At 45.0% G+C, this 72,089-nt stretch overlaps 1 protein-coding gene across 2 annotated transcripts; it reads right to left on the minus strand.

Annotated features, from left to right (window-relative positions):
• Nucleotides 1-14,299: 14,299 nt before the first annotated feature.
• On the minus strand, nt 14,300-56,362 carry Usp10 (ubiquitin specific peptidase 10). Of its 2 annotated transcripts, XM_015496278.2 has the most exons (13): nt 56,075-56,355; nt 48,862-48,922; nt 43,058-44,089; nt 32,909-33,000; nt 32,272-32,381; nt 31,660-31,715; nt 31,348-31,451; nt 28,675-28,774; nt 26,957-27,134; nt 23,658-23,823; nt 19,843-19,987; nt 17,657-17,722; nt 14,300-15,311 (listed from the first exon to the last, which is right to left on the minus strand). In XM_015496278.2, the coding sequence occupies exons 1-13, from the start codon at nt 56,192-56,194 to the stop codon at nt 15,124-15,126; spliced, it is 2,418 nt and encodes an 805-aa protein (XP_015351764.2). In that variant the 5' UTR covers nt 56,195-56,355; the 3' UTR covers nt 14,300-15,123. The 2 variants fall into 2 exon arrangements, with proteins under 2 accessions (XP_015351764.2, XP_048648546.1); XM_048792589.1 differs by lacking the exons at nt 17,657-17,722; nt 19,843-19,987 and having other exon boundaries at nt 56,075-56,362.
• Nucleotides 56,363-72,089: the final 15,727 nt, after the last annotated feature.

Consider the following 72,089-nt stretch of genomic DNA (forward strand, 5'->3'; position numbering starts at 1 on the left):
AAACCCAGGAATATTTAAAGGAGAACTTAATCCTTAGGTTTAGGATCTGTCTGTGCTGAACTCATCTGAACGGCACGGCGCTCGGCGCCCACGAAGCCTCCACTCCCCGTGCTTCCAACGTGGAATCGGATCCTTGCATCTCGGTGCTAATTCTCAAACCGGCACTTGAGCTCACGGGGGCGTACACTTGGCAAATCGCTCCTGGGTTATGGGAATCAAGATAAGTCCCGCAGGTTGTAACAGGGCCAAACCCCGGGCCTCAGAGAACCGGAACCCTGGTCTTCGGAACCCTTCATGGAGGCAGAGAGGGAGGTTGAAGCAGCCACCCTGGGCCCGCCACCCTCGGGCCCGCAGCAGACAAGGTCACCAGACCTACAAGGAGAGAAACGCCCACCGCAGAAAACCGGGAACACACAGACAGATGGGAAGACAGAGCACGTGCCCTTGGGGACGGCTGGCAGGCTCACTGCCTGCCTTCTCAGTCCTTCCCTCCTGCACTTGGGGCGTGGCTCCCAAGGTGGCGAGCAGGTGCGGAATCAGAGGTGCGGCGGCCGGAGCATCAGCCAAGGTCCTTCTGGCGAAGCTCAGGGAACCCTGAGAAGGAACGGGCACCAGGAGCCGGCCCGAGCCAGCTGCACCCGCACTCCCACACCCCTCCAGAAACAGCCTCCAGTTCTGCTCCTACAACAGTGATCGCAGAATCAGGGGAGAGGTGGCGTGCCTGGGGACGAGGTCCGGTGACTCTGAATGCCACCACCAGGCACGCATTTCCTCACTCATGCCTGGACTCATCCCACCCCGTCCCAAGACCCTGGTGAGCGTGGGGAAGAACTCAGATGGACTGACTTTAGCTGTTCAGGGTGGTGCCTGACTGCAAGTGACAAAGGGTGTCGTACGGTTCAGAACTATGAGCGCGTGAGCTTTTGACAATAACTTATTAATGGGGAGACTGTTATCAAAACCGGCGGATGGGCTGGGGATGTGGCTCAAGCGGTCGCGCGCTCGCCTGGCCTGCGTGCGGCCCGGGTTCGATCCTCAGCACCACGTACCAACCAAGATGTTGTGTCCGCCGAGAACTAAGATAAATAAATATTAAAAGAAAAAAAAAAAAAAACTGGCGGAGTCTAAGCTGGGTGTGGTGGCGTGCACCTGTGATCCTTGTGACTCAGGAGGCTGAGGCAGGAGGATTGCAAGTTCAAGGCCAGCTTCAGCAGCTGAGTGAGTCTCTGTCTCAAAATAAAAACATAAGAAGAGCTGGAGAGGTGGCTCCGTGACTACGGTGTCTCTGGGTTCAGTCCTCAGTATTAAAAAACAACTAAGCCCATCAGACCCAGCATGTACTTATGTGAGTTCAAGTCCCTGAGAGTGACCTTCAATAAACAGGGCTCGGAGCACATCGACTCTGCACTGACCCTGCAGCACCTGTGGAATTGCCAGGACTCAGGCTGGCTCCCTCCGTGGCTTGGTGGAGTGGACGCTGGCACCATGGTGTGACAGTGTCTGCTTGTGCTGAGCACATGCCTGTCCCAGTCCTTGCTGGTTCACTCCTGAGCATGCCCCTCAAGGACATGTCCAAGAACGTCCAGAACAGCCCTGGCTGGCAGCCGGACTACCGTCCACATGGAATGAACAGGCAGCAGTGCCCGTTCTTACAGGGGCATGCGGCTCGGCGCCAAGGAGGGAAAGACATGGTGTGGGTACACGTGACCCTCGCGGATCTATGTCAGAGGCATGAGGCTGAAGAGGAGACGGGGTGCAGTGCAGGGTGCCATGGACGGAAGTGCAAACTGGACGTCACCTACGGCTGTTTCCCAACCAGGGTGGCTGCCCCCAGCGGATGTTTGGCAATGTCTGGAGACACTTTGAGTAGTCACACTGGATGGCAGGGGTGCTACTGGCATCCAGAGGGTGGCAGCCAGAGACACTGATGCCCGACAACAAGCAGACAGTCCCTGCCACAGAGGGGCCCTGTCCCCAAACGCCAAGAGTGCAGGGCCAGGAACACGGTACCCTGGCCTCTGCTCCATCCTCCTCCCGCCAGCCCTCACTTAAGTAGGACAGGACATTTGAGTCAGTGTATCACTTCTACTAAAGTGAAATGAGGGGTTTGGCTTTCGGGTGTCCCAAGGCAAATACCAACCACAGGAACACGCCGACTCATGGTGGCCACTTGGGTCTTTCACAATATTTTCCAAACCACACGTCCAGTGCAGGCAGCAAAAGCACCCGGCACTCACAGGCTCCCCGGATCCCACCGCCCCGGCCCCCACCTCCTAGAGCTCTCACTGCTGTGAGAAGGGGGCCACACTCAGCCCCACACCCGCACCCCACCAGCCGCAAGCCTGCCTGGGGTGCTGGGGTGCCACAACTGGCCGGCACTCACAGTCCTGTGCTGAGAGGCAGCAGTCAGGGCAAGGAGTGGCGGCCACTGCCTGTGCTTGGATCTGGCTTTATTTGGCCCAGCCCAGGGCACACACGGGGTGAAGCAGGGCCCCGGGAGCAGGTCCGCCTGGGCACGGCTCCGTGGGGAGCAGACTCAGGCTGCCCCCAGGGGCGGCAGGGCCTGGGTTTTGGTGGGGTTTGTTTTCTGCTAGGTTCACATGCTCTGGCCGTTAGAGTAACAAGATCAAGACACTGAAACGGGACTCAAAGGCACAGTCAAGGCGTGTAAGCACCAACTGGAGTAGGCCAAGGCCCCAAGACAGAAGCAGGGCAGCCCACAGGCTGGCTGGCACCGAGGGGCCCACAGGCGATGGAGACACTTACACATCTCCAGAGTGAATTTCCCAAACACACACGTGCTCTTGGTGCACTGAGACCTCCAGAATCCCAGAGTAAACTCTGTTTCAATGTAAAGTTCAGGAGAGACATGACCAGTCTACTTTCCAGTGGAGGTCAGAGAGTCCAGGCGATTCCAGGGCCTTGTGATGGCCTGGGATGGCCCAGGGTTGTGGTGTGGTCACTGCCGCAGAGCCATCCTCGGCCTACAGCCTGCCCGGAGCCGAGCCTCCCATGCCCTGCGGGTCAGCACCTTCAGGACACTTGCTGCGCTACGGAAGGGCGTTTTTTCCTCGGTGTAAACGGGCAAGCTGAAGCTGTTTGATCCTTTGCCCCCAGATCCTAGGGTGGACGCTGCCTTTCCTGGTTTATTCCAGTGCACAGTGACTTTCAGTGTCCAAGGAGCCCCTCGTGTCGCTGTCAAGAAGTAACAGAGCACAGGGTGTGCTGCCACCTCCTGACTGTGCAGGGAACTGCAGGGAGCGAGGACACCCGGGAGTGAGCTGGCAGGGCTCCTTGGGGCAGCTCACCCTGGCGTCCTTAAGGGACTGACCCCCACGACCCTTGGGTTTGTTTCTGGTGGAGATTCGCCCAGGTGGTCCCTGACCAGAGGCTGACCCAAAGCTGAATGGCTGGGTGGAAGTATCCAGAGCGGACAGGAGGGGTTGGGAAGCAGGGTTCAAGATCAAAGGGAGCATGAGACCAAACTCCCCAAAGCCATTTGCTCCCAGCAGAGGCCCAGCCCCAGGCCCCCTGGTGCGCTTCCTTGAGGGGGGCCACAGCGCAACTGCTCTGGTGTGCTTCCCAAACCGCCAGAGGGCATCTATGGGCCTGGTGCTGAGGGTTCAAGTGCAGGTCCGCCTCAGACAGCCCCCGCACTCCAGCCCGGGCAGGAATGGTGAGGGCCGCCTGGTGACCTCGTGCAGTCTCAGCAGACAGCAGGAGCAGGGCCCGACAGCAACACAGGTGTCTCCGGGCCAGCCCTGCCACGAGCCTACAGGGAACAGGTCACATCTAGTGTCTCACTCCTCCTGCCGGCAGGCCCAGGTGGCAGTGCCACTCCTCGTCATTCACAGGCAGAGGGCTCAGTGACCAGCCCAGGGTCAGAGCCGGCTAGTGGCAGGGTAAGGGGCCTGCTGCCGAATGGCGTCTGCACGGGCCAGGCCTTACTCCACTTGCCTGCTCTGAATGCTGCAAGCGCCCAGTTCATCCCAACTCCTAAGTGTGCTCTGCTGTTCACCGTCCCCACTCACTCCCAAGTGCCAGTGGCCAGCCTCAGCAAGCAAGGCAGGTGGCAAGTCTGAAGGGGTGTGAAAGCCAGGTGCAGTGGCTGCAGTCCAGCTCAGGAGGCTGAGGTGCGAGGAGCTCCTGTCCTAGGTCAGTTTCGGCAGCACAGAGAGACACAGTGATTTCGAAGCACACTTGCCAGTGTTTCCAAACCGCCTAACAACAATCCATGTTCAGCCAGTCGGTGCAGCGGGTTCCCAATTAGGGCCACGTGGATAGGGGAGGTGACACCAAGTCTGGGAAGCAAAAAAGCAAGCACAGTTGACAAGTAAATTGGCATTGAAATCCCAACCCCCCACACTTGCTAATTAAGATAAGGCGACATTGCTTGCTGGGGTAGGGGATGATAAAAGGACAGATCAGAAAAAGGAGGCATCTGCTTACCCATTTGTTGTCCAAAAGATGGAGAGCAGCCCAAAAACAATTCCCAGGAAGCCGGTGCCCTTGATCATTGGTTGATTTTATAGAAAAAACATGACATTTGGCCGGTGAGACGAGGCATCCCCAGATGTGTTACTTAACACCAGCATCATTTTGTGTGTTTTTTAGGTTCACTGTTGCTTGGGAAATTGGGGTACAGGACACTGGGGACAGTTGACAAGGCAGTTGCTGGAACCAGAGAAGTAACAGAAACACCTGGACCTTGCGTCTCTGCCGCAGTCCGGCTGGGCAAAATAACCAGGAGGTGACAAGCAACTTGAAGGTTGAAGCGGGAGCTGCTTTATTGCAGGGAAACTCAGCGGGAACTCAAGGTAGCGGGCACCCAAGGTAGTAGGAGCCGCTTTATTGCGGGACAACAGAGGTATGTATACCTAACTGATTACACACAGCTTGACTCAATTAGCATCATCTAGATACAGCAATCAGCCAAATAGGAATCCCCACCATCTAAATGGCTCGGTGGCCTTGCTTCACAAACCACTCCTCCTGGCAAACTGCCAGGCGCCATCTTGACTTGATTTGCGGTCCCCAACATCTCCTCCCTTCTTTTGTTTTATTGAACAACAAGTATGTGGCTTAGGGACCGTGCCTGTTTTAGGTTGTCCAATACTACAAATGGTCCTTACCCGTCATCGGATGGTCTGACCTCAAATCGTCAGCCTCCTGGCTTAGGTTGGTACCATTGTAATTGGATCTTACCCGTCTTTGACTACCAGCCCAAGACACTTAGCCATACTTGTGGATAACGACCATAGTGGTTTTTACACAAACACCATAAACAACCTGCCACAAGCAGAAGGAGGAGGATACAAAATGCCACGATACCAAGCCATTGACGACTCCAAGAAAGAAACCCCTGGAAAAACTGTACCACTGATGACACCGTCAGCAAAGATACCCTGGTACTATTAAGAGTTACAATTTGTTGTCTCAATAGATTCATAATGCATAGAAATGATACATGGTCCAGGTAAGTTCTGTAAGCAGCTTAAAGCAGAGGAATCCATTAATATGTCTATTCCTTCTTGAAGTATTGATGGCAGCAGTTTGTACAGTTTGTGTGATAGCTATTGCAGAAGCTGCAGCAGTAGCAGCAGAAACAGCAACAGTGGTAATGATGGTAGCTGTAATTCCAAAGTCTCATTTGGTTTTCAGCAATACTGGAAATTCTTCTATTTTTGTCTAAAGGTAGGAATTCTGGCAATGATGGCTAAAGAAAATTGTGTAGCATTCCAGCAGGCACTAAGAAAACAATTTTCTGAACAATTTAGTACATGATCCTGAACAAAATTATTAAATATAATGAAAAGGAAAGATGAAAGTAAACAAACAGATCTGTTAACCTCCTTTTTTTGTTCACTTTTTTAAACAATACCCAATTTAAATTAAACGGTTTAAATCACATGAATAAAAAATATTTGGATCCATTTTTTCATGAGCACTCCTCATATATGATATATGGACATACGCACATACAGACATACAACACATAACACAAGTGTGCACACATAACATACAACACATAACACAAGTGTGCACACATTACACAATAGTAGAGGCCTTGTAGCTTTTCACGGGTGAAATCTCCATTGCAATGTTTAAAAACTCCATAGTTGATCAAAAATTAAAACTGATCAGAAAAACATTAACCTAGGTCCATATGAGCTCAAAAAATAAAATAGAAAAAAGCATCCTGGCTACCACCTTGGCTTGACTCTTCTTTTGATATCCCATCCTTCTTCTTGTAACTGGCATATGGGTTTGAAGGTATTCCCACAAGTAAGCCTCAAGGTTTTTTTACATCTGAAATAGGCCTTAATGGTGTTCATTATTCATTAGCCTCCAGGTGTGGGAGAATCACTGTCGCAGATGTAAGAATAGCCAAGCTGGAGCTCTGGATATCAGCTGTTACGGATTTGAGACAAATCATCTTCTCTTTTTGATCTGTAGAAATCACTTTAGTTAGTCTCTCTGGAATCCAAATCGACTGCTGTTCTCCCTGTGGAAACACACAAACAGACCCCCGACTCCAGACAATCACTGGGTCAGGACCTTTCCATTGTCCAATTAGAATATCCTTCCAAAGTACCTTTGGCTTATGTACATTTTTTGGACACATGTGCCTTTCCACAGCACTAAGCCCTGATGAATCCAAATTTAAAAAGTTTAAAGTAAATAGGGTTATGTTAAGTTTATCTTTGGGGGATATATACCCCTTCCCAATTCCTTCTTTTTGCTTTAATAAGTACACTTTAATAGTTTGATGGGCTCTTTCAACTATGCCTTGTCCCTGTGGATTATACGGGATGCCTGTTATATGAGTAATGCCAAATGATGAGCAAAATTGTTTAAAAGAAGCAGAAGTATAGCCAGGGCCATTATCTGTTTTTAACTGTTTTGGAATGCCCACAGTGGCAAAATTTTGTAAACAATGAGATATAATATCTTTAGTTTTTTCTCCAGCATGAAGGGAGCCCATCAAATATCTGGAAGAAGTATCAACTGTAACATGCAAATATTTTAATTTTCCAAATCCTGGCAAATGTGTGACGTCCATTTGCCAGATATGATTAGATATCAGTCCTCTAGGATTAATTCCAAGATTAACTTGTGGTAAAAAGGTCACACAATTTTGACATTGTTTTATTATATGTCTAGCTTATTCCTTAGTTATTCTAAAACGCTTTTGTAAAGTATTAGCATTGACATGGAAGGATTTGTGAAAATTTGTAGCTTCTTTTAGTACAGAAAAAACATGTATGTCATGTGTAGTTTTATCTGCTAAATCATTACCCAAACTAAGGGCTCCAGGCAATCCTGTATGTGCCCTGATATGTCCTATGAAGAATGGATCTTTTCTGTCCCAGATAAGACTTTGTATAGCAGAAAACAAAGAGAAAACAGTAGAGGAAGGGGAAATCCTACCAGCATCCTCAAGGGAATATATAGCATTAAATATATAGTGACTGTCAGAAAATAAATTAAATACAGAATCTTTAAACATCATAAAAGCTTGTAAAACTGCATTAAGCTCTACCTTTTGAGCTGATTGTTCGGGTACTAAAAATGTAAAAGCTTGATCAGGGGTAACTACTGCTGCGGTACCATTATTTGACCCATCAGTAAATATTATTGGAGCATTCATGATAGGTGTTTTTCTTGTCATTTTTGGAAAAACTACAGGATGCGAGGACCAAAAAGACAGCAAAGGATTAGATGGTAAATGGTTATCAAATGAACAAATAGATTTGCACATGATTATTGCCCAAGTATTTAACTCATTAGCTAACTCATTAATTTGATCCATAGTATATGGACTAATAATCTTATTGGGAGAAATTCCAAACACTCCCTTTGCTGCTTTTATTCCATTGAGTATTAATTGTCCTACAGCCTCAGGATACCTAGTAAGAATAGTGTTAGGAGAATAAATGTATCCATAAAAATGGACCTTCTTGCCAAAATACTCCTGTAGGAATATTTTTAGTTGGTAATATAGTAAATAACAGAGGCAAACTTATATCAATTCTATCCAAATGCATATTTTCCATATATGTTTCAATGAGTTTTAATGTCTTTCTTGCTTCAGGCGTTAACATGCGGGGTAAATTTGGATCCGATGGACCTTTTAGGATATCAAATAAAGGTCCCAACTCTCCTATTGGTATGCCTAGATAAGGCCTTATCCAATTTATGTCTCCTAACAACTTTTGAAAGTCGTTAAGTGTTTTAAGTTGATCTACTCGTATTTGAAATTTTGGTGGGTGGATCATGGTCGAGCATAATAGAACTCCTAAATAATTAATTGGAAAATTTAATTGTACTTTATCTATTGCTATCTCTAGATTATAATTTTTTAATAAGTTTGTAAGTGTGGCATAACATTCTAGCAATGTGTTTTTATCTTTGTGTGCTAACAATACATCATCCATATAGTGAAATATTTGTAGTTCAGGGTTTTGATTTCTAAGTGGCTGGATTGCTTTGTTAACATAAATTTGACACATAGTTGGGCTGTTAGCCGTCCCTTGAGGGAGTACTTTCCATTCATATCTCTGATCTGGACCTTCATAATTCAGCACAGGGATAGTAAATGTAAAATGTGGACTATCCTCAGGATGAATTGGAATGGAAAAAAATCTTTAATATCTATAACTAAAACATACCAGGTTTTTGGCAAAGCAGACAATTGAGGAATCCCAGATTGAGCAGGTCCCATGATAACCATCTCGTTATTAAAAGCTCTTAAATCCTGTAATAGTCTCCACTTGCCAGATTTCTTTTTGATAACAAAAATGGGAGTATTATGGGGAGATACAGAAGGTTGTATATGTCCCTCCGCTAATTGTTGATTGACCAGGTCATGGGCTGCTTGTATCTTTTCTTTAGTCAGGGGCCACTGAGGAACCCATACTGGCCTTTCTGATTTCCAAGTAATTTTTATTGTCTCAGTGCCCCCTCCCGAAAATCCAATCCGTGTCTGTTTTTTGATCTATTTGTATTGGTGCCGCTATACCTTGTCCTTGTTCTCCTAATCCTTTTCCTTTCCTAAAACCTTGTCCAGCCATAATAGTGGGCGCATTTGGATTGATATGTGGAACGTTATTAGTTAATGTTAATCCCAATTGACCTAGAACATCTCATCCCCATAAATTTATAGGAAGATGATCCAATACATATGGCTGTATAGTTCCTTCACATCCTTCAGGATCCTTCCATTTTAATACCATCGCACTTCTATGGGGATTAGTCGCCACCCCTAGGCCTCGAAGCGTTTGAGTGGCTTGTTGTAAAGGCCGATCTTTTGGCCATTCTTGACGAGAGATGATGCTAAGATCGGTACCTGTGTCTAGTAGTCAACTGAAATTTTTTCCTTGAATAGTTAAGTTTATCATAGGGCGAGAATCTAAATTTTAAAAAGCATAGCCCAATCTATACCTGTGGAGCCAAATCCTTTGGAACCTCTTTCTACATTATGACTAGCAAATTTGTCATGTGAGCTAGGGAGTATTAATAACTGTGCAATCCTATCTCCTGGTGAAATTATTGAGATACCCCTTGGAGAACTAGCTATAATTTTTATCTCACACTCATAATCGGGATCAATTACCCCAGGACTTATCATAAGTCCTTTTAGAGTAGAAGAACTGCGTCCTAATAATAAGCCTATTGTTCCTTGGGGAAGAGGTCCTTTTACCCCTGTGGGAATGATCTGAACTCCCATCTCTGGAGTTAGTACTGCTCTGGTGGAGGCGCAGATGTCCAATCCTGCGCTTCCTCTGGTTTATTTGATAAGGGAGTTAACGGATAATGTGTCCTGGGCACTACCCTGATGGTGTTGCTGGGTTCCTTCAATGCCCCATATATTTGTGGTTGTGGGCCCCTCGTCCGTTTTTTGGCAACGGAGTACCCTCTACAGTACTCTGAGAACGGCATTCACAAGCCCAATGTTTTCCTCTACGACATCGTGGGCAAACACCTGGTATTTTTCTTTTTTGATCATACCCAGTTTTGTAACTTGTTTTAAACCCTCCTCCTATGGGGCAATTCCTTCTAAAATGTCCTGCTTGACCACAATTATAACATGTTTTTGGCCTGGCACCTAAAGCCTGTTGTACTCCCCGGGTTACTGCAGCTGCCAAGACTTGCCCCTGCATCACTGGTTCACCAATATCTCTACACAGTTTAATGTATGCATTTAAGTCTTTATATTTCCAAGGTCTAATAGCCTCCCTACACCATCTATTGGCTTGTTCGAGGGCTAGTTGCTTTATTAATGGCATCGCTTGTTCTACATCCCCAAAGACTCTGCTTGCTGTTTGTATAAGCCTATCCACAAACTCAGCATAAGGTTCATTAGCTCCTTGTATTACCTTAGATAATTGACCTTGTAAATCTCCTTGTCCTTGTAAAATCTTCCATGCCTTAACCGCGGCTGAAGCGATTTGTAAGTATATGGCAGAATCATATCTAGTTTGTTGCTGCTGATCCTCATAAGGTCCTTCTCCTAGCAACATATCTAGATTTCTCTGTGGATACCCGGCTGCTGCATTTTGCTTGGCAGTCTCCATACACAATTCCTGATTAGCAACTTTCCATAACAGATATTGTCCTCCATTTAGCACAGCCTTGCACATGCTAGCCCAATCTGCTGGTGTCAAGTTATAATTTGCAATGGATTCAACCATGCTTACGGTAAAAGGGGCTTGAGGACCATAGGCTGCTACAGCTTCTTTCAATTGCTTTACAGTTTTAAAATCCAAAACCTGGTGATATCGCTGCCCTCCCTCATCCTCAAGTACAGGGCATGCTAATCTTCGAGGTCCTGTCTTAGGATCCCATCTATCAACTATGGGGGTTGGGGGCCACCCAGCATATGTTGTCTCCATAGGTGGAGCTGTTGGTTGAATACTTACACCCTCTGGTGATAGAAAGGTGTTAGTAGCAGCCTCCTGTTGTAACTCCTCCCCTGATAGCCCTTCCTCCTTTAAACTTTCTTCCCCTGTCTGACTAGCTCGAGAGACTTTCTCTTTTACTTGATCTAAGATGTCTTCTCCTTCCTCTACCATAGTCTGAACCGAAGGCTTTGGACTAAGCAAACGAGATCGTATCAACGTCCATAATGTTAATGTGCCAACTGACAGAGTTCCTGGGTTTTTCTTTTCTATCTTTTTAAAATATTCACCATGATGGTCCCATTGTGATATTAACAACTCCTCCTTAAAGAACCATGGGCTACATTTTTGTATCGTATCAACGTATGCCCTAATTATTCTTGGTTTTACTGAGGTGCCTCCTTCCTCTAGCAATTTACTTAACACCCTTTCGGTTTGATTTTTACTAACTTCTGATCCCATTTTTCCATAACAAAGATAACGCAATCCACTAAGATAACACAAAACAAAACCGAAACAAAACGAAACAAAAACACACTGTATCAATTTTTCTATTTTCTTGAAATGTGCATCCCTTCTCTCGCCCTATCTGTTCCTCGGGGGCGATCAGCTTTTCTCTTGTCCTATTTATTTCTAGGGACAGGCAGCTTAAAAATGAAACGAAACAAGAACACACTGTTTCTTGAAATGGTCAGCCATCCTCTCGCCCTATCCTCAGGGGCGAGCAGCCTTACCTTGTCACTTACTCCCAAACATCCTGGAGCTCCCCGTACGGGCCACCATATGCCACAGTCCGGCTGGGCAAAATAACCGGGAGGTGACAAGCAATTTGAAGGTTGAAGTGGGAACTGCTTTATTGCGGGGAAACTCAGCGGGAACTGAGCGGGAACTCAAGGTAACAGGAGCTGCTTTATTGCGGGACAGCAGAGGTATATATACCTAACTGATTACACACAGCTTGACTCAATTAGCACCATCTAGATACAGCAATCAGCCAAATAGGAATCCCCACCATCTAAATGGCTCGGTGGCCTTGCTTCACAAACCACTCCTCCTGGCAAACTGCCAGGCGCCATCTTGACTTGATTTGCGGTCCCCAACACGTCTTGCCTGTCTCTTTCCTGATGGACTAACAGAGGTCAGCTCCCCACCGACTGCCCCGTCCCCACTGTCTCAGCTTGGTCGATTCAGAAGCAATTCATGGACTGCACTCAGCTTTCCTAGCAGCACCGTGGGCCAGTACCAGAGCTGCTGACAGCGACATCCAGGTATGTCACTGAGGGAGGTGATGATGCCTTCTACGCAGTTCTTGCTTGTGTCACCCACAGCACACCTAACACAACTATGCTGAGAAATGACTGCAGAATGCCCCAGGAGACGCCCAGTGGCCGAACTATCATCACACCAACAGGGCAGAGAATGGCCACCACTTGGCTTAGGCAGCTTGTTGGCTGGTGGGACTTCATTAGGCTCCTCCCTGAGAACGTCACCCCGTGACATACTTGCTACAATCTTAGCATTCACTTTTGACTTACAAGCCACCTAGAGAACTGCCACATGTTAGTGAAGGAAAAATCACCAATTTTGTAGCTGCTAACACTGAAGTTAACAGGCAAACCTCTAAGTGTAAATGAAGGCCCAACGCCAGGGTGGCTGACGGTGCAAGACTTCAGAAAATGTTTGGATTTGCTGGAATCATCCAACTCTCTAGCTATGGCCAGTTAATGCCAGGACTGAATGCTGGTCATTCCTAATTCTAGGCTGTCCTCTCCCTGGTATAGTCAGCTCCTCTGGGGTTTGCTCTCCTGCCTGCAGCTGGTGATGTGCTGACCTTGCTTGGACAATACAAAACCAAAAGTAACTATATCTCCATCCTAAGTGCGACCTTAAGCACTTAAAGGGATGCTGTGCTGAAGCTGATGCCCTGAAATGGTACCCAGAGGCAGGGCCCGAGGGTGTTGGGATTAGACGGAGGTGGGGGCCAGGGTGGGACGAGGGTCCTTGTGAGAGGAGACCAGAGCTCACCCTGCCGTAGGAGCACATAGCAAGAACACTGAGCTGCAGAAGTTCGACCTTGAACTTCAGGCTCCATGAGAAACAGAGCTGTTGTCAGCTTTTTACACTTTGACGCTTGTTAAAGCAACCCAAATCCAGGCCAGGGACATGCAGTGCTAACACAGACACAGGAAGGTGACAGGAGACTCCTTTGTTGGCTACCAGGTGACGGTCACAAGAGACAGTGACCTTAGGAATAGATGCAGCATCCCAAGCTACAAGTGGACTAAGACACCTGGATGTCCCGATGGACATAATCCATAGCATCTTGAAAGAGACTCTCAATCCTCAAAGGGACTCCCTTTCCCATGCTTCACAACCCATCTTGGGCTTACAAGCAGACACTATCATGATAATTTTCAGATTGGCAGGAAGCCAAGAAAGATATTTCAGGGGAAATTTTCTTATCTGCGGACACAGGATGCATTTGCAGAACTGGGTACAGGTCTGGGCGCCCAACCCACTTCAAGCAGGCCTCTTCTTCCACTGCCTGAAAAGGCACTCCACCAGACCCGCCATGGAACACCCAGCAACAAGGCCACTTCTCTTGACCGACTTAGGACAGAGAGGGCCCTAGGCACAGGAGGAGTCTGTGAGCGGTTCAAGTAGCCCCATCTAGAACTTGACTCAATGCCATGGAGTCAGGCTCTGCTTCATCGTTGGCTAGGTCTTTGTGGGTGTGGGTTGCTCCCCGCAATGCTAACTGGCTGCCAAACTCCATGTGTTCCGTAGGAATCGTACATTATTCTAACAAGAAGCTAATTAGATTGTAATTCAGCCAAGCAAATCAGAATGGGGTTATGACTGGGTAAACAGGCCAAGCGGGTGACGTCAGTACTGTAATTTTACAGGGTAAGCTCTTTTCCCTCAAAGAACAGCACCAAGCCATGGGAACACCAGGCAGTAAAGGAAGAGATGGAGAAGGGCTCAGCCACACGAGAACCACTTCTCTGTGGATCTGGCACATTTCTAAGAGTTGTCTTCACAGGGCATGGGGCAGGAGCCCTTGCCACCAGCCTCTCCCTGGCATGTGCTCTCTTCTCTTGCAGGCACCTGAGGGTGGTGCTGGGAGGTGCTGCTGAGCTGCTCAGCCTCCATTTAAACCACCATTTGGTGTACCTGGAAACTGCTGGGATACAGTACCAATGTGTATGTGTGTGTGTGTGTGGGGGGGGGGGCGTGTACCAGGACCTCCCTTTTCCAGCTAACTGGGATTCTAGGACCTCAGTGGCCCACATCCACAGCTCGGCTGGTGGCAGGGTTTCCTGTAGCCGGCAGGTGCAGCTGTGCCCCACGAACGCGTCACTGAAAAAGGTCTTTGCATTCAAAGAAACACAGGCAGCTTTAAACCAACTTTGTGATTTTTATTGATGGGCGAAACTTTATACTCCTAGGTGTCACTAAACTGTGTACAAGTGGGGACGCGGCGGTACAGAGGAGCGACAGCAGAGCCGACAGAGCAGACTCGGGACGCAGCCTTGTGTTTGCCCTTCTTCATCACGGGTACACAGAAGCATGAATGCAATTTGGAATCTTTTAATGGCAATAAGGTTACAATCACCCATCTATGCAGACTAGCATCTTAACTCCAAATGTTGATCGCAATGTGTACGTAAGCAGTTTCTCATCGCACAATTATTAAAATGTACTTTTCCTGTTAGGAACCAGCAACTTATTTTTTATGTTTATTTTTCTTCTGAAGTAAGAACTATTTTCTTCTCCAATAACTAGCTCATTTTTATCAAAAACTAAAGGGTGGGGGAGGAAAGTGTAATGGATTAAAAAATTTATTTTTTAAGGAAAGATAAAATTCATTTTTCACAAATTTACAAGGTTGCTGGTGCAGAATTTATTCTACTAAGCAATTAGACTGGGAATCAAATGCAAGTTTCCCTTTCTTAGGAATCAGCATTATTTCAGAAATATGGGTTTTTGTGTATTCTTAAATCAAGTGACAGTCTGTTTCAACCAAATGATTTTGATTTGGAAGTTAGAAGTCAACATAAAACTACACTGCGCACAAACCCCAAGGCATCTCCTTTTCATTCGAGCCCATTTTCGCAAAAAGGAGAAAGTTTCTCTCTAAAGAGCCACTAAAGAGAGGCAGGAAGTTAGTGAGACTGGTGTTCTAAAAGCGGGCATCAGGCACACACACACGCACAGAGGGTCACAGCAGGTCCACTCGGCGGTAATACAGGAGGTAGGCTGTGCGCTCAGCAGCTGGTTTCACCACCTGGTACTGGGTGACCACCTTGACCGTCTGGTCGTCGATGCGCAGCCAGCCATTCAGGCCAATCTGGAAGACGTCCGTAGTGTAATGGCCTCCGGTCGCGCTGCTGCCATGATGATAGACCACTGCAAGAGAGCAGCAGGCACTGTTAGAGGCAGCCCCTGTCCTGGGATGTCCATGGGAGAGGGGGAACTGAGAGCAGTGTTATAAAGCTCAAACAACGTGAATGATTTATAATACAAAGTTGCACATAGCTTCAAGGCAAGGGTAAGAGTAAGGCAAGACAGATCTCGTGTTGGGGCCTGTATCCACACGTAACCTGTCACTATGTGTGGATGATACCACATGTGTAAGACACCTGTCTTGCACACTATCACATTATACACACACATTTTAGTAGCATATTTAAAACACCTAACACCTCACAAAGACACCTCCCACAGAGCCTCAGCAGCCACACAACCCATCCCTAGGCCTGTATTTATGTTTTTAAAGAATCCTGTAGTTCAACCATGAAGTCTTAGTCAAAGGCCTAGACAAGCTGGGTGAGGTGACGCACACCTGTAATCCCAGCAGTTCGGGAGGCTGAGGCAGGATTGCAGGTTCAAAGCCAGCCGCAGCAACTCAGGGAGACCCTGTCTCTAAATAAAATATAAAATATAAAAAAAGGGCTGGGATGTGGCTCAGTGGTTAAGCGCCTCTGGGTTCAACCCCTGGAACAAAACAAACCAAAGAAGCCTAGACCAACGTAAATGTTGGGCAAGGTGGTGAGGACAGCGAAGACAGTCACAGGACATGGGCTCCCCCTCCTGTGAGGCAGGGCGGAGAATGCCCATTCAGCTGGAGACATCAGGCTGGGTGAAGGATGGCCTGCCAAATTCTGGACAGGAAGAGCAGTGTGGACTGCTAAGCTGTGTTCCCCCAACAGTGGTCCAAAGGCATAGCCACGGGCAGGCGCAGTCTCATTGGCAGGAAATGTCAGCACTGAACAACCCAAACATCTCGGGCTCCAGCGGCAGCTGTCACGTCTGGGTGCTGAATGAATGTAGAAGGCCCAGGTCCACTCTGGGCTAGGAACGGTTGCTGGGAGGACAATGCTTAGAGTTGGAGGACAGAGCTACTAAAGGGGTGGATTCTGTCACTGGCCAGACTCTTTGGCTCTGCAGTCAGAAACAGGTAAACAGCCAATAAAGGTCCCAGCTTATTCTTGTGCACAAGTCACAGGACACAAGCATGTCTCTTAGGCCCCAAATTCTCTTTGGAATTTTTGTCCTGAATTTTGACCTTGAAGACCAGTAGTTTTGTTTTCAAAGTAACCAACCAAGTCAGTAGAATTTGAAGAACCTGAGGGTTTAATTAATCCATACTTCCCATAAGACACCTCCACTCTAAATAAAAGTTCAGGAGGATTGTACTCCATACATCCCAGCTTCTTAAGGTAGCAGTCCAGGTAACTAATGTGTAACACATCACTTAGCCCAGGAGAGCCCACTGTCAGAGGCAGAACAGAGACCCAGGTTTTTTTTTTTTTTTTGAAAAGCTTTTACTTTTTGAGAGTTCACTTCTTGAGAATGCATACATATTCACATTGAGGCACCTGACCCAGAGACAAAGAATTCTCCACCCTGCCCCTGACTACCAACCTTCCCTTGCAAGGGTCTCAAGCGGGTAGATGCAGAGAAAAGGCAGAGAAAAGGCAAAGAAGGTCCACTAGGACCTCAGTGCAGGCTCCAAGGAGCCAGGCTGGCCATAGAACCAGGCTGGTTGGCTGCAGAGCCGCAGAGTGCCCACCAGACCTCAGAACTTCCACTCGCAGGCAAGGGAAGGAGACTGCACACACCCATGAGAGAAGGCACCTACTGCCACTTTCACTAGGGCCCAACAGGTCAGGGAGGGGCTGTGATCAGATGTTTTGAGGAGGAGGGGAAAGCAAAACCAAACAAACAAAACCCAACACAACAACAAAGCACGGGAGACACGGGAGACAAGGGAGACAGAGAGAGCGGGTACCTTCCAGTGTGGCCAGATCCTTGGCCCTGGATATGGCTCATCAAACCCTTAAAACCTCAGGAGTGACTGAGGCAGACAGATGGGAAACCCTGCTGAGCCCCTCCAGGGATGGGGTGTGCCATTCACCCTCTCGGACCTCACTGTGGGGAGGCTGGAGGCCCAGGAGCCGGGGAGGTACCATATACAGGAGGGTCCAGGGACGCCAGGGTGGGACACATCTCTTAACCCAGGAGAGTGACCAGCCGATACAGAGGCTCCACTGCCGGTCACCCCACCTCGCTGGCAGCTGAAGTTCACTCTGCCTTGAAGACAGAGGCATTCGCTTCAGGACCATCTCCCTAGGGCTCCCTGCCCACAGAGTAGAGCACACTCTGCAAGAGTGATGGCACACGGAAGGGAGCCTGGGGATAAAGGCTCCACCACTGCTCCAACAAGCAAGGGACAGCAAAACAGCACTTACCTGCAAAGAGCCTATAGGTTCTGTGGCATTTAAAATTCTTATTTTTAACTCCTGGAGAAAGCAGTTCTGAAAAACAAAACATCAACAGCTCCAATCCACAAAAGCACTTAGAGGTTCAGAGTAACAAAAGCCAAGGGCTAGGACAGTCTCTACCCAACAAGCCAGCAGCAGGGCGGAGAGCAGAGCTCTGCCCTTAGTGGACCAGGAGGGGAACCAGCGTGCAGGGCAGGGAGGAGTACAGGCCCAGCCCACCTGCGAGCTGCCCGAGCAAGCCCAGAACCACAAGGCTCAGGTTGGACGCCTCTTGCAAACAGATGCTCTAAAAAACTGCACAAGAAAAATGCTGTCCACTCAAAAGCAAGCTCACCAAAACAGTCCTGGGAAACCCAAGAATCAGAACATTTCATAAGTGAGTCACATCAAACTCTAACCATGTGAGGCCACTATGCTTCCCTGAGCCTGTGCCTTTCTTCAGGTTCAACTCCCAGGCAGGAGCACTTAGGGCCAGGAGGAGCCCATTCCAGGAGGCACTCTCGGCAGCCACTGTGCCTCCTCTCCTACCCCACCCCACCCCCACCCCAGCAAGATCCTCTGGCCCCCAGTGATGTCATTTCTCTTTCTACAAAGGATTTGAGGTGGGAGCAGATACAAAACCACATGTAATAAGCAAGGAGAGAGGTGCAATCAGCTTAGTCAGGAATGCCCCCAGGGCACAGTGGTACACGCCTGGAGTCCAGCAGCTTAGGAGGCTAAGGCAGAGCTCGGGAATTCGAGGCTGTCTTTGGCAACACAATGAGACCTCCAAGGAAGAGCAACAGAGAGAGGAAGACAGAAGCAGAAACACAGAAAGAAAGAGAAAGGAAGAAGAGCAAAAGAGACCCAGAGGAAGAAAAAGGAAAGAAACAGAAGGCAAGCCACCTGCTAGCACAGGCGGCTCCCGGGCAGGTGAAGGTCAAGGCGCCTCCTGTGCCGGGGCTGCCTCCCAGGTTCCTAGACAAGGCAGATTGGAAGGGGACCCATCATGCCTTGCTGGCATCTCTCCTCCCTCTGGTCTCCAGATCAGAAGCCACACTGCTGGAGAGGGTGGAGGCAGCTGTGAAGCAGAGGGTGGAGGGACAGGGGACTGGCTGCAGCCCCACTCTGAGCTAGAGTCCCTAACAGAAGGTGCCATGTTGTCCTTGGGCACCAAGGGCGCGACTACACGTGGCACCTGGCTGTGAGGAGACTCCAGGTGTGTCAGGCAGGTGGGAAAGAGCATGAGCTTCCTCAGCCAATGCTGCTAAGGCACCCGCCTCTGCTTCCCAGACTTTGGGACATGCCGACTCCTCAGGGTACCATTCTAACTTTCAATGTTGTACAAGACATTTTCACAAATTCTGAAGCATCGACAAAAGCTTTCCCTCAAGGGGTGCACTCAGCTGTCCTGCCGAGGCTTTAATCCAGGGCTCTTCTAAGTGGCTTTCTGAATGTGCTGAGCCCTGTTACCTGGGGGACTCATGGTCAAGGAGTTCACAAAGCTAACACACGCATCACTGCAACCAGAGGGAGTCCCACTGCCATCCAACCTCGCTGCTCAACACAGCTGTGGGTACTTACTTTGATGGACAAAGGCTCCGTTTTTCTCATCTAGTAAACCATATGGCTTACTCATTTCTGCCTGTTTTTACTTTTATTCTGTAGCGGCACTGGGGCCTGAACCCAGGGTCTCACACATGCTAGGCAAACGCTCTACTAATGAGTTATATCCCCAGTCCTTGGCCTCTATTTTTAAAAAGCCATTTTAAAAAAATATATATATCTTAGTTGTAGATGGACACAATACCTTTATTTATTTTTCTTTATGTGGTGCTGAAAATTGAACCCAAGGCCTCACACATGCAAGGCAAGCTTTCTACCACTGAGCCATAACCCCAGCCCTTTTAAAAAGCCATTTTTGTGACAATTTTAATATTAAAATCAAGAGGGGCTGAGGATGTAGCTCCGTTGCAGAGCACTTGCCTAGAATGTCTGGAGGGCCTGAGTTCTATTCCCAGCACCATACACAACACTCAAAACGTATGTAATATGACATATGTGTATGTCAAGAAATTTGAAATTTAAAACAGCCAAGAAAGTGTCCTTCATCTTGACATAACCCCCTATCACAAAATGTGGTGCTGGCCGCTCTGGGAGCACCTCAGCATTACCTTTGCTGATCTCCAGGTCCACAGGATAGTCGATGTTTTTGATCAACTTCTGACACCCGCCAGTCTTCTCATAAACAAATCGTTTCAGATGCAAGACAAGGACAGGAGGGAGCTTTTCCAGAGTCACTCTCCGACTTATCTCAACCTGGGACACAGAACACACCAGGACACCCGTCCTGTCCGACTGGGGGCAGCACATGTCTTCACCAGCACCCAATAGCAGGGCTCCACGACCCTTCCTGCCCCAGCCCTGCAGCCCATCTGCGACTGCCAAGGGAAGTTCTGCACTGTGGCAGGCAGCCTGGATTCAGATGTGTTGACCTGGTTTTTCATAATTCTCAGTGTCATGATCTGGATTTGGAATGTCCCCTAAAGGCTCACAGGTCAGGGGCTTGGTCCCCAGTGCAGCAGTGTCCACACATGGGCTTCTGGGAAGTGCCTGGATCATGAGGCTCTGACCTGTCCGTGGACTAACACTCTTGATGATATTTCTGGGAGGGGGTGGACACTAGGAGGCAGGGCCTAGATACAGGCCGCAGCAGGTCCCTGAGGGTATGCCCTGGAAGCGTTTATCTTCTCTTCCGGCTCCTTCCCAGTCCACTCAATGCATGTGGTCTCGACAACACTGATGTCAGTTCTTTCAGTTCAATGTTTTCAAAAACCCTAAAGCCATTTATCCTAACCATCAATTTCATAATATTTTGGTTTTATCAATTAATATGCCCCTGACATATTTTTATGGATCCAAAGAATGCTCCTTTTAAATAAGCTAGATTTTTATTTTGGGTTTTTGGTGCTGGGGATCGAACCCAAGGATGCTTTACCACAAAGCTAAACCCCCAGCCTGTTTTAATTCTGGGACAAGGTCTCATGAGGTGGCCACTTTGGGCTTGCAGTCCTCCTGCCTTGACCTCCCAAACTGCTGGGATCATAAGCAATGAGCCACAGAGCCCAGCATAAAGCTAAATTTTCTTTAACCAGTTGTGTTTTCACTTTACCATTCACTATACTTACAAACTCTTTAATATTTCCTATTATTTTCTTCGAGAATACTCTGACAAATTTTTTTTTTTAAAAAAAAAGCATCCAAGAGGTAACAACATAGTAAGAAAAACAAACCTGTCAGAGGACTGTACACATGTCAGATGTGGAGGTGTCCTCTGAAAGCAAGCTCAAGAGCCATCGCTGGTTGGACTGAGTGACCTCCCAGGCTCCTCCTGCGTATGTTCCCCCTGGTAAGATTCCAGGTGGAGAAACTACCTCACACTTCCCCACATCGCACTGTGCCTGATAGTGAGCATCTCTGGGCCCAGCAATTACCTATGAGCCAACAAAGGTGGGGCACTGCTGACAGTTCACCCTGGAGATCAGTTCTGTGAGGTTCCAGGTCCCCACCTGTGGATGGAAGGCCCAGATGACCTCTTAGGGTGCCCTTCAGTGCTTAGTGTCATTTGGAAGCTCTCAGTGACTCACTGAACACCTGAAATTCTTAATATGCATTTTGGGTTTCCAGACAAACTAAGGCACAATTTCCAATTAACCACATAGCCAGGCATTTTCTATATAGCGATTGTTTTTCAATGGATCTATACTTCCTATACTCTAACAGAGGAAGGAAAAAACCACCTTTCACCTAAAATCCAATAAAATTAAAATTGGGCTTTTATCTGCAGGATGTGTGTTTGTGCTGGGTTCAAGCCCAGGTCCTCGGTATGCCGGCTGCACGCTAGGCAGGGGCTCCAGCACAGAGGTACACCCTCAACACCAAATCTGATATATATATAAACATTCGTCAGTTGTCAATGGACCTTTATTTTATTTATGTATATGTGGTGCTGAGGATCGAACCTAGTGCCTCACATGCTAGACAAGCACTCTATCACTGAGCCCCAGCCCCAGCCCTAAATCTGGTATTTTTAAAAGGAAATTTTAAAACAGTCACATTCAAAAAAATGCATTCTTTGCTTTGTATACATATTTCCATACAAGTCATCCAAAAAGCCTCCCCTGCTCACACGCCTGCTCTTCTGGAAGCTCCTGACTGTGTGGGCAACACCACAGAGCCACAACAGGGTGCAGCACTCCTCTTTATCCTGAGGCTCCTCCCAATGACTGCTCTCCCAAAGTACCCCCGCCCCCTCCCCCCAAGCAACAGGCTGACCACTGCTTGTCCCCAAGCCTGCACAGCCCTGGTCCTGATCAGTGTTCAACTGCAGCACAATAAGAGTACAGAAGGCACATTACGCAAAGATCTTTCCTGGGCTACCCAGGCAGAGGCTCAAGAACTCCCAGAAGGACCAGTGGCCCAATACAGCCATCACTGGCTCACAGAAGAGACTGAGGAAAGTGGCAAGAGCAGCCAGATACATGGTCCACCTCTGGAGTCACAGCTGCCATGGACTGGGCCAAGCTGATGAAGCCACCCACAGCCAGACACAAATACCCAGCCCGCTCTCTCTTCCATGGGCTCCTCCACCAGACTCTCACCTTACCCAGGTATCTGTCTGGTGCCTAGCTCTTTTATTTTTAAAACGAAATTGCAGATCAGAAGCAAATCAGAAAACCTGAGAATGGGGCCTAACTTCTGCAGATCCCTTGACAATGTGGTTTAGTCAATCCAAAGGAGGAGTAAAGGTCTCCAAGGTCTCCTTTGCTCTTTTTTACTCAGCACACAGGTGCAGGAAAAGGACAATGAGGAGAGAGGGGTCGACCTTACAGCTACCACACACTGCCTACCCACACACGGTTTCACAGGAACATCCGGTGGCTTACTCCAACCCTTCAACAAAGCCGGCGTTCACCTCGACACATGACTATGAACTCACTGCCACACTCTTTAAGAAACGGGGAAGGCCTTCTCTACTGTGGAGCAGAAAACAGGGAAAGAGAGAGAAGAACCAGGAAGCTCTGCCTTGCTCGACAGCTGACAGAAAGCACTGAGCAGTAAGCGGCTACTCCTAACTCACCAAGATGAAAAAGGTAAAAACTGTGCTGTGCACCATGAACATAAGGCAGCCCTGCGGGAGGCAGCACTGACCCTGTGACACCTGCTCAGACGGCCAGACATGCAACACAGCGCTAGACCTAAGACCCAAAGGAGATTATCAGCTTGTGCCACACAATTTAGAGCCAAGAGGTGGCTAGGATCATCCGTTTCACCACTCCATCCTTCTTCTTCTTCTTCTTTTTTTTGTACCAGGGATTGAATCCAGGGGCCACATCCCCAGCCCTTTTTTATAATGTATTTTTTTTTTAATAATATAAAAATATTATCTAGAGACCGGGTCTTGCTGAGTTGCCTAGGGCTTAGCTAAGGTGCTGAGACTGGCTGGCCTTGAACTCACGATCCTCCTGCTTTAGGCTAGCAAGCTGCTGGGGTTACAGGCATTTTTATTTACTTTTGATACTGCAGATTAAAACCAGGAGCACTTAACCACTGAGCTATGTCCCTAGCCCTCCCCCACCCTGCTGCCTTTTTAAAAGTATTTATTTTTTAGTTGCAGTTGGACAGAATACCTTCATTTATTTTTATGTGGTACTGAGGATTGAACCGAGGGCCCCACACGTGCAAGGCAAGCGCTCCACCACGGAGCCACAACCCCGGGCCCCTAACCCTTTTTATTGTGAGAAAGTGTCTCCCTAGGTTGCTGTGGCTGGCTTTGAACCTGCAACAGGCATGTGCCACCACAACCGCTCCATTCTTAAAAAGTGCAAATTTTCAATACAAAAAATTTAAGCAACTGATCTGAGAGGCAGAATTCAAATCCACTTCCCCTCATTCCTAATTCTGCATTCTTCTTCAACTATGAACATACCTCTTGTTTGGTTTTTGTAGTATAACCTTGGACAGACTCTCTGGCCACCAAGCTTTCCAGTGCATCCTGAACTGTGCGTATCTTGTCAGACTGGATATCCAACTGCAATGTGAAGAATGGCTGCAGAGTGGCAGATTCTTTTGAACTCTGCTGGTAGACCACAGACCTAATAATTGAAAGCAAAAAAAAAAAAAAAAAAAAAGTAAGAGCCCACTCCTTGCCACTTTCTCTTAAGATTGACCACCAGGAAAGGAGAATAAGCACTGAAAATCAGATTACTCAGTTATCACTTTTAGGAGATTAGAGAGCACAGAAAAGCTAAAAGTACACTGAACTTATAAATGACTCAACACCCCATGCTAGGTGTCAGTACCCAAGCCTAGCCTTGCTCCAGCACTCAGGAAGGACACCCATCTCCTCTTCCAACTCTCCACCTCCATGCCACACTGCTACTCCAAGTGCTGCTCAGTAAGCGTGACCGACCATCTTGCCTGGCCTCAAACTGCAGACACTTTTCATTTTCTCAGAGCTGCTCTAATAGAGGAAATTCCAAGGTGAGCAATATTTTAATAGCATATTTCCCCTGAAAGATGACACACAGAAGGGGAGCAGGGTGTGGAAGATAAAACCAAGTTGCATTCCAAGAAGACAGACTTCCTCCCTTCCAAGAAAGGCTCCAATTCCATCTGGTTTTTCTTTGGTGGTTTTTCTAAGTTTTTCTGAGAAGAAATCGGACATTCAGCCCATCTCCCATTTAGGCTCAGCAATGAAACAGCCCAGGAGTCACCATAGGGGAGTCTCTTCTGCAGTCAGAGTGACTGGTTCATGAAGGGATGAACTGAGTTGACAGTCTCCCTAGACTGCCCAGGAAGACCCACGGAGAGCAAGCTGAAGGCTGCTCCATCCAGGGTTTATCACACACTGCCACACTCTTCCAGAGCTGAGGGACAGCAGCTCTCTGGGCTCAAGAAAAGAACAGTGGAGACACCAGTGAGGAGAGCTGGTAAAGCAGTCAAGAGGTGGCTGCCTTCTTGACACAAAGAGCCTGTATTTTGTGTCCCCCCCCACCAAAAAAGGGTGGGGGTGGGGCTTGGAAAAGGGCTGATCTTCCTGGGGAAGCTGAAAGCACCGGGAACAAGGCTGAATTTTAGAGGAGAATCTCTCTCTCAACTGGTCTGAAGAATCATGCTGAATGGTGGCTTAAGACTTCCTAAATTATAGGATTCTTTATCTTTGCTTTATCATTTTTCTAAAAAGAAACAAAGACCGCACGCACCTAAGCTGGGGCTGGCAGCCAGGCCACCATTCAGCCACGCCAGCAGCTGCATCATGGTGGGTTCTGGCATGTCCAGTTATTATCCTTAGACACATTTGGGATCTCTGGGTATGGTGGCCTTCTATGGCCTTGCAATTTTGATACTCCACCTCTGCACCAAAAAGCGGAGGGATGGGGGCACTTGTTGCCCCCCCTTGAGCTGTCCCCTTGTCTGTGTCCTTGAGAGAGCATCCCCAAAGTGCTAACACCATGCTGCTGGCTGGTGGAACAGAAGGCAGTCACCCTCCCTGAAGATTGCCATGCTGGATCTCTGTCCCCTCAACCTGTCAACACAGGACATCCCAGGACGTGTCTGCCAAGATGAATCGTGGCAGCAACAGTCAGTGTGCAGCATTCCCCAGAACACACATGACCACACAGCTCCACAGACTCCAGAACACCCAAAGAGAAGGGCCTGCAGCTTCGCTTCAGTGCTGGACATGGCCACGTGACTGGCTCAAAGCCCAGTTCCAGACAGGACAGAGACCAGCTTCTGAGGGCATCGCTGCAGACGTTTTGAGGTTCTTTATTAACCTGTTGAAAGCTGCTAAACCCAGAGTAAAAGACTAGACCAACTCCTGACACCTTGAAAAGCTGCTGCTTTTTCTGATACTCAACATGGGGACAACACAGCCAAAGTCTCACTAAGTATACCCTGCAAGGCCTTCCGGAAGACCCTTACTGACAACAGGCCCTTAGAGCACTGCTGATGAGGGAATCTGCCTGGACACAGACATGTCAGGCCCACACAATGTGGCGGTAAAAGGCTCTAATGCAAGTAAACGAAAACCTTTCAGAAGGACGTCAAGAATGAACAGCAAGCTGGTTAAGGGAAATGGCACTGAGCTAGGGTCATGGATCCTCCTCTGTGTGACAGTATCTCCCTCCACTCCTTCACTTCTAGCTCACATGGTCTGATGTCTAAACTCCTCCAACCCATTCACAACCAGCGCCAATATAAAGAATCAACCTACATGTCCGTCCAAGGATGAATGGTTAAAAAACCGTGGTGTGCACACACAACAGAATATTACTCGGCCTTAAGAAAGGGGATCCTGTCTGGGACCGGGGCTCAGTGGTAGAGCTCTTGCCTGGCACATGTGAGGCACTAGGTTTGATCCCCAGCACCATATAAATAAATAAAGTGTTGTGTTTATCCACAACTAAAAATATTTTTTAAAAAGAGGGGAGGGGGGGTGGGGAGCTCCTGCTACCTGCCAAAACATGGATGGACCTGGAGAACATTATGCCAAGTAAAATAAGCTGAACACAGAAAGGAAAATACTGTATGCTCATACTATCTCTGGAATCTATTTTTTTAAAAAGGTCAAATATACAGAGACAGAGATTACCAGGGGCAGGGGCAGAAAAGGAGATGGGAGATGCAGCCAGGAAGTACAAACCAGTAGATCTGCAGGGTGAGCAAGACAAAGACCTGACAGGTCTTTAAGGGCTGCAGTGAATGGGGTGACTGTGTCCAGGAGCTTTGCTACATGAGTGGACTGCAGTTGTTCTTGCCACGACAACAAAGGATGAACTATGTGAGACAAGGGATATGTTAACTTACATGTCTATGGTAATCATTTTACTATCCATATTTTATAACAAATATATTTTTACATCAAATAATAAATAAATAAGTAGGTAAAGCACCTCCAATAAGGTACATGAATTTCTCTTAATGAAACAAATAGCTCAGTCAGTTTGCTCTTCTCTTACTATGTGGTAGTGAGCAGCTACACCTGATTGACAGACAGGCCAGCCCTCTGGGGACAGTGCCCTACAGAAGGGCCCAGTAAGCAGGAGGACAGCACTGGAGGCTGACAGGGAGGCACTCAGAAGGACAAGCAAAGAGCAGGCAGGAAGTATAAAAGCAAACCACGGATTGCAAAACGCGCCAGGACAGTTCTCACACCTCCCTGATAGCAAAAACGATGAAACCCTGAAATAGACAAACACTAAATTTTTCCAGAAAATCATAAACCTGATGTGTCCACCAAAAATGCCAGTGATTGGAGTCTGAACAAAATCCGCCTGGCGGGTGACAGAAGACTTGTTCCTGGGGCCCACTTGCTCCCATTCATCCTCGCTTCCTCCACCTCGCTCCTCCTGCTCCTCCTCATCTGCCAAGTGGCTTCTGGGCCCATTGGAGACTGTGAGTTCTGGAAAGGAGAGGGTTTGCTTAGGCTACGGGTTATAGCACCAGAAATAAAGAAAGGTTCTATGTGAAGCACCTGAACAGACCTGCCAATTGTAGTTTTAAAAATAAAATCAGGGTGTATCTACCTCAAGAGTCACAACAGCCAAACGCAACACGTGCAGCTTCATGGATTTACCATGTTGTGGACTGCATTAACTACTGTGAAAGAGGTTCTTGGGACAACTGGAGAAATCTGCAGGCATGCTGGAAAGCAGATAGAATTTGTAATCGCCGTTGGTTTTTTCATGAGAGTAGGGGCTGTGGATATGTAGGAAAGACTCTTATCCTGGGATTGAGTGCTTCAGCACTGAGGAGCAAATTAAACTATTATTTGCCCCTTGACTTTAAATCATTCAGGAAAAACGTAAACAGTGTGTGCAAGCACACGCATGCTCATGCCGAGAAAGGTAAACAATGATATATTAATGACTGCAGACTCCAGCAGTCGTGCAGCTACTTATCAAGGTACTCTTTCTGATTTTCTGCATGCTTGATCATTTTCCTAATTAAAAGTATAGGACAGGGGCTGGGATTGTGCCTCAGTGGTAAAGCCCTTGCCTAGCACGTGTGAGGCACTAGGTTTAATCCCCAGCACCACATTAAAAAACCTAAATAAACAAAATTGAGGTATTGTGTCCATCTAAAACTAAAAATACATTTAAAAAAAAAAGTCTAGGACGGGGGCTGGGGTTATAGCTCAGCAACAGAGTGCTTGCCTTGCACATGTGGGCACTGGGTTGATCCTCAGCATCGCATAAAAACAAAAAGATATTATGTCTATCTTAAAAAAAAAATCTTAAAAACAAAAAAAAGTATAGAACAATAGCAGAGGTTTGAGCGAAATTTTAATTTATCTAAATATAATTATCAATGGTATATAAAAGACAACATAAAATAACTAGTTATCTTTTGGGGGAATGGGTACCAGGGATTGAACTCAGGGGCACTTGACCACTGAGCCACATCTCCAGCCCTATTTTGTATTTTATTTAGAGACAGGGTCTCACTGAATTGCTTAGTGCCTTGCTATTGCTGAGGCTGGCTTTGAACTCGTGATCCTCCTGCCTCAGCCTCCTGAGTCGCTGGGATTACAGGCGTGTACCACCACACCAAGCTTAACTAGCTATCTTAATAAGAAAAAAAAGTGACTTTTGGCAGGTCCATGGCTGTTAGGAGGGATGAGGCAGCTTAACCCTGGAGTATGCATAATTTGTTTAAAAATGCATCCTGGGGCTGGGCAGGTAGCTCAGAGGTAGAGTGTTTGCCAGCATGCATGGGGCCCTGGTTCAATTCCCAGCACAGTTAAAAAAAAAAAAAAAAAATCAGGGTTGGGCTTGTGACTCAGTAGTGAGGCACTTGCCTCATGAGACACTGGGTTCGACTGTCAGCACAGCATATAAATAAATGAACTAAATAAAGGTCTATTAACAACTAAAAAATATTTTAAAACATTCTTAGGAAAATATCCTCACACATTTAGTAGGAGAAAGACCATGACCTACTTTCATCATTTGGTGAGAGAAGCTTCTTGAGGCTCAGCATTTCCTCATGGAGTCCATTCAGAATGAAGCCCAAGTATTCCTCGGCATCTTCCTGTCGACCCTGGAAGGGAAGCAGGAGCACATCACCCTCAGGTGGCTGCTGTTCAGGCCTACAGTGTCCAAAGACCTGCATATTCAAACTATGCCTCTGCTGACAACTTCAAGATTAAATATAAAAGGAGTTTCAAAAATTGACATATGAGTTTTTCTTTGGGTAGCTGAGATCCCATGGGGCAGGATGGAAGGAAAACAGATTAAATACTTATCTCTAGAACTAACAGGAATTTTTATATTCTTATTTATGTTTTTCTCTATTTTTTTTACAGTAGATCATCTTATCATCTTATAGTAAAAAGAGGTTATTTTAAAGTTGCATTTTTGCTTAAATGAAATGTAAGACCAAAAATAAGGTGTCTAGGGCCATATCACTGGCTGAGCACATCATATTACTAGGGCCATATATATATATAAAGGTGTCTATCACTTACTCCAGACAGCCTACGCATCTGTTTCTTTCTGATGAGCAACTAACTCTGAGAAAGGACTCCAATCATACACAAAAACTGGTACTGACTCAGAGAGAGAGTTGGCTATTGTATGCAGATACACACATCAGCAAGACACTTATGGGTGAGGCATACAATGTGGTCACACCTTAGTTTTACAATCCAATGCCGGCTTTGTGTGTTCTGTGATTTATCAGGATTGGTTCCCACTGCCTAGCCCATGGGTCTGCAAGCTCTTCTGCATCAAGTCTCTGGGAAGACTGTACTTGGGTTTGCCCACTCTCTCCAAACAGACCACAAGACCCAGGCAGCACTGCTGTGCCAGCACACTCTGCTGTGTTCAACAAAGGGCAAAATGGGCACCGCCCACGGGTCAGTAGCACAAACGGCTGGCTGTGCTCCCTGGAGAGGCCTGTTTGCCAGGCTGGCCCCTGGATGATGTCTGGGAACTTCAGTTTCAGAAAGATTCCCACTATCCCAAGTCCCGAGAAGGAAAGGGCCTAGCTTCTGTGCAAGTAACATGGTTTATGCTGAGCAGCTGTTTTCCTTCTGACCCCAGCATGCGTCCCTGGGAGACTACAGTCCCATGTGTCATTACAGTTTGATGGCAGAGGAATTAAAAACATGCTGTGTAAAGGTTCTGGGCAAGAAGCCGGGGAATCCCTCCAGACCGTGTCCTTTTCCTTTCCTGACCTTGCTCAGAAGCCTTCGATGGCAAATAAAGCATAAACACAAGCATACCAGCTTCTGAGACTGAGTCCTGCCAGCAAGTCAGCAAACCTGAGCAAGGGTGGCCTTGGGGACCTTGACATATTCAGTATTAATGAAACTTCAAAATGATGTTTTTGTTCATTACCATTACTTCTAAGCACAATCCTAAAGGGATTCAGCTCAGGAAACCCTCCCTGAGTAACCCCCTCTACCTCTGCCTCCACCTAAGCTACCCCTCCCCTGCTTCCACAGCAGCTGTATGCCATCTCCTCTCTGTATTTACCTGTTTAGTTTGTTAGGAATCTGACTCCCACCCTGGATGGTGAGCTCTTTTAGGGCAGTGGGTATGCTTTATTGCATTTCTGCATCCCCAACAAACATTATGTACATTTTCATCACGGGGAAACAGAAATGCAAGCCAATACCAAAAGCTGTATTGCGGGTGTTTTTTTAAAAAATATCTTTATTTTATTTTTTATGCAGTGCTGAGGATAGAACCCAGTGCCTCAAGCATGCCAGGCGAGTGCTCTACCTCTGAGCCACAACCCCAGTCCTGTATTGGGGGTATTTTAAAAGCTTAAAATTCTGTGCTGCCTCCGGTGGTTTCCACTACCCTGCCCTGGACACTCACCCTTCTCCAAAGCAATGCAGCTTTAATTGGACTTGATTCAGTTTGGACAGCAATTTCTCATCTGTGCACAAGTTTTCCCAAGCATCATCTCAACCACACACATACTGATTCACCACCACAAACTTGGTCAGGGAAGAAGTGTTCCAGTTAACTGTGCTAAGGGTACCCCTGATTCACTCTCAATAGCTGTCAGCGCCATTGATAAGGCCTCTTTGTAAGACACACGATAAAAAAATTTTAGGTTTATAGCTCAGTGGTGGAGCACCGGGCATAAATGAGGCCCTTGGTTAAATTCCTAGCACTGCAAAACCAAACAAAAAAATCCTTTTTTTTTTTTTTTTAAAGGTAAAAGAGTCAGGGACCTCGACAGCTGCTGAAGCCTGAGTATGTTGAAGACAGACGCTCTCCTGCACACTGCCACCATCCAGGCCCAATACACTCTACTCTACCCAGAAGGCAGTCAGTGCAGTGGCTAAGCCAGCTGTCTTGAGAGCCCAGCTCAGCCATGCACAGCTGTTTGACCATGGACAGTGGCTTTAGCTCTGTCAGCTGCTAACAAGGAAATGATAACACTGCTTAACTCACAGAAAGCCAATGCAGTCAGTACTGGGAACAGCACTCGGTACACAGTGAAGGCCTCCTGACATGGGTGGTGGTCACTCTCTCAATGTAACACACAGCTGACTCCACCACAATGCAGACCTAGCCCTGATACCACCACATGACAGCACTGGGGTGCAAGGGCAGCAAAGGCAGCACTGGGCATCAGATCTACAGGCCCCAGACCTTTTCAGACAGGCTCGACTTGATCACCGTCAGGAGTCTATAAATGTACGTGGGCTCAAAGGCAGCTCCAGGGCGAATGTCCCTCACGACTTTATCCCCAAGAGCTGCAATGGAAACAGGACACCAAGTTTCAAAACCAAAAGGACATCACAAATCCAAACCATCATAACTCCCCACCTCCCCACTGGCCAGAGGTTAAGAACAGCACAGGTGTGGCCACCTGCATTTACAAAGACATCTTCTTCTCAGCAAGACTGAATTTACCAAACGCCCCCAACAGGCAGCATCTCAGAAGTCCTGGCCTCTACTCACCTTGCCGGGGCTTTGGAGGTACTGGCATGTTAGTGAATTCATTCATCAGCCGAACACTAAATATGGAGAAAGGAGAAAGTGAAGCGATACATTTTTTTGCAAAAGACATACTTATGGTCCGAGGTTGAGGCTCAGTGGTAGAGCACTTGCCTAGCATGTGTGAGGCACTAGGGTCGATTCTCAGCACCACATAAAGTAAATAAATAAAATAAAATATCCATTAACAACTAAATATATATATATATATATATAAAGACATACTAAAGAGCCTTGATGGCTAAAGAGTATTAGGATAAATATTAGTACAACGTTAATTAGGATAAATATAGCAGGCCTTAGGTAATCAATGTTAATGATGATAACAAATCTCTTCTTCATCTTTTTTATATACATGTTTTATAAATTTTAAGTGATATTTTAAACTGGTAAAACAAAAATGTTTTCTACTAAATCTTAAGAAAACATAATGTTCCATTCATAATCAGATTAAAAAAACCAGAACTACAGGACTCATTTGTAGGAAATCAAGAACTCTGCTCGACTATTCAAATTCTAACAATGGAAGGGGGGAACACCCCACCCCTTAACTGTATTTTCCAACACCTTACTTACAAGCTGTCTATCATGGGCGTTGACGTACAAGGCCTTTGCACTTTTGAGTACAGAGGAAGGAACTTCATCAGGTGATACATCGGAGGGCAAGCGACCAACGCCTGCAGGGTCTAAACATTGGCAGTAAGGAAACGTAAAGGAAATGAACCGGCAAATTTCCTAAAAGCACATTAAACACGAGAGCATATAAAAATAAACCGAGGATATTGAGCTACTTAGATAGGTCAACACAAAAAGGCACAGACCAAATAATACTGAGGAAAACTGTCTTGTGATCTTACAGAGTGACCTACCATGCAGTCAGGTTCACATTCAGAAACCTGATTCAACCAAGACCATCAGGTCAGTTAGAACAAAATTTGCTGTACTAAGTAGTCACTCTGCCTACTATTTGGGGCCATTACATGAGATTAACACTTGCCTGACTCTGTCATTCACAAGTCAACAAATTCTCTTTTTGGCAGCAGTGGAGAAGCTAGAGTCAGGAATAACCCTGAAAGCAAGGTAGGCAGACTAGCAATGAACCAAGTTTTCAGATTCAAAATTTGGTTTTCATGGAAGCTGCATTAAGTAAATGCACTTTAAGAAGAGACCACTGCAGGAAGTCCACCCCGGGGACAGTGTCCAAGAAGGATACAGCATTAATGTAGCACCAGTTTCCTTTATTGATCAGCCCACGGGGTTGCAATGACACTGGTTTATGTATCAGGGTTACATTCTCCAGTAACTCTGAAAGAGCGAGAAGCACATTTAAGAAATTAATGACACCTAGTGAATAACATTTAGATCTATTCATATGCTCTAGTCCATGGAAGTGTTGAAAATCCCTTCAACAGAACACATATCTGATGGAAACTCATATTGTGGGAACTTATACATCAAGTATAGTATTTAATGATTAAAACTAGTCTCAATATTCCCCCCAGTACTCATAGGAATGTAACCAGGAAGCACAAGAAATACCTTTTTTTAAATGAGAAACAGAAAAAAAATTAAATATACTACATCAGCATCAGAGGAAGATTTAGAAGCTACAGGCTTTTTTTTTTTTCCTTCAAAGCTGACAGCCAGGCATGCCTCATGAATAACAAGGTCCCTTGGACACTAGATACAAAGCATTTAGGTGTGGAATCCAAATCTCCGCCTCTGAAGCCCAGCACCTAGTGCCATGCACACTGCACCAAGGTGCCTGGTGGCAGCTTGGAGAGCCAGGGCGCTCCTGTCAGAAGAACCGTGCTCTGCCACCTACACTGTATTCTTCATCACGGGCCCACCTGCATGACTGCTGTGCATACTGCAATTCCTTACTCCATTTATAAGCAAGCTTCTGAGCCTCAGATTCCCCCTGATGCCATGCTTTTTCAGTCCTAAGAAAGTCATGAATGCCATCTTTATACAATAAGCCACAAAAAATGCTTTGAAACAAGACAAGGTCTCCCCATGTCCCATTACAACTCCTGTAACAGCAACGGCTGCAATTTATGGACACCTTTTAAGTCAGCATGCTCTTTTCAACTCACACATGCTGACTGGATGGACTTCACCCTTAGTGATCCCAGAGTGCCAGCACTATCCCTTTTTCACTATAAAGAAACTAATAACGCTAAGAAAATTTAAGTAACTTGCCTATGACCTCACAAGATCTAGGTAGTGTGCCCATGGCCTGGATTCCATGATCTGTGGCCACAGGGCACTGCCTCCTTTACTTTTAATTGCATGAAAGGAAAGAAAAATCAATGCACACAAATTGACATTAGCATTTATTTAAGGCAACACACAAAGAAAAATTGCTCAAAAAACAGCTGCACTGGCAGGTCCCAGAATTATGCATAAGTCAAATGCACATGCACAATTCAAACGTCAACACACACATCTCATTTCCTCCTTCCCTTTTCCTCTACCTGAGGAAGCACAGGGAACAAGTTTCAAGTAGCTCTCCCATAATAAAAGTAAAACATGCAGGTTCAAGAGAACCCAAGAGTGTCTTTTCAACTAGACTAAGCTTGTAAAGTTCTTCTCACCTCTCTTACTACAGGGTGACAGTCAGTTACAGAACTGAACCCCAAGACCACATGTGGTGACACCCAGCACAGATGGTACCTGTCATCTGGGGGACACCATGCTGGAAGCTTTATCTACATTATTTATAATCATCATAACAACACTGCCCTCGAGGCACCACTATAATCCCCACTTTACAGATGAAAAAACTAAGGTCATGTTACTGGACCAAGCTGTAAAACCTGGCTCTACCTGATTCAGTGGCCAATCTCTTTCTTCCTCTCCAATATGCACTGTGCTCCACTTAAAAATCCCTTTTACTTTGAGGTTTCAGACACTCTTCCTACGGCTTCAGATGTACTTAAGAGTAGATTTTTACACTGTTTTCATCAAATTACCACAGCAGGTAAGCATTTCTAGTGTGTGCCACAGCACAGCAATGAGTCAATAATTGCTTTGCCCAAACCTGTGCGTTTCCAGGCACACATCGATACTCTAATGCAATGGCACAATGTCTTAAAGCAGCATCATACCCCAAAATCTTTGGCATAGTATTCCTACACCTAATAACAATTGCATAAGTTTTTATGTAACCATAAGACTCAAGGTGAGCAGTCTTCCTACCACAGGAGCCTTCATTAAAAAAACACCCTGCCTTTTGCTGATGACTAAGCGGACCCTGGCTGAGCCCCACCTGGCCCAGAAGACTGAGTGGCAGCCCTGTTCTAGGACAGCTCATAGTCCAGTGACAAAAGGGACTTGGACTCCCAGCTATAGTCCTACAGCAGGCTCAGCTGGTCAGGGCTGGGGGATGATGCTTTGTGCTGTATACGGACTGTAGAAGCACTGGGGAGGCCAGTCAGGGGCTGACGGCTGCACATGGAAGCTGTAGAGGAACAGAGACAGACACCAGCAGTCAGTCATTGGGGGTGGGGGTGGGGTGGTCCCATGTTCCCCAGGAGGACACAACAGGACAAGCAAGTTGTGTTCTGTTTGTGTGGTAAGGAGAGAGCAAGTTCAGTCCTAGAGGTGGACAGAAGGAACATCACCACCCGCAGTGCTTTACACACACAGCCTAGGGAGTCACCTATCTATACTCCCACAAACACACACTCAAGCCCCTAGGGTTCAGGGCAGGGAGTGTACATTCTGATGCAAGAGGAACAATGGCTCCCATGCCAAAGTGGAGAGAGTCAGTGGGAGCACTAGGCGGAGGCCTGGCTGGGCAGTGGCACCAGACCACAGGAAGGAATGAGGACGGGGCATACACTGGTGTTCTGAGAGGGAGATGAACCTTCTATTTTTATGATGACATGAGAGGTAAAGGTGTAAGAGGAGGTGGGGAGGGCTTGAAGACACTCGCTCTTCTTCAGCAGACACTGATGGGAAACAGAAGGAACCAACCCAGACGAGGTACCCAGATCTGTCTGAAACTTCCCTCCCACATCAAACCTGATTACAAATGATCGACAGTCCTCTGAATTCAAGAGTTTCAGCTCAAAACAAGAAAACCCCACTAATGACAAAGCTAACTCTGCCTCCAAAGGGAGGCGAGGTGCCAACAGGTTGAGGAGTGGCTGCACTAAGCCCACCTGGGAACAGGCTGCTTTCAGGTTCTCAAGTGAGCTGTGGCCCACTCTACCTGAATGCTGGAGGCTGTGACCCTAGAGCCCAACAGGACCTCAGAACACACCCAGCCTGGAGCCAACTGCAGCTGATTGCTTGCCAGCATTGACTTGGGAAGCCATGTATACATGTCAGACAGAACCTGTTGGTTTCTATATCAACCCTTCCCTCAAATCAATGCCAATTTATGGTTTGCTTAATCTAAGGAGATAAAAGCCCCTTCCCTGGTTCTCTTCCATGGTATCAAGTTCAAGTCTTTTAGCATCACCTAGTGGTTTGTTCAAGAACTGCAACCAACAGAGCATTCCACAAGGACACATACCTGCAATATCTAAAGAGCAAAGACTGAAACATGTTGTACAACCAAAAGGACATTCCGTACAGCTTCTTTCAAGTTTTTAACATCCTTTCAAAGAGTCCTCTGATACAATGGTTTGTATGTTTTTGCATTTTTGGTACTGGGAATTGAACCCAGGAACACTTTACCACTGAGCTACATCTTCAGCCCTTTTTATTTTTTACTTTGAGACAGGGTTTCACTAAGTTGTTTAGGGTCTCACCAAATTTCTGAAGCTGGCCTCAAACTTGCGATCCTCTAGTTTCGGCCTCCAGAGTCACTGGAATTATAAGGCGAGCACCATCCACGCCCAAAGTGCAGAACAAATTTTTACAGATGGAAAACGAGATATTGGCATTCTACATTTTCTTAATGCTTATTTTTACTCCTCCAAACTTTTTCTCTAGTGATAGATCTTTTATAAACTAAAATACGGTGTCAATCTGTTATTAGCATCTTCTAATGACCTTAAAATGTGATTCTCTAGATGTTGTGCCTGAAAACAGTCCCCACTGAAGGCCCGGAAGGCTGTCCACGTGGCTCTCCAAGCAACAGAGACAGCTCTCTGTCCTGAATTAGTGGCAGCTGGACACTACTCCAGAACAAAACCTCACACTTACTGCTCAACAGGGTCTTCCCTGTCCAAGGTAACAGCGCCCAGTGGCTTTTGTGGTCCCCAGTCTCCAATCTGCTACTGCGACCCCTCCTGGTTGCAGAAGGCTGCCTTCCCTGTGCCCTTCCCGCCCAAGGTAGGTGATCACTCCCCCGAACCCCTCTCATCTGTGCCTTGGGCTGCCCTCTAGGCAGGAAAATCACTGCCTGCTGGCCCAGACTGCCTGGCACACAGTGTGGGGCAGCAGTACAGGTGGATTAAACATCTGCAGATCTGGGTTGCTGGTGTCAACACATGACTCCACTCCAACTTGCTAGAAAGGACTTGAGGGACTTTAAAGCTCACTTCACCTCACAGTTAAGAAAGCCCATGAGAGGCTCTGGGCAAGAGCCCAGGCACACAAACCAGAAGACCTGGGTTCCCATGAAGGCTCTGCCGCTCCATTCACTTTAAATCTAGAGCAGATCACTTTAACTCCTCACCTGCAATGAACTGCAGGTGCAGAGCACCAAAAGGGCATGAGGAAAGAAATGTACAGACAACACCTACATGGAGGTGCAGAATACAGGTGCAAAGAAAAGGGAATTCATGCACAGGTTTGAGAAAATAATTTCAGCATTCCAAGAGGAAATAGTTAAACTAAATTCCCTAAACTTATAGGTTTTGAACATGTTGAGAATATATATTAATAAAGTTCCATTTCAGAAAGGAATGATAGATTCTAAAAAATCTCAGACTAAATACCTTATTGTCTAGGATTTTCTCTTAAGATCCAAATATCCCCAAATCCTACAGTTCCAGTTTTGTAGCAACTGCACATCATGCCTTTTCCCCAAGTAACTTCAACAGCCATAAAGTGTGTGACACCAACACATCATGGAGGGGCTGGTGAGCTCCCCTCTGTGGCACAGTGAGAGAACTCAGAGCAAAGGCAATCCTGGTTTCTGCCAGCCAACACCCAGTTACCAAACCAAGTTCTGCCAAGATGGGGACTTGGGGACTAGTGAGGTGAGCACCACTTTCAACTTTCTAGCAGCACTCTTTGGTTAATTAAGTGCCTCCTTTAGCAACACCATCATTTCCATTTGCTATTTTATTCCTAGACTAAAACCAAGAGGCACTATAGTTATGGGAGTCAAAAGAACCAAAAGAAAGGAGGATGGCCAGGAAGCAGAAGGAGGGAGTGTCTCTGGAGTTTAAACTTTAAAATGGACCTGTGTTCCAAAACCGTCGCTGCTGGTTTGATGGCTTGATCTGCTTCATCTCCCTTGAGGGCAACAACTCCAGATCGGCTCACAAGAGCAGACTGACCCCTTCCAGCAGCCTTGCTTCAATTCCCACCGCTAGAGCCATTGACCATGGAAATCCTGCAGAGCTGACTTCAGGGGCACACTCCCATACCCCACCCATCTTTTGGTAAGGGTTGGTGGGGCAGCCCAGGTCAATGTTCATCCACTGGCAAGAAATGCCAAAAGATGATAAGAGATACAAAACTGAAACCCCTGTGTTCACTTCATTAAAAGGCTGAGTTAAAGTTCAACTATTTTATGAAATTTGACAACACTCAGAAAAAACAAATTGCTTAGCATCCCTTCTGTTTTCTCAAGACATACACAGCTCACGCGCTGTTACAAATGAGTCGCCTGAAATGATTTATGAACTCAATGACAATACTAGCATTATAAACCTTGATATCATCAAAGTTTGTTTCCCTAAACTTAGGATTTAGAGGTCACATTACCTATTAACATGCATGAAAAACCAAGGTGCAGACTGGTTCTCAAGGTCAATAATTGACCCCCAAATCCACATTCTGATGCTGACCTGCTATTCTGCTAACCTTCGTAACTCTCCAGAACATTCTTACAGTGCTTTTCTTCTCCTCATCATCATCACTTTGGAAGGACACAGGTATTTTGGTCATCTAATCAGGTGGAGAACAACAAAGTGACCAAAATGTCCCACTACCCATTGGCCACAGATCAACTCCAAGTCAAGGGTTTCAGGTCACTTGTACACGAGACAGACACAACAGATAAGCAAGGACACACACACATGGAGTCAGCCAGTGGCTGCCTCTCACCCATAGGGTGACATCCTGCCAACAGGGGCATAGCTTTTAACTACTTCAGAGTTTTCAGAAGGGTGCAAAGTATTTGAGATCATTTCCCACAGAAGGGGAAGGTATATAATATGATTTATAAACCATCAAAACAAAGAACAGTCTTAGGACATATTTTTACTTATACTTCATGCACACATGAACATGGAAATCAACCCTTCTGAGCAGATCCGACTGGAAATGACTGCTGCTCTTCAGCAACAACTTTTAAGCATAAAACCACCATGCAACACCATGTAGAAACAGCCTGATCAGCAACACTGCAAGCCCCAGACTTTAGCAGCATATTTTTAGAGTTGACCTCATTTTACCTGATTCTCTTTCACTGGAATCTGATTAGAGAATACAGACTCATCTCTCTCATTGCCCAGCCTTTAAACAAACTACACTGATGCATGATTTTAAACACCCAAACCAAAATAGCTCTATTTGTACTGTAGAAGTTTTTAATCATAGTTTACTTTGGAATACGACTTGTGTCCCTGGGAGAGCCCAGAAGAAAGTTACTGTCTTTGAAGCAGGTGCTTAGCTGTGAGCTCCTGTGTGCAGTTACTCTGTGTAAGCAATGAAGGAGGCAGTAGCATAGACCACCCTCCCCTGGTGTACCCCTGTCACAATGCTTTCTGAACACAGCCTGAGTCACAGCCACTGTCAAACACAAGCTACCCAGATTTTCAAGTTCCTTTTGTTGCCTCCTGGCTCAGTTATTCCTAATGGAAAATGACAACGTTCTTAGAGCAACATAAACCAGCCCCGAAACAGACTCCTTCCCCTGTTCTGTTCAGATGCACACTTCGCTAGACTCAGAGAGTGGCATCCAGTGTTGAGTTAACCTGCTTCTCCCCGACATCTCCTCCTCTTAAACAGCCAGTGGAGCAAAATGTTGCAAAGTTACACAGAAAAGATGATAAAAGTCAAACCATTCAAGTGGATAAATGGTCTCTGGGTAATCAAATGGCTGTGTTTTACTTCAAAATGCCTCAAATGAGTGCATGTGGAGCTCAGGGCAGAGCACCTGCCCAGCGAGCTGGAGACGTGGGTCCCATCCCCAGCACCACTGTGCCTCCTATGATGCTTATTTTCCTTTACAACGGATTTGCCTTCCTGATCTGTATCTGACTTCTGGTTATACAAAAATCAGCTGGAATTACTAAGCAGATTTAATTAATGATAGAGGAGATGATCCAGGAAAGTGGGCATCAGAAATAATCTGGGATCAAAAACAGTGATTACTGAAATAATTCAAAAAAGAATAGATGGGGTATCTGAACTGTTTCATTCTCTCTCTTTCCCAAGGTATTATGATTAACTTTAATTAATAATGTAATAAATTAATAAAAATTAATTCATTTAATAAATATAATAGAATTTTATGATAAACATTAAAAAAAAACTCAGTAGAACCAGCTAGATTCTAATACAAGTCATATTCTCATTTAGTTAGATGAGCATTTCATTCAACTAAATGCTACTTAAAATAAGTAAGCCTACACTGAAAAATATGCCCATTAAAGGAAATCTTTGGTAGTGAATCTGACTTTGTGTGTGTGTGTGTGTGTGTGTATTTTTTTAGTTGTAGATGGACTATAATCTGACCTATTTATCATTCTGATAAAGTAAATCCATAAGCAGGAGAAAATGGTAAAGGTTAAAAATTCCCAACAGTCCCACTTTACCTCAGCCCTCCATTCCCCAAGAGTGAGCATTGTCACTGAGTCATTTCACAGAAGGCAATGCTGACAACAAGAGCCAAAGAAAGGAACAGTTTAAAAGGAACTGTACTTCTGCTCAGAGAGTGAGTGAGCACATCTTTGTAACTAGCCTAATCAAAATAATATTAAGGACTGGGCACGGTAGCACACATCTGTCATCCCAGCAGCTAGGGAGGCTGAGGCAGGAGGATCCTGAGTTCAAAGCCAGCCTCAGCAAAATCGAGGAACCAAGAAACGCAGTCAGACCCTGTCTCTAAAAAAATACAAAATAGGGCTGGGGATGTGGCTCAGTGGTCAGGTGCCACATCCCGAGTTTCAATCCCTGGTACCCCAAAACAAAAACAAAACAATAACATTAGAAAATAAATCTACTGGCCTCTCAGCGTCACCAGTTGCTGTGTGCACGTAGAGGACTGAGCTAGCTTGCAATGAACACCTCTTTGCTGCTTACACATGGAAAAAAAAAAAAAGAAAAAGAAAATAAATCTACTGGGGAAGAAGACATGATGCCTACTAAAAAATGACAACCTGAACTGTGCCCAGCAAGCTCTCTGCCACCACCTGAGAAACTGGCAGGCCCCTACCTGCAGTCTTTGGCAAAGCTGGTTTGCCATCAGACTCCAAAATACACAGAATGGAGCAAATATGTACTGAAGCACTTTTAAAGCACATGACTGAGCAGACTGATTTTTTGAATGGAACTTCTCTTTCTTATTTTAAATATAGAGAATGAGAACATTTCCAGAGATGGAAGGTTCTCCTTTGTGAAGTAACTTACAGGAATAAAAGTATAATTACAATGCTTTTAAGACCCTGAACTTACAATGCACGGTTTTTAAAACATTCTGATGTACATTTTTGTTGTAAGTTTGAAAAAAACTTTTGACTTATTAATCTATGCAAAGGCTTACAATGCCTTATCCTGACTGTGACAGCAGGCCCTTGCAATGAATAGATTCTAAAAGAAATATATTAAATGTATTAAATAAACTACCCCAAATAATGATGGTTAATCTATAGATTTTTTTTTTTTCATTTTAAGGAACCTCCAGAAAAGCAAGATGATTCAAAATAATAGTGGAAGAAATAAAATATTCTTTAAAAATAAAGCAAGAAAGACAGTAATCACTTGCTGTCATCCTACTGCCATCCGAGACGGTGCTCTCTTGTGGTGGAATCTGGCGTGCCTGTCTTGGCTCACTATACACTCTGGCACTGAATGCTGTCAGAGTGCTAAAGCAGAAGCACACAAGTCTAAACGAGTCTGCCTACAACTTGGCCAGTGGGGCAACGGCCTGAAAAGCTGGCTGCCAACCTTGACAGACTCACACCTAAAGCAGCAGCCTGTACTGATGAGGCACAAAAAACCACACAGCTCCTTGGAAGCTCTGACTTCTACCTTCCCCTTAAACCCATCCTGTGAATTACACTGTTCACTTTACGGTACTAGGGATTGAGCCCAAGGGTGCTTCACCGATGCACTATATCTCCAGCCCTTTTTATATTTTATTTTGAGACAGGGCCTAAGTTGCTAAAACGGAACTAGAACTTGTGATCCTCCTCAACCTCAGCATCCCGAGTAGCTGGGATCACAGGCATTTGACACCATGCCTGGCTACTTTACATTTTTACTGTGAGTAGAAATAAAATGTTAACTTTGGGCTGGACTCAATTTTTCATTTCTTGTCAACAGCTGGCTTAGGTGTGCTAAAACTCTGAATAAAATCCATCTACTCAATCAAAGTAGTCACTAAAAAAAGAAAAAACTGGGCTGGGATTGTGGCTCAGTGGTAGAGCGCTTGCCTAGTATGCATGAGGCACTGGGTTTGATCCCCTGCACCACATAAAAACAAATTTAAAAAAAAAGTATTGTGTCCATCTACAACTTAAAAAATATTTTTTAAAAAGGGAAAACCTTATGATATTCACAAAATGCCTCCTTACATCTTAAGAAATACAAAAAAGAAAGAAAGAGTACAAAGTGAGTACAAGTCAGGGGTCATCACACTGAAGCTGCAGAACGGCTGTCACAGGGAACAGGCTCCTTACACATTCAGCAGGGGAGCTGAATTACCAAACCAAAAGGCAAGAAATGGAACGGGGATCTATAACCAGAGGAAGGACTCATGACAGACAAGAACTGTTTGTCACTTAACGTGAAGGTCCGGCATCCCTCCCCGCGTGGTGTTCCTGTGTGGTTTACTATCAGACAATGTTTGTTTAAGACACAGGCACTCTTTCAAACTCCCCCCATCCACATCATCTATTGCGGCTGTCACCAGAGTGCGAAAGCAAGCCCCACTGTCTTCCACTGCTCCCCCCAGTCCACGAGATGTGCGCCCATCTTCACTCACCCTGCACCTGTTTAACTGTACCTGCAATCTTTATGGCTACAGGATCCTCTGAAACTGGAACAAGCCCTTCTTTGACTTCAACCTGCTTTTCAGAGACCAGGGGAGATGGGGTAGGAGGAGAACACTTGGTTTCCACATAGGCCACAGGTGAGGAGGAAGAGGGCTTAGAATCATGGAAGAGGCTGGCCCAGGACTTGGCAGGCTGGCTAATGGGAATGGTGCCGGGCACAGAGACCGTGCTGTCAGCAGGAGGTGACACGCTCTCGGGCTTCGCTGGGTCCAAGTCTATGCTTTCCACAGTGTGCAACTCCATCCCGTTGGCAGCTGTGCCCTCACCGGAGGATTCAAGTATTTGTCCATTTGCAACTCCAAGGTTTTCAGTAGTATCAGTACCAGAGTAGGACGGAGCCACAGCTGTCCTTAGCAGGCTACCTGCAGGGAGGCAGGGCTGCTCAAAATCAGTCCCATGGCAGCCCTTAGGCTGCCCCGCAGTCCTGGCATCTCCGTCCAGTGCTCCAGGGAAAGGACCGTCAGGCACAGTGTCACTGATGAAGTCCACGGAGTTCTGAGGGCTGCCACAAGTCCTCGGCATAACAGGTGGGAGCACATCACCCAGAAACCCTGTGTCCTCAGCACCCACGCTGGTGGGGCCTGCTGAAGCGGCGTGGCCGTTGACCAGGGCTGCTGTGGGAACACTCTCCTCGCCCCCATCTTTCAAGTAACTGTAATACCCAGGAGGCCGTTTTTTCTTCTTTTTACGCTCTCTTTGTCCAAGACCATCAGAGACACCATCATTTTCCAAAACTTCTGCCTCCACATTAGAACTGCTATGCAAAGTGAGGGCAGAGACTGGGCACTGGCAGTCAACAGTGCTGTAGTTCACCTCTTTATCGATGCCATCGGGGGTCTTTCTGGAAGTTGTACAACCAAGGATAAATTCAGGGGCCTGAGGATTCAATGTGCTTGAAATACTGTAGCTGGGGGTTCTCGGCAAAGTGTCATTGGGTTCAATTACTTCATTAACACCAAACTCAATTCTCTGATATTCTTGTCCTGTTTGGAGAGAAACTGATTAGTAAATAGCCACTTAGTTAAAACCATGGCTCTATAAACTATGAAAGTGCCAATAATGACTTTTGAAAACTGAAACCTCAAATTGTTTTCCTAATTTAACAAATCTATAATATATTTTATTTCTATCCAGGTGTGGTGGTGCACGCCTGTAATCCCAGCATCTTGGGAGGCTGAGATAGGAGGATTGGGAGTTCAAAGCCAGCCTCAACAATGTTGAGGTGCTTAGCAACTCAGTGAGTCCCTGTCTCTAATAAAATACAAAACAGGGTGGGGATGGCTCAGTGGTCAAGTGCCCCTGAGTTCAATCCTTGGTACCGCCCCAAAAAAGAAAAAAATAAATAAATAAATGTGTGTGTTTGTGTGTGTGTGTGTGTGTGTTTCTCTGTGTATAATTTCTATGTTTAATAAATAATTTGCTGAAAATAAATAATATCTATAAAATTATATTCAATGGAGATATGAAAAATAAAAACCTATGCTTTTCTTCAATCTTTTGGGTAACTAAGGAAGACTTTTAGAAGACAAAAGTTAAAATAAATTTGTGGTTAAAAAAATGTTTTGTCGGGCTGGGATTGTGGCTCAGTGGTAGAGTACTCACCTCGCATGTGCAAGACCCTGCGTTCGAATCTCAGCATCACATAAGAATAAATGAGTGAAATAAAGGTATTGTGTCCAACTACAACTAAAAAATAAACATTTTTAAAAAAATGTTTTGTCTTGGGCTGGGGTTGTGGCTCAGTGGTGGAGTGCTTCCCTCACATGTAAAGCACTGGGTTCGATTCTCAACATTGCATATAAATAAATGAATAAAGGTCCAGATGGGCGCAGTGACACATGCCTGTAATCCTAGTGGCTCAGGAGGCTGAGGCAGGAAGATCACAAGTTCAAAGCCAGCCTTAGCAACAGTGAGGTGCTAAGCAACTCAGTGAGACCCTGTTTCTAAATAAAATTCAAAATAGGGCTGTGGATGTGGCTCAGTGGTTGAGAGCCCCTGAGTTCAATCCCCAGTGCCCCCCAAAAAATAAACAAATAAAAGTCTACCAATAACTAAATTTTTTTTTAATTTTAACATTTAAAAAAAAATTTTAAATTAAAACAAAAAGTTTTGTTTTTGTACATACCTCGGCTGTGAGGCGGATCAGTGGACAGCGCATGCCTAGGTTCAATTCCCAGCACCACAAAACAACAACCAAACCTCAAAGGAAACTTGCTTACACCTTACTTTATGCTTATGGGAATATGTACTTTGGACAACTTACTTTGGGGGCTTGGGGGGGACATGGCGACCAAAACATTGTCACGTCAGCTTCTCTAATTAGTGTGACTCAAGAGCTCAGACACATGAGGTACACAAAGAATCCTGTCCAGAAGCATATACTGTCTCTGGGCCTCCTCCACGGGTACCTCAATGGAAACATGGAAATGGCCTCCTAAGGTGGACTCCATCAACTCCATGAGTGGCAAAGACACTTCCAAACACTCCAACAGATAAATCTGGACTTCTAAATATCTCTTTGGAACTTTTTTATACTTCCTCCCTGTTAGCCATAATCTACGTATTCATTAATGACAAACTGTACATATCTTCATAGCTCATTTCTCTAAAATTAGGTTGAATATGAGAACTGTGTCTTTCAATAGACTTCAAGCATCAATGTTACCCTCTATTTGACTAAAAGGTTTTAAGTTTGAAGCTAAGAAAAGGACACATGACTTATAATTCATTTTTAATGCAAGAGTGAAGATGTCACTGAGTCTAGCATAAGGGGCCAATGTTTTTTCAAGGAACATATTTCAAGAAAAGTTATCACACTGCACCAAGAATGGTGTCCTACTAGAGAAAACTGAATATGTTTTACCTTGGCTCCAAAGTCTTTTTTTAGGAATAAAAAACACAGACCAGTTAGGCACAGTGGCGTACACCTGTAACAGCTTTGGAGGCTGAGGCAGGAGGATCACAAGTTCAAAGCCAGCCTCAGCAACTTAATGAGGCCCTAAGCAACTTAATGAAACCCTGTCTCAAAAAATAAAAACCGGCTGGGATGTGGCTCAGTGGTTGAGCGCCCCTGGTTTCAATCCCCAGCACCAAAAAGGAAAATACAGACCAACAGAAGCAATGATGTGCTAGTCAATGGGAGGGAAGAAGTCAGGTGCCTAATGGCCGACTGAGCTGAGTCTTCCATTTGTTTTAGTATCATAACTGGGGCGGGCAAGGGATGCAATCCTGCCCACAACAACAGAAAGTTCTTGGGAAAGAACACTGATCATGATTACACCTATCAGCAAGTCTACACTTAAAGCTACCAATAGGACAGCCTGTGTCCTCTGATCCCTGGGTATTCATTTTTTGTTTCCTTCATTAAAAAGAGAATGGTTATTCTGTCTAGGGGCTGACTGTCCATTCTGCTTCCAGCATCACCTACTCATGATGTGTGAGGCTGCAAAGCTATGTGGACGGAGGTGAATGTGCCTGGGTGAAGGACACCCACCCAGGGAACCCGAGATGCTGGTGCGTGCTTAAAGCCTCATGGACTCAGCATGCTGCTCAGGTAAGGCTGTTTCCAGCAGAGCACTGCCTTCCCCACCTCGACTCTCAATCTCAGAGCGTTACATGAGCTGGGGGGAAGTAGCGTGGACACAGTTGCTACAACATGCCACCCATACCACCTAGACGTCCACCCAGTACTGTTTGGCTGGCATCACTGGAAGGCGAAAACCACAGCCAGGACAGTTCCTCTTCCCGAGGATGCTAACAGTGGACACAAGTGCACTGCACGGTGGAAAGCTCAGGCAGAGCCCAGTGTGTCGGGAGAGAGTGGAGGAGGCCTGCGGGCATGGTTCTCAACATGGGAAGACAGGAAGGCTACACTCAGGTGCTGCAGGCAGATTTGCTGAAGGAACCGAAGCAGCTCAGATGAAATGACAACATCCCAGGGCAGCGATTCTCAAAGGGTGCATAGTACGTGCAGTACAGTGGCCCGAGGTGCAAGGTAGGGGGCGGAAGGCCAGAGGTGAGCAAGGCCAGGTCCCCATGCAGGAAGCTCACACTTACTAAGGAGACAGACAAGCCAACCGAGGAGGAGGATGCAGAGAGTGAGGTGAAGCTGTGACTGCTGCTAGGCACAGGACCAGGTCATTTCAATAAGAGCTACAGAGAGGTCCGTGGAACCTGGAGGACAACTAAATGGGGTGGGGGTTGAGGTGAGGCTATGAAGAGCTCTAGAAACTGTCTAAAAAGGCAGAGCTATAAAAAGTGATGCTACGAGGAAGTGCCTGCAGGTGGTCTGCTGCAGCTGGCTGTGGTGGGAGGCAGCAGCAGAAAGCATCTTAAATCATTCAGCCAACAAACACACTGAGGGCTTCAGCCTTCTGGATGGATATACACTGTGCAGCTGACAGGCATTCAGAAATTAATGTGTCCCTGCCACCCACAGCTGGGCATGCTGAAAGGGAGGCAGACCCATTGCCATCCAGGGGGGCAGGCCCATCAAGAGTAACCAAAGTAATGGAAACACAGAGCAAAGAGGCTTCAGAGACAGGGGCCTAGCACACAGGCAGGTGGCAATATTCCAGCTGTGTTTCCAGTAGAATAAAAGAAGGATTAAGGGAGCAGAGAATGGAGGAGGAGAGCCAAGAAGTACAAAAGCCTAAAGGGGGAGTGGATGAGAGGGTGTGGGACCAGGAAGAAAGCACAGGAGGGAGAACAGAGCATCTGTAAGCACAGAACATGCAGCGGCATATGCTCTCTGCGTGCTCGGCAGAGGCACAGGAGGAAGGACCCAGCCCCCAGCATGTGCAGTCAGATAGAAAAGTGGCCTAGAGGCTACAGCAGGCTTTTGGGTCCCCAGAACTTCATCTGTTTTATTAATCATCCTCAGCTAATATTAAATCTGCACTTTCCCCTATAGTCTCCTATATTACTATTTCTTATAAAATGGATAACTTTAGATACAATCACTTTCAATGTTACTATGTAGAATAAAAAGGTTAACTTGGTAAATCTTTTTTCACAAGTCTTACCACACTAACTAAAAAGGGAATCAAAACTCCTGGCTCTCCAAGAAATAATATTCTTTCAGCTTCTCAGAGGCCAGCAAGGGCCTTTAGTGCGAACTGAAAATGATCTAGACAGGTTTCAGCCTGAGACAGCAGCCTGTGCTGATTGCAGAGCCTTCTAGCATTTCAACACTGGTGCTGAAATAAAAGGAAATGGTTGCATCTCAATAAGTGCCATCCCTGGCCATCAGCCCAGGGTCTGTGACCAAGTCCAAAAGAGGGGCACACCAAGAAATGAAGCCTTTCCCTGAATTCCCAAGAGGGCAACCACAGCCTGAGGCAAAGAACAACAGTTCCAGATGGCCCTTAGATGTCCAAAAACTACCCACAAGACCACCCATCCCTGGGCCTGCTGCTCCCCCAGCAGCAAAACGAGGAAACTCTCTTGAAACCTAAGCGTGAGGCTATAAAGATTGGCACACGTGTGGCGCTGAGAACACTTAAGAAAAAAACTAAACAACCATTCCCTAGGCTGAATCCCGAGTCCTGGACTCTGAGGTCCAACACACCCCTTAGAGCCAGTTTGCCAGTCAGAGCAGCTCACTGATGAATTACACTGTGGTTCAACAACTTAACACTACAAAGAAATGTTGATTCAAAAAGCATGAACCAGAGGACAGCAATGTTTGCAGGTAGCAGCCCACCAAGGACACCTGGCCAGAACCGAGTCGGGAAATAGGAGAGAACCAGCTTACCATCAGGCAGTTCATCTGCAGCCTGTGTTCCACACAGAGCTGTTCCGCTGTACGGAGGGAGCTGCACAAGGAATCAGAAAACAAATTTTAATTCAACAGAAAGTTAAAACCCAATACTTTCTCCTGCACATTAAGGCAATATTTCATTAAAACCCTTTATCCATACAACTTCTCTTGACATTACTTTTACTAGAATAACATACATAGTGAGTCTCTAAAATCTAAGGAAAAAAAACACTATAGAAATGCTTTCAAATATTTATCATTATGAAACATCCAAAAATGAGGCCAAATTTTTAAATGAACTCTAACAGACATGGAAATTGGCTACAATAAATGCTTCTGACACAGACTTCTTTCCTTTTCTTGGGCTGTTGGTGGCTGACCACAGAGACCACAGACCCTCTGCTGTCCACTAGTGAAGATGACTCTTCCTGACCATCTGCACTCTTTTCATGACCTCCACAGCAGCAGAGGTTAGGACCAGGTCTATTGTCAGAGAGCAGAGCACAATAGCCCACCAGAAAGACGGGCCTGAGATCATGGCTCCCTTTTAAACACAGTGCCCCACGCATAAAGGAATCGATGGCTAGACATCATGTTTCTTGTTTGAGAGAAAGCAAATGACACAATCAGACTTCCTTGTAAAAAGCAGGATCATACTGTGAACCTCTCCAGTACTTCTTCCTAGCTAGTCCATGTTGATCCAAGAGCTGGGAATGCTTCACATGACATGTGTGGAAAAAGAAAATTTAGGAGAAGGAATTAGGTAAGAAAGAACAAATATCTGCTACCTGGAAGCAAACAGAAACCAAAACACCATCACTCTGTGCAACCCTTCTCCACATCTGCTCACACATCCATGCAGCACAATGGCCTGCAAGTCCAGATGGGGCTGGGGCCCACTGGGGTGGGAGCTCTCTGGCGGCTCTCACCCACTGCTGTTGTGGAGCTGCTGCCTGAGTGGCTGATGAACTCTTAGCAAGACAATTCGGCAATCACAACGGATAACCCCTCACACCTACCCCTAAGCTCTTGCCCCTGAAAATAATGACAAACAGGAAAACAAGGGGGAAAAAAAGGGGTGACTAGAAGGGAAGCCAACACCTCAGGACCTGCAGCTGTACACAGTCCCCTGGTCAGGAGGCACCATACTCAGCACACAGACAAGTGCTGACATGGACACTGCACCTGGCCCCTGTAGAGCAGAGACCAGTCCACATGCCACACTTCAGGTGGACCACAGTCAGAGTAGAGGCATGCGTCTGTCCAAAGCAGTGGGCACAGAGCTGTCAAGGATACCACGAAGCATGACTCTGCCCTGCTTCAGTTACAAGAAGCAGTGTGCAAACTCTCATCCTAACATCTGCTCCTTCTGCCACTGCCAATGACACACAGTGTCCCCTGGAGATGGAGATCTATTTATACTATTTTGAATTACTGCACAAAAATGTCATCAAGAAGCCCAAAGGATGTCATAATCCCATACATCAGAAGAAAGTTCTCTTTACACCTATACTTTTTCTCCATGGGGGAGAAAAGACTGAAAAAATAATCTTCAGCCCTCAGAGGCAGTGAGCTGGGAATATTACCCACGGACATCAGAAGCACTCCCTGACAGGATGGCCCAGCAACACAAGGCAATGCTGTCCAAGTGCTCAGGATATGCTGGACACGTCTTCCTGCTGCTTTCAGGAAGGGGGTCTGTTTCCATGGAGTACCAAGCAGCAGCCAGGGCTGAGCGTCCCAGGGAAGTGAACAAATGCACCTCTAGGAATCGGTATAGGAGGGTCCAATCACAGACCACCATCCAGCTCAGGTGCATCAATGCCCAAAGGATGTCACGATCTCGTGTATCAGAACAAAGTTCTGTATTTTAGCATTTGCTTTGATTCGGTAATGTGGGGATTACTCGATGTTGGATGAATTCCAGCATAACTAAAATGGTTTCCCCCCCTTTGGGCACATGGCACCTTTCATTCCACAAATCTCAACCACACATAAGATACCCCTTAGTCTCTGATAACTGGATAAAAAGATAACTTGATACAATAAATACACAGTAAAATAAAACTGGAAGAGTAGTTCAAAGTTCACTCTTTTTATTTATACAGCTACTTATAAGAATACAAAATTTGGGCTGGGGTTGTGGCTCAGTGGTAGAGCACTTGCCTAGCATGTGTGAGGTTCTGGTTCGATTCTCAGTAGCACATATAAACAAACAAACAAATAAATAAATAAATAAATAAAGGTCCATCAATAACTAATACAATTTTTAAAAAAAATACAAAATTTTAAAAATCATAGCAGACATAAAATTCCCCACACAAATGCAAACGGAACAGTACAAAAAGCCAAAATCTAGTTATTTCAGATTTAATATCAAATCATCGTAAGTCTGAAAATACTGCTCTAGTCCTCGACAAAGGTCATGCTTCAGTCTCCTCCTGAGGTGGCCATGTTTTGCTCCCCACTGGAAGGACCCTTGAGAGGCAGGACTCCTCCCATGAAGCCCCATAAGGACACCAAATTCAGATCAGTCTTAACTGTGCATCACAACCTCCCCCCCAACACACACACACACACACACACACGTGCACCTATAGCTGCACTAGGTTACTGTGGGCTTGTTCAGTGGTGGCCAAAGTGTATGTTGCCTCCAACACAGAGAGTCTAGATGGCTACAAGGAAAACAAGCATTTCCTCCCTATTTCAAGCACTAACAACATGATTATGAAGGGGGGGAAATGTGCTTATTAAATGAGTTGAAGGCATTTTCCCCACTGGGGAAATTTTTAAATCACCTTGGTTTATAAACTAGAGCAGAGCCCTAGAAAGTTACCAGTTACCTTTAAAGAATTAAAATAATATTTAGCATCACCCACATCCATTAAACTAATAGCCACCCTGTCTTACCAGGGGCAAGCTTTCCAACAAGCAAACCATAGACAACAGAGCTCTCACTGAGAGGAGTGTGGCTTGGGGAGGGTGGAATGCTGTCACATTACAGCAATCTACATTTTAATTTGGGGCTTTTCAGTTCTGGGCCTCATGCAAAGAAATGCACCTCATCAACTTCCTAACAGTTAAAAAAACACGTATGACAATTAGGGCCAGATTCTAATTTGTGCTACAGCCCTGTGATAGAAAAGGTGCATGAATGAAGTGCAATTATTTTACTATAAGATAGAGATCAAAGGGTTGTGCAGGAAGTGAGGGGCCAGTACTCAGTCCTCACAAACCCCTCAAACAGTTACTACTTCATAATTATATGTCATTATAAAGCAGGTTCTTGAAATGTAATAATTATAATATTGAGAATAACTGAATCCGATTATGTTAATTATTCTAATTAATTAATTAATTAATTAGGCCCTTTGGTGAATAAACAGCATTTGTCACACTCCCTCAAACTTTAATGCATGCTCAAAAAAAAAAAAAAAAAAAAAGAGGAGGAAGAGGAGGAAGAGGAAGAAGAAAAGGAAGAAGAAGAAAAAGTCCAAATAAATGCATAAAACACTGAGATTTCTAGAGCAAACCTGATTTTGATGAGAAACAGCCATTGCTTCTGCAAATGCAAGGTGTGGCCTGACCTGAACCTCTGCACCATTCCTATTTCATAATACATGCTACATGTCGGGTATCAGACCAGACGTTAGCGAATTTTAAAACATTTCTGTAAAGTAAATGGGCATTCTCTATTTTATCAAATTAAAAACACAAGGAAAGAAAAAAAAAAGGAAGCATGAGGAAATAAAGGAAGTGCCCAAGACAGCCCAGCCTGTTTAAATGGGGGAGCCAGGGGGAACAGAAGTTGGGCTTTATCATTTTTAAAATACTTCATCACAAAGAGAAGTTAAGTTGCAGTGTTCTTGGCAAGCGCTGCCAGGTCTTCCTATGATTCAAAGACAAATTATTTTAAATGGATCATTAGCAGAGTCTATAAAGTTACAACTCAACACTAACATTAGGGAATATGAAACCTGATTACATTTTTCCTAATTAAATGTTTTTTATTGGAAAACACTAAATTTCAGAGCTTGTTCTACAAAATTCTAAAACACACAGATACATCTTACTGCCTCAGGCAATGTAATATAACTTTCACTTTTTCCTGGCTCAGACTTCAGATTCCTTAACATAATGATACCAATGATCACAAGAGATGGGAATGACTTCGAATTGAATGTATTCAATTTCCAAAATGAAATCTGACATAAACTTTATTTTCTTTTTCCTAAAGTGAAACAGAAATAAACAAGCATAAATCTTTCTTACATCTATACAGCCTAAATACAATGTTTTCAATATATTCTTTTTTAGTCTTACCTCCACAACTTTAAAAAACAATTCTTAGAATTTAAGCAGCCAAGGTGAAGAGGAGTGAAAGACCTGCCAAGGTTAAATGGAAGTGCCCCTGACAGATCCCAGCCCTGGACTTCAGGACCCTACTCAAAGCAGTTAGCTCTCCCCACCCATTTTATCCAATGAAAGAACTCCATGCATGAATATTTAATGTACATGCAAACATATGCTTGTGTGTACTTATCAGTGAAGGACCTAAGAGGCTAGTTAAACTTCATTAAAAGTTAAAGATTTGGGCTGGGGTTGTGACTCAGAGGTAGAGTGCTTGCCTAGTATGCGTGAGACACTAAGTTCGATCCTCAGCACCACATAAAAATAAAATAAAGATATTTATTGTGTCCACCTATAATTAAAAACTAAATATTTAGGGGGGAAAAGTTAAAGATTTGACTTCTTATATACTTCTCTCCCTTTCAATCCCATTTTCAACAGCTTCATATCTAAAATATAAATCTGAAAAGATGACAAAGACATGTTATTCTTAAACTAAAACAGATATCATTAAACACAGAGAGTAGACATATTAAAAGAGGACTGGAGCTAGGGATTTCACTCATTGGGAGAGCACTTGCCTAGCATGCATGGGACCTGGTTTTATTCCGTAATACAAAAAAAAGAATGAATGAGGGTTGTGGCTCAGTGGTAGAGTGCTTGTCTCTAACACTGGGTTGATCCTCAGCATCACATAAAAATAAATAAATTAATTAAAGGTATTGTGTCCATCTACAGTTAAAAATATTTTTTAAAAAAAGGATGAATGGGCTGGGGCTCAGCGGTAGAGCCCTTGCCTAGCATGTGCGGGGCCCTGGGTTCAACCCTCAGCACCACATAAAAATAAATAAATAAAGGTATTGTGTCCAACTACAACTAAAAAATAAATATTAAAAAAAAAGGAATGAATGAATACCTGAATGATTAAAATATAACAATATCATTTTCAGGAAAACTCATCATCATAAAGCTATTAATTATTTTATAAATTAATCCATAATTTTAATGAAATTTTGGTAAGATTCTCCATGGGGTTTGGCATGCTGATCACAAACATGCCATAACAAAGAATTAAGGGTGCAGGGCGGTCCAACACCTGTGAATCAGGTTGGGGTTCCCACTCTACCAGAAGCCTGAGACAACCAGAAGACTTCAGACAGGGCACGCAGAACCACACAGACAGGGCCATCAACACCTGAGGGCCGAGCTCTCAGCAGATGGTGCTGAGAGCACAACTGCGGTGGGCAAGGGCAAGTCAGAGCCCTGCTGCCACACAAATACACAAGTCAGGACTGTATTACACACTCAAGTGTAGAAATAAAAAGTTTAAAAACCTCAGACAAAAATGTCTTCATCCCTCTGGGAAGAGAAAGAAGTTTTTCTTCAAGATTGTTTTTTTTTTAAATTATAAATCCAGAAAACATGAAAACAAAATCAACACATTTGACTTTAAAGTTAAAAAACATACTCCCCTTTCCCAACAAAACACCCCAAAAAGTGTATGGCACATGATTAAAAGCCTCATGCTACGAAGAGGTACCTGTAACATGTAAGACCAAAGATTATTTATCCTGCAAATCAAAAGAACAAAATAAGCCACATGATTTGAAAATACAGGTAAGATATAAAGACAAAGTAACTCAAGAAGAGAAAATCTACAGTCAAGGGGCGTGTGAAAATAATGAGTTAGCATCAATTATCTGTAATCTTGGAAATATGAATTAAAACAATGAGAATCTGGGCTGGGGCTGGGGCTCAGTGGAACCTGCCTAGCATGTGTGAGGCACTGGTGTTCCATCCACATAAAATAAAGGTGCTCTCGGCAAATGGTGCTGAGAGCACAACTGCAGTGGGCAAGGCAAAGTCAGAGCCCCTAAAAAAAATTTTTTTTTAAAGAGAATCCATTTATTAGAACTCAGAATATGCCAATACTGAGAATTTACATTGATTTTTTTTTTTTAAATGTGAAGAAAAGCCAGGTGTGGTGGCACTGCCTGTAATCCTAAACAAAACAGAGTTGGGGGTGTGGCTCAAGTGTCCCTGACTGAGTTTAATCCCCAGTACCCACGCCCCTGCCCCCCCCAAAAAAAAATGTGAAGAAGAAAACCTGCAGGCTGGCTGAAGGGAATGCAGACTGAAAACCTCTCAGACAGCAAACCAGTAACCAATCACCAGGAAGACTACAAAAGCGCATTTCCCCCAGGGGTACAAATCTGGGCCACCCACCCCACATTCCGGAGAATGCATACAGAGGGACTCAAGGAGACAGGACAAGCTATGTCTATGTTTTTAACAGCTGAACCTAAGACCAAAATGGTCCTCAGGAGGACATGTAAATAAACTATTGCATTAGAGCCATGGTACTGAGCAATTAAAATCAAAGAACAAGAATAAATGTATAAGCACAGATAAGCTGAAGCATACAATAGTAGCTTAAAATAAACTACAAAGGATGAACACAATATATCATTCACATGACATTTTGAAGCCCACAGAACACTACAATTTACTCCCTGGAGACAATAGATGTGCATGTAGCCTAGGTGAACAACATAGTCAGGAACCGCATGTGACACCTGCCACAGAGCTCTTCCAGGGCACAGAGGGGAATGAGATGGAGGCAACAGGCTCCAACTGCATCTGTAATAGTTTTTTCATTTTTTGAAAATATAAGGCAAATACAGAAAAATGTTAATATTCATCAAATCTAGCTTGTGGGTTTAGGCATTTCTCATATTAGTCTGTACTTTTCTGTAGACTGGAATTCTTCATTCAAAAACAAATTAAAAATCAAGAAGCAAATACAACCATTAATTGTATTGATTTACATTTATTCACTAAAACAGCTTTGTCTTACCTCAACTGAAGAGCGAGGAGTCACAAAGAACTGATTGAATTCATCAGGACTAAAATCTCCAAAAATATACTGGGGGAAAAAAAAGAGAGAATCAGCCATCACATAAAAAATATAAATCATTTATATTCTCCCAAAAATACTATGTGTATGGTAGCAATCCTATGCAATATTTGGGCCAGAATCCCCAAAATCCTTTTACAACTTAAACTGAGGACTGCAAACTGAAATTTTTCTATGTGTACTATTTACCAACTACTAAAAAGAAAAATCTTAAACTTTTCCATAAACTGTCAAAGAACACTACTCTAAAATTGACAAAGTTTCTTGTGAAACATGTCAACTGTGTACAGCAAGCGTAGTCCTGCTGATGGGAGAGATTTCTGATCCACCAGTATTTCCGGTTTGCCTTTGTACCTCCATTCACTTTTCTGCTGACTCATGTCACCACCTCCATTTCAATTTTCCCTAACATAGCAAAAAGCTGAAAATGAGTTTCAAGAGGGAAGAGAGGTAAATCCAAAACAGACAAGTGTTAATGATCCTGATAATGATCTCTCAGTATGTAATTTCTTTATTTTAAAAATGCACTTGAACATGATGCACAGACACATACAGCAGATAAACGCAGCATCTAGCTATGAGACTTGATTTCACAGATTTTTGGAAAAACACATGGCAAAAGCACAGATGAGCGCCAGCCAGTGCCCACCAGTGTATGCCTCCTGGAGTTGCAAGAAGTCAGTCACTGACAAGAACCATCATTGAGTGATTTTCACAGCAATTCCTTGATCTTTACTTGAAAACTACTAAGTGTGGGGGGCGGGAGGAACAGTCCTCTGCTCTGCACAGCTTAAAATCTATTAACTTATAGGGAAATTTATATACGTATGCCTCAAAAATAACCTGTAACTAGCCACGCGCAGTGGTGCACACCTGTAATCCCAGCAACTCGAGAGGCTAAGGCAGGAGGATCATAAAAGTTGGAGACCAGCCTCAGCAACTCAGAGAGGTCCCAGGCAACTTAGTGAGACCCTGTCTCAAAATAAAAATAAAAAAAGGGTTGGGGATGTGGCTCCGTGGTTAAGCATCTCTTTGTTTAATCCCTGGTAATAAATAAATAAGTAAATAAATAACCTGTAACTAAATATTAGATAAATGGATAATACTCATTACTATAATAAATGCAGAAAAATGGTAACCAATTTTCACCTCTGCTGGTAGTTTGCCCTGCACAGGAAAGGACCGGCCCTTGAGGGAGGTCTCTTGGTCAGCCCCCAGCAAATAAATGTCTCCACATACTTGCAACAAGCCCATAACACCACTATGTGTTAACAGTAATAGTGAAAAGTAACAGTCTCAAAATGATTTAGGGGTGATCTCAGATCTTCTTATCTTCAGCAACAAGGGGGAAAGTTTAAATTTCACTCAGGCACATCCCAAGCAATGGAATGGTGAAAAGGAATTGGGGAAGCTATTAGAAAGTGTGGAAACTAGCCTACTAAATGTAAAGAGCTAAATTTAAAACTCAACAGGTTTTAACAGCAGAACAGCAAAGCTATAAAGCAATGGGACAAAATATTTGGGAAGTTCAAGAAGTTACTTTGTTCCTAGAATTCCACAGTACTTTTTTTTTTTCCATAGAATTCCACCCTATTGTCAGATTATTACTCAAGTGCAAAAGAAAACTAACATTCTCTGGTGAGGGGTGGAGCACTGTGCTTAGCAGGCATGAGGCCTTGGTTGGGCAGGGAAGGTGGAGGGCAGAAGAAGAAAAGAAAGAAGGAAAAATAACATACCCATTTTTTGGAAGGGGGAGTGCTCCTTATAAATTCCAGAAAATGAATTCAAAAGGTACAAGAGTAGTAACCAAGGAACTGCTAAGATATTGCAAGTGTGAAGTTAAAACTTAAGATTCACTAAGAGCATGCTGCACTAAAAATCATCCATTGTATCTTCTCTTACCAGTGATACCAAAGGATCTATTTTAATTCAGAATGTGGAAAAGACATATAGAGATAAGAACTGGAATGTCCTATAGGATTGTTAGGTATTTTCTTTGGGCAGGTTTTCTTCTAGAAAACTGAAAATGAACGTGAAATATTGATTTACAATTACACTTCTCAACACACTTTACTGAGTTCTATGTAACCTCAAGTCTTTTAAAAAAAGATCTAAATGGGGGCATAATGTCATCCCAGCAATTCCCAAGGCTGAGGCAGGAGGAGTGCAAGTTCAAGGCCAGCCTAGGCAACTTAGCAAGACTCTGTCTCAAAATTTAACAAAGTGGAAAATGGAGATGAAGCTCAGAGGTAGAGTACTCTTGGGCTCAATCCTTAACAACCCTTCCAAAGGAACTATAAAAGAGGCCAAATATTTATTGAAGAGCGAATTCCATCCAGTGGACATAAATTACACTGCCTTGCCATCTTAATGGCAACTATTTAACTAAAATGATATCTGACTCAGGGCTGAAGCATGTTTTGTGACACCTAAGAGTTTACAAAGAAATTCAAACACAGGGATTGATGCCCAGCACTGGGGGGAAAAAAATTATTTTTAGGGCTAGGAGAATGTGATTCGGGCAGTACATTGATTACCCAGCATTCAAGAGGCCCTGGGTTTGATCCCTAGCACCACCTCTCAAAAATAAAGATTTTTTTAGGTTTGGCAAAATGCAGAATGTTACCAAAGGCAAAGGGTGGGGACTGTGCAATTCAAAAAGATCACATCATGTTTCAGATCACAGAAAGCTAAAGAGGAACAAAAACTAAATGCAATACCTGCCCCCGGCTGGATCTGGAGTCACAGGTAGGCACCATGAGAGACAAGGATCTGGACCACAGCATGGAAGCCCACCCTGTATCCGTGTGAGCTTACATGGTGGGAGTCGCAGCCTGTGGTGACGTGGGAGAAAATCTCTCCTTAGGAAAGTCACTCAGGCATTTAGGAATAAAGGAGTTCTGGAAAAATTGTGTCTGATTAAGTGTGTCTGATTCTGAGTCTGTGGTCTGGATACCCTGTGTGTCTCTGAGGGGGAATTCAAGCACCCAAAATAATTCAACAAATGGAGTTAAGTCTTAAGTGGATCTGGGTAAAGGAGAATCTGAGCCCTCTTTGTACAATTTTTCTTCTGGCAACTTTTGTATAGTTGAAATTATTTCCAAATAATAAGCTTTAAAGAGAAAAATCTAAAGCTGAAAAACATATTTACTCCTCTCCTTATCTGAATGGGAATGTTTTCCTTTCTGTGGAGGATTAATAAATTTAAAGTCTGTTAAATAAAGGGAAAGATCTATACATCTTTGGATAAAATAAAGATGTGCCTGACTTCACAGGATTCATACTCTAGTGAGGAAGGAAATGCCACTGGTCACATGAATTAATTACAATTAATTTAGCAAGTGAGACTAAAAAGTAGGAACAAGTCCATGCTTTCCTTTGTTTCCAAAATCCAGTGCAGGACCTAGGACACACAAAGGGTTGCTATAAGGACAAAACAAAGCAGTACCTGAAGGCCCTGGTAAGCCACACGTGCTACAGAACGTCTGCACTGCTGTCCCTAATTCTGACCTTCCAACCGCTCCACCAAGGCTGTAAGGTAAATGCTGGGAAGCTGCCTCAGTCTTGAGGACCCCCACCAAAGTTGGCAGTACATCAGAGTCAAAAAGCAGAACAAGAATGCAGCTTGTGAAGGGCCGGGGCTGTGGCACAGTGGTACAGCACTTGCCTAGCATGTGTGAGGCGCTGGGTTCAATTCTCAGCACTGCATATAAATAAATTAATAAAATAAAGATCCATCAATATCTTAAAAAATACATTAAAAAAAAGAGAGAGAGACTTACTAAGCATTCCTCTTGCATGTGCTCTGGCGCCCAGAGTCCAGTTGACTGTGCAGTGAGGCATCAGCCACCCACATTCGTCTTTTGCAGAAGGACCATGCGTGTCCACCCCATCCCGGACTTTCAAAATTTATATTATTCACATGCATTTATTTTCTGCCCCTTCTAGAGAGGACATGAAAAAAATAAATACTTCAGGAAAGAGAGGGCAAGCCCACAACACAGATGGGAAGGAGACACAGATGGGATGGGACCTCACTGAAACACAGGCCCTTGGCTTGGTCACTCTTGGTTTTGTCTTTGGAGTAAACTGAGGGCTACCTCAGCTATCAGAGGGCCCTGGGAAGGGGTTGGGCAAAGCTGGATATGCCAGTGTCTGTGCCAATGGAAAAACAAAGACATTAGGCTCAGAAATAAATTCCTCAACCTCAGCCCAAAGACGGGGAGAAGGAAACAGCACACCTATAGCTTTTCTACCCAGACTAAAGGGAGCCACAGGAAACCACTTTGAGGACAAAAACTGAGGGTGACTGCTAGAGCCCTACACTAGGGGGCACCAGAGCACAGCATTCTGAGTTCTTAAACTTCCAAATGCTTCACCTCTCTAGCAATTCAAAAGCAAGTATACGTAGGCTGCCCCTAAATTAATGTTCTTTGCCTTCAAAAAGGACGATGGCAATAGATCAGGCTTTCCAGGAGATAATCATAATTTCTTGTATTGGCACCATTCTTTTTTTTTTTTTAATATTTCTTTTTTTAGTTTTCGGCAGACACAACATCTTTGTTTGTATTTGGTGCTGAGGATCAAACCCGGGCCAGGAGAGCATGCTACAGCTTGAGCCACATCCCCAGCCAGCCCACTGGCACCATTCTTAACAGTTTCCATCACAAAGGCTCCAGAACAGTCTCCCATTTACAGATGCAAAGCTAAGCCAGGCAGGGTCCACCAGCATGACCAAGTCACACCAACACAGGAGAAACTGAGAAATGGGGCTTCTCCTTCCTCATTTCCTTATTTGAGTAAGTAAACATTAAGAAGAAACAACTTTTCTGAGTGACGAAAACCTGGATTTCACCTATGAAATGCTGGACTTCACGACCTTGCAGTTCTACAAGAATCTCCTGGATTTGACAAGGATTAAGGAACATGGGTTTGGAAATGTCATCAGGCTAATACATGTGATGACCTGATGAACCCTGAAAACATAAAGCTGAGAGAAAGAAACCAGATACTAAAGGTCACAAATTGTAAGTCTCCATTCGTTTTAAGTGTCCAGAACAGACAAATCCAATAGAGACCAAGCTGACTTCGTACAAAGCTAAGGGATAGGGGCAACGAGCAATAAGCACAACAGATCGGAGGCTTCTTGTGGGGTAATAAAATAATCTAAAATTGACTGTGGTGATATTGCATAACTTGAGAATATACTGAAAGCTACTAAAAGGCACACTGACTTAAATGGGTGAACAGCGGGGCATGTGAATATCTCAAACCAGAAGAAAAAGCAGTCAATGTTTGCTTCAAAAGAAAAAATTATTGATCACAACAGTGCAGGATGGATGCTGACTGAAATCTATGAACAATCACATGGTACTTTCAACTTTGGAAAGTGATGTGGTTGGTTCTGGGGATGTCTGAAGACTGTCAATGCAAAGCAGCAACTTCACTAACAATATTTACTGAGCAGCAACTATCCACACTGACCTGTGTGGGATTGTGAGAGTAACAAGGGCTCAAGACACTGACAGTTTTGTTACAGGGCAAGTGAACCTCCAGTTGCAGTGAGTGTGACAGATGCAAAAACAGACAAAGGACAGGAAGGCAGAAAAAATCCTGTTCCTCCACTGAATGCACTACAGCTGCCTGGCTGCCACTGAATTTTGCTTTACTTTTCCCTAGGACACAGAGTCCTGAAAAGAAGGGAACAAAGCAGACAACCCATGTTACAAAGCCACTCTCAGAGACAGCATCTCTCCTTCTTAGGACTCAAAGTACAGCCATTTCGTGGCTAGTTTCATTTGTTTGTGCATTTTATTTTGACCACTAAAGTCCTATCACAAAGTAGTCCTCTCATAGCAGGATGTCGTAGTGCATGCCTGTAATCCCTGTGACTCAGGAGGCTAAGGCAAGAGGATTACAAGTTTACAAGTTCAAAGCCAGCCTCAGCAACTTAGCAGGGCCCTCAGCAATTTAGGGAGACACTGTCTAAAAATAAAAAATAGAAAGGGCTGTAGATGTAGTTCAGTGGTTAAACGCCCCTGGGTTAAATCCCTAGTACCAAAACAAAGCAAAACACACACAAACACACACACACACACACACACAGTAGTCCTCTCACCTGACATAACATTCTCAAAATATGTACTTGGCTACATATTCTCTCAGTTCTTTCATGAAGACACTGAACTAAAATTTGTTTCCAAGTAGGATTCACTTAACAGAAATCCGCTTTTTAACAATTTTCCTGTCCTGTCTACAATAGAGCTAAATTGCCCAGTGGCAGTTAAATTTTAACTGTTTTGCTAGCACTAAACAGCAGGAAAATATAGAGTCCTCATTACGTAAGAATTTGGTATGCAGAATCTCCATCACAGACAGCAGATGATAAACTAGGAAGTCAATCAGTAAATACTACCTGGGAGAGAGCCCCAGTGGAAGTTTAAGATCCCTCAAGTTTCATATCCACTATAACCACCTTAGCGCCAGTCTTAAGAAGAAACAGAAATGGAAAAGACAGGACACAGAAGACCAACTAAAAAGAAACTATAGCAGAAATAGTTCTGTCTTTGCTGGGGCCCATGCTAAAGGAGGGTAATAAGCTCACTAGCTGCCTGGACAGGGGTGGGGACTCACAGCAAGGAGGTAGGAAGGAACAGTTTTAGGCAATGGAAATATTCTTGATCTTGGCTGTGGTGGTGTGAAAATGGGTACATTTATTATATCAAATTATTCTTCAGTAAGGTTGATTCTCTTAAAAACTGCTGAACAGGAAAGATGGCTGAGGCAGCTGTCATAACTAGGAAAACGGCTCCTGAAGCACGGCATGGGGCAGGCTTTTCACTTATAAGATAGAATTCTCAAGAGCTACGTAAGCACTCACTCACCGGGACTGTAAGATTTCACATCCCTTGGTCCACAGACCCGCAGGCCAGCAGCCATCTAAAATGCGCTGCATGCGTTTTCATTCTATTGTTCCGAGGCAGCGGCCAGGCACCTTTCCTAAGCCTCTGTCCCAGCATCAGCTGGTCACCTGAGATTCCTCCTGGCTGCTCAGGCTTTCCTACCACCAAAACTCTCCAACCATGTCCTCAATTCCTCACTACACGCACAGACAACTACTGCCAAAAACACTGAAGCAAAACTATCCTGTTTCACTCAACAAAGTGCTACACAGGCAGAAACTTGTAAGCGCCATCTGTGATACGGGGTTTTTCACTAAATGAAACATGCTGGAACCAAACCAATAAAAGCTTGGCTACTGAAGGCCGCCTACCAGGAAAGAAGGCACACCACGAACTGACCCAGAGCTTCATTTTAGAGGAAGTCTGTGAAGAAAAAGGTGTGACCACAAACTCTTCTAATATGCTAGCTTTGGACAATGTCATCTGCCCAATGACAAGGGCCACTAGAAGGTGGGTCCTCGCCCTGCTTCTCCTTTCAATTTAGGAAAGAAGTCCACATAGAATTTGCCTTTTAATGAGTTGCTTCAGTTGTTAATGAGAAGCCAGTTTCATAAGACAGGCAGGTCAAAGAAATACAAAGCTGCAAAGTCACGATCTGCTGAGCATAAAGGGTTCTGAGAAAAAGGGTTCTGAGAGTGGAGACTAGCCCAGCTCCCAAGGAAGAAGTCCATTAGTGACTTCAACTCAACTTTCACCTCACAAGCTGTTAAAAAAATGTCCTCCCAAGGTTTTAATTATGCAGATACAGTGTACTAGCCGAAATTATAATAGTTTACACTCCATTCTTTAATTATATATTTAAGTTCACTGTTAAGATTTAAAATCTTTTGGTAGAAAAATGTAACTTGAGACTTCAAAAAGTCTCCCTGAGGGCAAATATGTGGTACTCTGGATTTGAACACCTTGAAGAGAGGGATTTTCATCCAAGCAGCTCACCAAGTCCCAGAGGTGCTCACCTGGGAGGTTGAGGCAGGTGGTAAACCCACAGGACAAAGGCCAAACAACCGCCCTCAACCCTGAACCCAGGCTATACTGTAATCAGAACATCCACAGGCCACACCTGAGCAACTCTGGGGTCAGTGAATTGGGGTAGTGTCCTGGCCTCATTCCAGCATTTTAAATGCTCCCTGCTGATTCTGCCCAATGCCTCCAACTCTGATTTTAAGTTGGATGACCATTTATCATCCAAACCAGAGGTACATTTCAGAGTGAAAGGATCACTACTAGCTACACTAGGACAATGGGTGTAAACCAGAACACATGGTTCTCCTGGTGGAAGAGTGTACACAGAGTCTTAACTAGCCTGGAGCAACAGCTGTCCTGCCTCCCATCCAGCCTCATCTCCCTGGGCACCTGAGACCCAGTTAGCCTACATTCACTCACTCACTGCCTTCGCACCTCACACAGGCGCTCTTGCCTCCTCGGCAGCTCTAATGAACTCCCACTTGCCCTTCAAACTCAACACAGGCACTAACTCCTCAGCATGCATTCCTGAGCTCTTTTATAAAAGCACTGTTCACATCTTGTGCTAACCATGATCTACCTCTGTGATCCCAAGTCTTCCAGTTCTGGATCTCGTACAAGGCCTTAAGCACAAGACTTAGAATCTAATAAAGATCTACTGACTGACTGATGATGAAAAAGACCTGAGGTTCAGAGAAACCAATTCTGCCCTAGGTCCTTCGAACAATGCAAAGGCCAGAATCAGAATCTGATGCTGCCCACAAGGCACAGACACATGAACAATTAAACCACAGCAAAATTCAAGGGACTGTAAGATACAGTAAGGTAGCATTATGCTTGGTACAGTTAAGAATTAAAAATGTGCTGGGCACAGTGGTGCACACCTGTAATCCCAGCGGCTCGGGAGGTTCACAAGTTCAAAGCCAGTCTTAGCAAAAGTGAGGCACTAAGCAACTCAGTGAGACCCTGTCTCGAAATAAAATACAAATAGGGCTGGGGATGTGGCTCAGTGGTTAAGTGCCCCTGATTTCGATCCCTGGTACCCTTCCCCCCCAAAAAAATACCGAAGGACTGGGGATGTGGCTCAGTGACACAGTGCTTGCCTAGAGTGGACAAGGCTCTGGGTTCCAACCCAGCACTAATGAAGAAAGAAAGAGGGCTGGGATTGTGGCTCAGAGGTAGAACGCCTGCCTTGTACAGGCGGGACCCGGGTTCGATCCTCAGCACCACATAAAAATCAAGGCATTGTGTTTTGTCCATCTACACCTTAAAAATAAATATTAAAATAAACAAAAAAGAAAGAAAGAAAAAGAATACTGGAAGAAAACGGTCTAACGGAAGAATATTCGCAATGCGAGAAGTAGAGGAAGACACTCCACTAAACCGCACATGGAGCACAGCCCACTGCTTCACAACAGGAAAGGCAGCACCAGCGCTCAGGGAAGGAAGCTGCCCACCCCTGCCATGGCCACTGGCAACCTGACCTACTCTGCCCTCACGCAGCCATCCCTTGCTCCTCAAAAGCATCTCTATAAGAGTGCCTGCCTCTAGGCTCACCTGTCGCCTCTGAAATGCATGTGGCCACCACAGTGCTTTCTCAATAGGGATCCTGACTGGTCCAGGAAAAGCCCATGCAGAACCTTCCGGGTGAAAAGCAGCCCAGACGCCTTCCCAGACTCGCCTGCACCCTACATCCCATGCCACTGTGCAGGGCCTTCTCTTGGGCCCCACTGGCCTGGCCAGCTCCTCACACTGCAGAATTCAATTCCAGAGGCTCGCATTTGTGAACTCTCTTCCCAAAAAACCTTCTGAGTGATGGTGTCCCCCATAACTCTCCTGTGACAGCATTTCCTACTCTGGCTTGGAATAGCTGGTTATCTAAGCTCTTTTCCACTGGACTCTGCACTTCCAAATCACCCACTGTGACATAGCTTTCATTAATTAATTTATACATAAATATCTACCAAAGCTGGGAGGTGGCTCGGGGGCATATTTGCCTAGCATGTGTGAGGCGTATTTGATCTCCAGCACCACAGAAATCAGTCAGTCAATAGATGTCTAATGAGCACTTGTCATGTTTCAGCCCCTGGGCACATAACACTGAATAAAGGGACACAATCCCTGCCCTCCTTCAACTTGCCTTCTGGGAAGACAGAAAACTACAAGCTCCACTAGGATATAGAACCGCAGCGTACCAGACGGGCACCAGGTGCTCGGGAAGGAAAGCAGGGCAAGACAGCAGGCAGGAGGCCAGGGCTTCCAAGGTGCCATCAACGGGCCTCCCTGAGGAGATGGCATGGGAGCAGACTCCTGGGAACAGGAGCTGCGGCACTGCTGAGGAGCACAGCTACAAGCAGAGGTGTCCTGTGGCAGCGACCTGCTCTCTCTCACTACTGTCCTCACAGTCCTGATGTGAGGACAGCCGAGCTCAGCACAGAGCCAGGAATATGAGTGAAGCCATCAGCGGGGCTGTCCAAGGACAAGGTGTGGAAATAAAGAGAACCACCACCAACACAACCAGGCCTCTAACTGGGAAAAACAGCCTCTCGCGGGCCTCAGATCTGGGGCTGACTGCATTTGCTCTGACCAGGTCAGCAAAGTTCAGGGCCGTGTCACACTAACTGGAAGGGAGGAGCTCCTGATGCTGTATTTGTATTAGTACCACTTCAGATCTCAGGGCTACACTTGCTGAGAAACAAGGGAAGAATTTCACAAAATAACTTATATGTAATACACATGTCAGCTAGTTGGATTCAAGACACTGCACAAGAGAAAGAGTAGCACTTAAAACCCTAAAGGGGGCTTAAGGACCACTCCCACATTCTCAGTGAAATGACCATCAATCTGAACACTTCAGAAGGCAGCCAACTTTTTTAATCCATTAAGTCCCAAGTTTCCAATTCTGTGAACATAAAAATTATTTCCAAGTTACCATAAGTGGTATACTGGTTACTTGATTTAAGTTTTTATAGGTGTTTTACATCTGGGACACTGGGTTAATCAGCTCTCATCATTACGAAGGACTTCCCCAGAGGGCCGGTGTGTCCCTTGTAGTTGTGCAAGCTACACTCACTCATCTTCACTCCTAAAACTAGAACCACAAGACAAACCCATACACCATCCTCTTTGTTATTTCCTTCCACTGGTCTCTGTCGAGTTGCTCAGTCTGGGCAAACAACTTGAGCGTCCAAGTTGCTGGGCAGTGGGAGCACACAGGAGCCAGATCACACCAGACTCCAGAATGCTTCCCTGACCCCTGCCCAGATCTGTCAGGCAGGCGATGGCTCCCTTTGCTTGGTAGTGCTCACCTGGCATACAACATCACCTCCACCAGGCAAGACCGCCCTTCCACACACTCAGCAAGGGGGTCACAAAGGCCTCTGTAGGTGACCTGCCTCCCAGAGGAAAGGCAGCCCTGAGAGGATTGAAGTCCACAGGGCCCACAAAGACGGCTTTACACATAAAATACATGAGACATGTTTCCATTTTCGTAAGAAGTGATCAACTAATTAATACAACTCAAGTCTGTTTCCATTAGATAAAAAGCCACTGCAAAGAAAAAGAACAGCAATGTACTTTACTTTCTGTTCACCTTAAAAAGAAGAAAGCAGTTTGTCTGTTGTGGGATGGGAGGCCGACTCTTTCCAAACACAGCTCTGGCAAATAGGTGGAAGAGGAGTCATGGCCAGGATGATGCCACAGTGTATCAAGTCACATGCACTGAACTTCCAGTCCAAACTGGAGACTGCTTTTTCAAGAGTTTTCTTTTTCTTTTTTTTTTTTTAAAAAGTCAGCTCTTCCTCACTGACTAGAACTCTAGTCACAGATGAAAACGGAAGTTTATGTTCCTGGCACAAAGAGCAGAGATAGGAAGCAAACTAGTACCAAGAGCAATTACTTGAAAAGACTATAGAGACAAGAATGCCCTCAAAGGGGAACGAAGGGAAGGGTTGGCAATAGGAAAGACAGTGGAATGAACTGGACATTACTTTCCTGTGTTCACGTATGAATACCCGACCAGGGTAGCTCAACATCATGTATAACCACAAGAATGGGAAGTTATACTCCATGTATGTATAATATGTCAAAATGCATTCTACTGTCATGTGTGATTAAAAAGAAAAAATTAAAAATTAAAAAAAATAATGTCCTTAGCTGACAAATCCTTGACCAGCAAAGAGAACGTCCGTGGAACCAGGCTAATCATAGCCAGGATTCAGCAAGAACTGGAAGGCAGCTGCGATGAGCAGGACAGGGGCCGGGGCACTACTTCAAGGCAGGGGTGGAGGCCCCAGTGAGAGCACCTCTATAGCTTTGGGGACACATCTGTACTTATACTGAAGAAAAACAAATGTGCTTTTGTATCTAACCCTAACCCCCAACACAGGCCCAGGCAGCAAGCAGACGCTAGATAAATGTTTATTGAAAAGAAATCAGTCACTTAAGGAACTTCAAACAAAACAGAAATCTCACTGTGAAGACCCAACATGATGAATCATCAAAGGGGCAAAGTTCTGGGTTTCTCTGACTGGTTCTGCTTGGTTAATTCCTCTCAGTGCTGAAATTGGATAATACCACTCTCAGAGTGGGACAAGCTGGGATTTTTGTTGTTGTTCACACATAACCTAGACTGAGACAGCAAAATATTTGTCCAAAGTATGATTTATTTACTCCTATTCACAGGTGAAATGAAAAAAGCTGTACATACACCCATACCGGGGTCTGGGACAGCACCGGGATAGGGCCACCTGGGCAGGGGTTCGACACTGGTCTAGGGGCCGGTTCACAGGGATCAGCACTCAGGGTGCTCGGAGGGCAATTCTGTCAGCAGAGGGTGCCCAAGGATCACAAATTACATGCAACTATTTCAAAAATTTTTAATTTGCTTCCAAAAGTATTAAAAGTAACATTTAAAGATCTTAACAGAAATAATCTCAGGAGAATCATGGGATATTATGCGTGACACCTTTCTTAATACTTTATTTGTAGAGTAGATTTATAATCAGGAAAATAAATGTTTTTAAAGGTGTCCCTACCCCCTCAAAAATAAAGGGAATACTATGCTTAAGTCACCTTCCCTAACTATTCTTCCCATTATCATTAAGGACATTCAAGGGCTACTCACCTTGCATCAATCTGCCTCAGAAGTCCCCAAAAGAAATGTCCTACTTCCCCGTCAAAGTTATGGTAGTTAAAATGCTTGCAGAGTAGATTCCCAGATCTGGAGAGAGCCGAGGAATCCAGCCCTAGACACTCATGAAGGATCCCTATCAGACCCCCGCAGCTGTCCCACCTAGAAAGAGGAAGACCATGCCAGGACCCTTGCTGCCACCTCAGACCTGTGGTTTTCTAGACACCCACCTGCTCCAAGAGAACACTCAGTCCTCACCTCTCCTCTCCACACCCATCTCACCACTTCATCCTATGCATCATTTTAGCCACAAATTGGTCTTTGTTTCCCAGAGATGCCACAGGCTTTGAGACTGTTCCTCTGAATATTCTTCCCCCCATGCCCTTGTCCCCTGCTTCCTGCCTGAAAACTCTAGTTCAAATGTCACCCTGCTAGAAGAGACATCTCCCAGCTTCCTGACAGTCACACTCTCTTGCTTTTGCAATCCACCTTACCTTGACCTTCTCCTGGACCATGCCACTCCACCTCCACTGCACCCGTAGTCAAAAGTACAAGAACCTGGGCTGGGCTGGGCTGTGGCTCAGTGGTAGAGCCTTGCCTAGCACATGTGAGGCCCTGAGTTCGATCCTCAACACCCCATTAAAAAGTTAATTAATAATAAAGGTATTGTGTCCATCTACTACTAAAAAAAAATTTTTTTAAAGTTCAAGAACCCTTCTAACTGATCTCCTTATGGCCACTGAGACCCCATGACAGCCTTCTGTATAAGGCAGAGTGTGATTCCAAACTGCAACCTGATTATGAAATTCCATGGCCAAATGTCTCATCTCCTCTTCCACATTTTCCTCAGGATAACGACAGTAATGTCTAATAGTGGTTACAATCATGGACCTGCCAGCTCTGTACTGAGACACACAGGCTGAGCTCTCTGAAGCATTCCAACCTCCCTCCAGGCACAGGGCCACCACACACGGTGTCATACTGTCTCTGCTGTAAACCTCAATTTCCCTGAAAACCCTTCTCAACTTTCCTGAGCTACGCCAACAGAATTTGTTCCCTTCCTTTGGAACACATTTTTTAAAAATATTTTTTCCCCTTAGTTGTTGATAGATCTTTATTTTATTTATTTATACGTGGTGCTGAGAACTGAACCCAGCGCCTCACACATGCAAGGCAAGCGCTACTGTTGAGCCACAGTCCCAGCCCTTTGGGACACCTTTTTGAGGTTGGTATGATACATGTGTTGCTGTGATTACCTGATTAGCAACTGTCCTCCTCACTGGACCATAAGCTCCATGTGAGAGATGAGGAACTGGTTTTGCTCACTGGTAAAGCCTCAATGCCTGGTGCATGAGAACTATCCAGTAATTATTTTTTTTCTTTGTACTGGGGATCAAGCCCAGGAGCATTCTACTTCTGACCTACAGCCCCAGCCTTTTTTATTTTTTAATTTTGAAAGACTCACTAAAGTTGCCCAGGGTAGCCTCAAAATTGTGATCCTTCTGCTCTAGCCTCCCAAGTAGCTAAGCATGAGCCACCTGGCCAGTCTCACTACTATTCAATGGTTGAACAAAGCAACCGATAAGTGCATGTTCTTGATATGTGACACTGTTCACATATCTACATGAACAGTGTAGTAGTTACAAGAACTACTAACCTAAAAATGGATCCAGCACAATTAGCCTGTTTCTCTCCCCAATGCTCTGTGAGCTTCTGAAGTCTAAGGGAGCTACCTTTTTGACGCTACACTCACAACGTCCAGTCACCAAAAATCTTGAACAGAACAATCATAAAAGATATAAAGTTCTCTTTATGTGGTTCTGAACAGAAGTGTCTAACAGCCTACAAATTAATTCCAGACAAAACAGGATGCTACCCCTGGAAGACCTAATTTTCTACTCTACAGAAACAGTTCAGTGTGGTTGTCTCTGGAGACACAGACCTGAGTTGGGAAGAGTTTCTCTCTCTCTCTCTCGCTCTCTCTTTTTTTCCCTCTGTTGCAGTACTGCAACTCCACAAAGTGAGGAGAAAAGATGACTCTGGAGACAGTGAAGAAAAACTCAGGTGAATTACCTACTTCTCTTCTATTCACAGACAGGTGACCCGCCAATCTCTCCATTCAAGGAAAGGATGGTACCCTGGGTACTCCATTGTGCAAAGGCAATGGGCCTACAAGAATCTGAATGAGAATCACCTCTTTTTAAATAAAAACCCAGAGAATGGCAGCTAAAATTAAGGGGCTGAATGTCTACCAAGAAAAAAACTTAAGTTGTTTGGACAACATTTTTATTCCTCAGAAATTTCCATAATCCTCTGTACATTGGATCTTGAAAAGCCACTTTAACCTCCAGAATATCTGCTTCCCTGGTAAAATCAGGTAAACAAGAAAAACCTCACTTGGGCAGGTGCCTTCAGTAATTATGAAAACAATGTCTGCTTCAAAAAGTTCAGTTCAGTGACTATCTGGGTAGAACAGACGGCATCATGGAACAACACAATAACAACCACAAATGCCCCATCAGAAAAAAGTGCATAAGAGAAACATCAAGCTGGGGGCTAATGAGCAGAGAGGAGGATGACTTATATTTTTCACTTTAATGCTCTGTATTGTTGGTGTGGTTTAAAAATAACATATCTGGGGCTGGGGTTGTGGCTCAGAGGTAGAGCATTCACCTAGCATGCATGAGGCACTGGGTTCGATCCTCGCACCACATAAAAATAAAATGAAGATATTGTGTCTACCTAAAACTAAAGTAAATAAATAAATATTTTTTTAAAAAATTTAAAAAATAAAAAAATAAAAATAACATCTTTATTTTGTAATTAAAAATAAAAGCAGTAAGGACTTTTATCATAATATACTCTACACAAAATTAGTAACATATTAAACTTTTAAACA

The sequence above is a fragment of the Marmota marmota genome, unplaced genomic scaffold, assembly GCF_001458135.2.
Source record: "Marmota marmota marmota unplaced genomic scaffold, marMar, whole genome shotgun sequence".
Taxonomy (NCBI): domain Eukaryota; kingdom Metazoa; phylum Chordata; class Mammalia; order Rodentia; family Sciuridae; genus Marmota; species Marmota marmota.

Bases quoted from the DNA above. Each gene is read 5' to 3' on its own strand.
- Usp10 (XM_015496278.2), bottom strand. From the start codon at position 56,194: ATGATTTATATTTTTTATGTGATGGCTGATTCTCTCTTTTTTTTCCCC. The intron at 44,090-48,861 runs GTAAGCTGGTTC...CTCTCCAAACAG, and splicing joins TGCAGATGAACTGCCTGATG to GACAAGAATATCAGAGAATT. The intron at 23,824-26,956 runs GTTTATGATTTT...TTCAATTATTAG, and splicing joins ATTTTTGGTGGACACATCAG to GTCTGTGGTCTACCAGCAGA.